The sequence below is a fragment of the Phaseolus vulgaris genome, chromosome 1 (genome assembly GCF_000499845.2).
Source record: "Phaseolus vulgaris cultivar G19833 chromosome 1, P. vulgaris v2.0, whole genome shotgun sequence".
In the NCBI taxonomy this organism is placed as follows: domain Eukaryota; kingdom Viridiplantae; phylum Streptophyta; class Magnoliopsida; order Fabales; family Fabaceae; genus Phaseolus; species Phaseolus vulgaris.
The window spans coordinates 4,082,552-4,153,524 of record NC_023759.2 but is presented as its reverse complement, the minus strand read 5'-3'; the positions used below and the strand labels follow the sequence as shown (position 1 = coordinate 4,153,524).

Genomic DNA, 70,973 nt, shown 5'->3' with positions numbered 1-70,973 from the left:
TGATTTTCTTTCTTTGCTTCTATCACTTGTATTCTTGTCTTTCATCTTCTTCAACTTGATTCCTTTATATAGTCATCAAGAATCATGATCGTTGAAGCTTGTAAATAGAAAATCTTAAACACAACACAAATCTCACTCTACACTTCATCATTTTACCATTAGATGTTCCAAAAGGAAACATTTTCTACAAATATCTCTTGCATATCTTAAGCAGTTTTATGTTTGATGTTGATATTCAAAATCTTTATATACTTGAGTATTTTTTTTTGTAGGTTGACTCTTGAATCTCCAATACATGAAAACGGTATAAATCTCGCAATATAGTATCTTCATTTTATCATTAGACACTTTATAAGGTAACTTGTGATTTGATGATATCTTGCGCGTCTTAACTAATTAATATCACACTGTTGGACCTTGAAATCTTTCTTTACTTTTATATATTTGAACGTTGTAGCTTTAGTTTTCTATTCTTCAGGTTTGCATGAATCTCTCATTATACTTCATTGTTTGGACATTAGACGCTCTAAAAGGAAACTTTTGATATGAAGATTTCTATGCATCTTGAATTTTTATCTATTGATGTTGATATTCAAAAACCTTATATATTTATATATGTTAGATGTTGAAGCTTGATTCTTCTAATCTTGAAGTCTACTCGAATCTTGTATTGTAGCACTTTCGTTTTTCTGTTAGACACTTTATAAGAAAACCTTTTATTTGATCTTAATGTGTGTCTTTAATGTTGTAATCATTTTTCTGGAAACAATTTAAAAATCATAATCAAAATAATCATCACTAAATCTATTGGCAACACTGGAACATATTTATTTAATTTCAAACTCTCATTTCAAAAGACCTTCTATGCTAGGACCTTACTATTAATTTAGATTCGAAAACTTTTTAAGTTTGTAAAAATTACAAACGTTGAAGTAAATTAAAGATTAACTTAGATTTAATTCTTCAAGATTTAATTTCAAAATTATATTGAATCTATAATCAATTACATCTTTGTTTTTCAGAAAACTTTCTCCTTAATTACTATATTTTGAAAACTTCCCAATATTGATAAAACTTTTTATTGTTGAAGCATATAATAGATTATATTTCTATTAGAGGATATATTTCATTCAAATATCATCAACACAATTAAGGTATGAAGTTTTTGAAATGTTTGGTTTTACATTCATGATTTGAAAACTTTTCATATTAGTTCATAATCTTTGATTCAAATGGTTAAATATTATTAAGACGAGGTTAGAAAAGTTGTAAATATGATTGGAAAAAAATTTAAGAATATAAGCATTGGGTTTAGAAATTTTTTGGCGCAATATATCGTCTATCGTGAGAATGAAGACGTCTAACATGATGAAAATGTTCACACCGTCTAACGTGTTTCACATTTAGAGATTGTCTAGCATCCTGCAATCAAATGGAAAGGTTCAATAAGTCTAACTTTGAGATCGTCCATCATATTGTTATATTGTAAGACCGTCTAATTGGTTTAACAATGTGAGATTGTCTAACAACTTAATATTGTAGATTGTGTATTAGGTTAAACTTAATACATGCACATATCAATGAACTTTGTTATATGTTTAACATATCTTATAGTATTTGTTATCATCAAACTCATAGACCCTCTTATCATGAGATTGTCTAACATGTATTAGATTGTCTAACATAGACTATACCATATAGTACCTTAACAATATCAAAAATTAAAAAAAAATTAAAAATTTATACTTTTCATAAATAAATAAAAAAATTCGTTTAAGAATATAATCTCCATTAATTGAAGGGATTTTCAGATAATATGATAAAAAGAGTTTAAAAATTATATTTTATTATATATTTTTTTTCTTTCTTGTAGTTGAATCAAGAAAGAGTATGTTGTGCTAAAAAAACTAAACTTTTATAGTAAAAACGTCAACTTATATAGATAAACATGTTAAACCTAAATTCACTACTACACTATCCGAATTTATTTTAATTTTAAATGAGAGACATTAGTTCAGACAATTATATTATTGAACCAACAACAACTATGGTTTTGGATGCCATTGATCAAAATCAACACGTGTTTTTAATTAACAATTTAATATCATAATTTGAAAACAATCTCATATGACACCTCATTTCCATCGTAAACGTTCACACGTCACTCAATTACGTTAGGTTACGTTCTTGAACTATTTCTAGGTTTTTTCCACATGATTCAATTTCCAAACTTTGAAAAAGTTGAATTTTCTTTATATTTTCTTTTTCTTTCCAACCAATATCACAGTCATTTTCGCATTTTGAGTATCTTCTTCTACACAAAACAATTGTTTTCTTCGACGTTGATTTTGAATCCTCCATTAATGGTGGGTCTAAATCAAAGAATAGTGATATGCATGAAATTCCATATCTTAATTTGGTGAAAATGGGAAGTGGGGTGCACTTGCTCTCAGTCAACAACTTTTTATTAATTAAAGTTCCCAACTTTTCAACTATTAAACTCCAAGTTACTTACACTCTTACCACCACACTTAGGTGTTGGAAAAATGGGTACGAATGGGTGTGTATGTTTTGTTTTTATCTAAATATGCCATAAGGGCTTTATTTGAATTTTAATTTAATTAATATGGGTCAGAATTATTTCAAATTGTTGGTATAACATACTAATATTAAGTGTTTTAAAAGATTATAGGATTATAAAATTATAATTGTAATTTATTTTATAATATGTTATGATATTAAAATGTGTTAGTCTCTGGAATGCGTCAGTTGTTATTTGTTGAATATCCTGGATGTGTAGATCTATGTGATTTTTATGTTGAGATTTGAAGATGATTGAATAATTGAGAAATTGATCTATGTAATTTGGTTTTCTCTTTTGATTTAATTGTGTATATTATAAAATTTTATTTTTACTAATTTACCATTGTTTTTCTTATTGTGTTGTGAACTACGATAACTGTAATACGTACACGATCAGATGATGATATAGGTGTCAGAGGGTCTGGAGGACTTTAAGATGCAGTTTTGAACTTTACATTGTTAATATTTATATTTCTATAAGTCATAATCTTGTAATAGAAATATTTTAAAAAATCTAAATCTGTATAAAAATTGGTTAAACTTTTATGGTAATAGTTAGATGTATTTTTGAGGTGTTACATTTTGATGATCTAAAATTTTAATAAAACAAAAATTAATTTTGTATTATAATATAAGAAAAAAAAACATATTTATCTCTAAAAAAATATTTTTTTAGTTGGGAAGTGGTATTCAGTTTCCTTAATTGAATCATGTGCCAAACATGCAGTGTCTCTTCTTGTACAAATGTTTGAAAGACCATAAATTTGTGATACAGGTCAATAACCTGGCTTTAAAAGAATTTTTCAAAATCAAGCAAGTCAAGTCATGCAAAATTACAAAATATTCATTTTTTTTATACAAATGGAAATATGTGATCATCGTGATGACATGTTCTGAGGTGTTTGTGTTGTTTAATATGAAGTATTGAGTACATCAACTTAGAAAATGCACATCAAATGAAGAAGTTTCAATGGCAATTTCATGGCATTACGTTTATAAATTTATACCTTTTTATTGCGTAAGTTTCAATAAAAATTATGCAATTTTTATGGAATTATTTGAACAACTTCAATCTGAATAATTTAGGATGTGTTTACATTTTCTTTATCAGTAAATTAAATTAATTAAAATATTTAAAAACTATTTCAATTTTTATATATAAAAAAAGAAATTAAGTACCTCCAAAAGACCAATATCCAATTGAGACCATCAGCAAAATAGTTCAGGGTATGTTTATATAAGTTTGGTTTAACTTAATTTTGTTTTTAAGTTAAAAGGAAATTTGAAGCTAAACTTAATTTTGTTTCTAAATTAAAAGGAAATTTGAAGTAATTTAAAAAAATATTAAACAACAACTAATTTTACAGATTAAAAATAATTAATTATTATATTAACTAAGTTAGATATTATTTTATAAACTAAAAAAATATTAATATATAGAATAATTTTTTTACAATCCTATTGTTTTTCTTTTTGAAAGTGTATCACGATATCGGATGTGTCAGTCTCAGTGACCGACCGTCCAAATTAAATAACATATAATATAACAAATAAAATAAATAACGATTATCACTAGCATTGAATGAATCAATGCGCATTCTAAAATATTTGAAAAATATTTCTAATATATAACAAATATTACAAATCAATACTATAAATAGGATTCTAAAAAAGGAGTAAGATATGTTTTTCTATCTCACTTGAACACATCTTAAACAGATAGTAACTTAAACGTCGGAGTACAATCATAAATATCCAATCTACCAAACGTCAACTGTTAAAAAGAAAGGAGAATAGATACGCGCATATATCAGGTTTTAAATACTTTGGACCATCATTTTCCACACAAACAGAATAATTTATTTCTCTTCCCCATGAGTTCATTTTTTTTATAATATTTGATTGAAAAGCAGAGGAAACTCACATGTATTTGACTATAATCCAGATGAAATTCAGATTTAGTTTGAAGAGGAATAAAACATAGTGTGAAGATGATCTAAACGTGTGAGATCACAACTTTGCATCATTCCATGACGCTAACATGATGTTAATATTCAAGCTCTTCCACTGCAAATTTACTGGCAAATTTCCAGATTCTTTTGTACAAAATATATGTAGAGCCACTTTATATATATATATATATATATATATATATATATATTAAAGTCTTTACAGTAAATAAAATAAGAGGATGAAATGATTTTTCTACAAGTTAAAAATAGTTTATATAAAAAATAATTTGTAAAAAAAATTCATATTCATTTATTTAAAAGTTGGTTTTAATTTTAAAAAATTTATTTTCTTCGTATTTTGTTATTTTATATTTATATTAAAAAATGCGGCTAAATTATAATTTCGATCATTTTGTTAATTTCCGATCCATATTTTTTTTCGATTTTGGTGCTCATATTTTAAATTCCTAAATTAGTCCTCAAATTTATATTTTATATTTTAATTAATTAAATTATTTAGTAGTGATGTTTTAAATAAGTATATTAAATTATAGCTGTCAAAATAGGTTACGTAAATATCTTGTACTCTTCTGTTTTTTTTTTATTTATTAAAATTTTATATTAATAATTTATCTGTACGTCAAATAATTTCAACAATACGAAAAATAGCAAAACAAAAATATAAAAGAATATAAAGAATTAGACTAAAACTCATATTAAAAAAAACAATTTCATCTATTATCTTATGAATGGATAACTTTAATCAAACTTTTTTGGTATGTAATTTAAAAAAATATTAATCTAATTGAGTTTATTGATCATTTTAATTAATAAATTCTTTTAAATGTTCTATTATAACACTTAATTAAGACTTGATTAAGAGGATAAAAATAAAAGTTAAAGAGTGAAAAAGGAAGAGTAAAGAAGAAATACAATTTTTTTATATTTTGATTTTGTATGAACTTACATCAAGTTTGAATCACTATAATATCATTATAATCATTTCATTATCTTAAAAATTAAATTATAACCACATTTACATGTAAAATAAAAGTGGTAAAGTGAATTTGAGTCGATTGTCAAATTAGTGTTTTTTTATCCGTCAATCCACTTTAACCTACTTATCAACTCAGTTTTTAAAATTAAAAATTTAAATAAAAATATTAACTTTTATATTATATTGTTTGAATAATACAAATATACAATAATATTATAATTTAAATTATTAATACTTACAAATTAAGTTTTAACTATAATAGAATAATTTAACATATAAAGGTAATAACTATTTAAATTTATTTAATTACAAACATTAATTAATCAATTAAAAACTTAGAATATACATTTAAACGTAATTAAAAAATTAAAATAAACTAGGGTGTTAGATTATCCTTATTAGATTAGGTCAAAATCTCTAACCTCTAACAATCTAAGTAAATGAGCTAGATTAATCAGTTTTGTTATCTTAATATAAAATAATGCAATTAGTTAATATATATATATATATATATATATAAAAGTTTCTTGAAATATATCAATAAAACTACACAACCACTAAACCATAGCGTACAAAATCAAACTAGAAAACAAAAAAGAAATCACCTCATATGATGAATATTCCAAAAAGATAAAAAAAAAAGAGAGTTAGTGCATTGAATATTACTCAATACCTTCAACTATCAACTCTCTTCAGAGATATAAAGAAAATTACATTTACGATCTTGTGGAAATTCTTGAGACTACAAAAATGTTTCCTAAAGATTTGGAATTATTGTTTTGAAATTTTGAAAGAAAATCTTTTATATCAACTTACTTATATAAGTTGTCTAATGGATGATATTTGAGGATATATTTTATTGCTCTTTTTTAATGTAGAAACTCAATAAGAATATTCTAATTGATTATTTTAAATGATGATCCACGCTAAACAAGATAATTAATTATGTTTTAATATAATTGATTATTATATTCTAAATCACTTTTGAAAACAATCTAAAAAAAGAGATAAAGTTATATCAAAAGAAACAAAATGAATATAATATGAATAAACTCAACAGATTGATATTATGCTTGATTCACACACTTTCACGAATTAAAACAAAAACACATAAATAATTGTTTTAACCTGCATAATTGAAACACACTCTATTCTAAAAAGGTTTCAAGTCTTCAAATATAATATATAATGATTTAAAGAATAAAAAATATTATACCAACAAACTCTAATCTTTAGTCGATGTGGGATCTACAAAACATCCCCTGACCTGATAGGGATGACATGATAAATCCAACAAATACTCGTTAGGATAGGCTCGAAAATGGCTCTGATACCATGTTAAGAAGTGAACTTTAAGTTTAACTCAACCTCATAAAATCGGCTCAATGAGGTGAGGTTTGCACCCAGTTATATAGTATGAAAGACTCTAATCTCTAGTCGAGGTGGGATCTCCAACAGAGGTGAAAAGTTTATGAAATGGGAAAAACAATTATGAAAAGTTGAAACAAAAGTTGTTCATGAAAATTGTTATTCAAGCATGGTGTGGTCTTTGGCTTTACATTTTCTATTTACAAGTCAATGTCATTTAGTTTGGTGGTGCCCTTGCTTTGTCACCTTTATTAGTGTCTCGTCTTGTTCAAATAGTGATGCTCCATAAAACACCCATCTGAATATCGTTTTAGGTCAAATTCGTGTAAGAACACTTCATATAATTTTTGGCACCACGAGCCCCACGATAATGGCATTATTTTTTGCTTGGAGTTTTTGGACGATTATTACGTGTGTAACGTGAAAGAGAAACTTTTGAATAGTTTTCTAACAATTCTTTGAAAGGAGTACCTAAGTTCCCATGTTAGTAATGAGTTCATACAAAACCTAATATACACTCTTACGATACCTATATGTGAAATTCATGAAAAGGTTGTAAGTTTGGTTGATTATGAGTTATCACCAAGTGATGATTTTGCAAGTTTTTGTTGAAGCTTGTGAGGTTCTCTAATATTGAGGAAATTGCTTAAGAGGAAAATGTTTAATTTAAAGAAAGGTGGTGTTGACTTAATGGAGGAGAAGAAAAAGAAAATGTAGTTTGGTTTAGAAGAAAGATGAGAAAATCTATGTCTAGTTTAGAAGAGAGAAATATAAAAGAAAATATGATGATATATTAAATTACATTTTATTTATCCATTAACAACCTATATTTCTACTCACTTAAACATACCAACTTTCTCACTTTATGTCAAATTACCTTAGGTATATCAAGTTTTCAAAAATTCCTAATTTATTTAATTTTACTACCCAATTTTATAATGAACAACACAATTGTGTAAATACACCAAACATATGTTCTAGTTTGCAAATGTACCATAATTTCAGCAACCATTTATCATTGTCATGAAACTCTAAATCTCTCAAATTCTTAAATGGCCAACGTTTTTACATTAACACTCACATGAATATTTTTCAAACCACAAAAATGCATGTTCAAATAAAATATAAGTTGTAAAGTATTCAAAGTTATGAGATGATTTTTAGAACAAAGCCCCACAATTTTTTAATTCATTCCTACAAAATTTCATATCCATTTATCTCAATAAGTGCCCCTTTTGAGCTAAAACTTTTACTTAGAATTTAAAGTAAAATAGAGATTACTTTCCTTACCTTATTTTTTAAAAAAAAATTCTACGAAATTTAGGTCTTTCAAAGGATGATAAAACAAAAGTGTTAAAGAAGTTATTGATCAACTGAAAACCTAAAACCTAACCATCAACTAGAAAGGATAATCTCAAATTAAATCCTAACTCCATATCTTAAGAAATTTGACATGCATGCCTTAAAATAAGGGTGGATGTCCAAAAGGTTAAAAACAAGGGATTTTATATTTCAAATTTCAAAGATTTTAGCTTTAGAACAGGAGGAAACTTCTAAAAGAGGGAATCAACAAACTGAATTTTCCGAAACTGTGAAAAAAGGAAGAAAGAATAAACAAGAAGTTAGAATAAAGAGGCTGACTGGTTCTGTTTTTAGAATGAAATGGAACCTTCCTATTGGCACCCTCATTCTACCAAGTTCACTCCCAGATCATTAGGTTTTAGTTGAACTAAGCCCATCTATATCCACATACACCAATTAGACAATTGCTTTCTGCACCCCCACATATTCTAAAATCAAATTTGTTTGTGAGTTTTATATGAAAGTTGAAACCTCCATGGAAGAGTGGGTTGGAGATGCTGACCGAAAGTGGATGGTGGAAGCAAGGGATAGCTCCGGCGAGGTGTGGTGGATGTGATGTTGTTGTTTAGAAGCATTGGTAGGTACTTTTAGGTATAAAGGGTTTTTTTTAATGTTGTCTAAAATGATGAGGAAATCAAAGTTTGGAAAGATACTTCCATAATAGGAATTCTAAAATGTAGTTATGGGACGATTGCATCTCATAATTGAGTTTCCAAAATTGTCTGGTACGTTCCAAAACATGTAATCTATAATAGTTTGTGGTGTTTGCCAATTGTATTTTGTAATTATCTTTTCAGAATTGTATGATGTTCATTCTAGAAAGCAATTTTCTAACGTTAAAGATATGCATTATAGAATTTAAAGTTTTGAAGATTTATAGAACTATTAATTCATAAGGTTATTGTGCTATGTGTTATGGAAAGTCAATTCCAGAATTGTAAAAATAAATTTTGAAATTTCAAATCTAGAACAATGAACATAGATTCTAGGACCGTAATTTCGAAAGTGTAATTTTAGGGTTTAGGTTTAAGATTTTAGGACCGTAATTTCGAAAGTGTAATTTTCATTACAGAAATCATATTCCATAATAGGAAATTACACTTTCAAAATCATAATTCTATAATTCAAGTTCATTGTTTTGGATTTCAAATTCCAAATCTCATTTTTTGAATTCTAGAATTGACTTTCTGGAATGTATTAAGGTGTTTTTTTTTGTGTAAAATGTGTTGATTTTTTTTTTCAAAAATATTATGAATCAATGGTTTACATGGGGATATCGGATGAGGTTGACGTGTGAGGGTCTATAAGGTGTAAATATAGAGCAATTAATATTTTATAATGCATTAGACAATGGATTTATGGTCTATGAATGTAATGATGCGTTTACGATAGACGAGGTAAAAGTCACTGCCCTAAAACTATTTACATATTGTGTATTTGTGAAACACATTTGATGAATGAAATCTAAAGTTGTCATAATTTTTTGTAGGTATTTTCTACTCTAAAAGACTTCTTGAAGTGGGTAAGAAAGATTTCCTATGAGTTTGACTTTGTTATTGTTATATTAAGGGCAAATACATTAAATGACCAACAAGGAATGAAGACATTCATATTATTAGGTTATGAGAGAGGAGGTAAATACATACAATATAAAAAAGGACTTAGAGGTTATTGAAAGTAGAAGAAGGAAATGTGATCGTCCTTTTAGATTGCAAGAGAAATCCGTAAAAGGTAATGAAGGATGGATTGTCAAATTACTTTGTGCCTATCATAATCACGACTTGACAGATACATTGGTAGGTCATCCATATATTGGTAGGTTAACACTTAATGAGAAGTCCATGTTTGTTGACATGAAAAAGAGTTCGGTGAAGCCTATAAATATTTTGCTAACAATGCATGAGCATAATGATAAGAATGTCACCACCATAAAACAAGTTTATAATGTCATGATTGTGTATCAAAGATCAAAATGAGGTTACATAACTGAAATACAATAATTAATGATGTTTCTTGAGAGAGACATGTATCTTCATTAGTGTAGGTTTAATGAGGGTACGAATATGGTGCAATATATATTTCAAACACACCCTAATTAAGTGAAACTACTAAATTTGTTTAATATTGTGTTATGGTAGTACCTACAGAACTAACAGGTAAAAGAGATGAAAAACTCCAAGTACAAAACACTCACTAAAGTCACACTCTTATATGCGAAAATGGTGCAACAAACTAGGTGCAACAAATAAGTTTTAGCAACAACTGTCCATTGTTTGTTGCTGCATGCATTCTCATATAGGTCTCTAAACCAACTAAGTTGCACATGACCACCTCTGCAATGCCTAGTCTTTGAAGCTACAATTGCACAGTCAACACGAAGTGCCTCTACCAATAACTCCATATTCCCAACTACATCTAAGGTAGGGTGTTGAGTTTATTAGTGTCTAAGTTCAAGAGGGGGTGGGGGGGAATTGTACTTATAAAAATTTCACAAAGAATACGATTTAAGGAATCATGACAGGAAAAGAACATATTGATTTAGGGAAAAACAGATTTATTTCCTGCTTTCAAGGAACAATTTTGAAAATATAATAGATTGGTTTTAGAATCAACAAATTACTTTGGTGATTAAAAACCAAAAAATAGAATCTTAAACTACATTGCTTATTTGAATCTTAACACATGTATTATTCCAACAGGTTAAAGATACTTTGAATATCGAGAAAGATTAAAACCTTGTTAGAATCCTGAAAACAAAAATATGATTTAATCCAACAACAACTAAAACAACAAATTCAATTTTAAAACAACAAATTGATTTTATAACAGATATCCAGATTTCAAATTTAAGATGCAGTGATTATGAGAAGAGAGAGACACACACAAAGTTATACTGGTTCACTCAACATGAGCTACATCCAATCCCACCTTACACCAAGATGGATTCCACTAAAGCAAAGAAACTTTACAAAACCTCTTAGTTCTTGAACCCTCAAAAAACCAAGATTACATGCTGAAACACACTATTTCAACAACACACTCTCTTCTAGAAACCCTATAAAGAAGTACAAATACAACCACCTTTACAAAAAGAAAAGTTTAGGAAAGAAAACACCTTGATTGCAAATACAAGAGTTCAAACCAGGACCCTCACAGCTGTAGCACTTGAAAGAACCTTGAATTTCAAGCCAAAGACACCAGCACACAAACACTTAAAGTTTTTATGAAAAACTTTCAAAAACTAAAACTCTCTTTTGAATCTCAATAAAAACACTTGAAAACAGTATGTAAATCGTGATTGCAAGGGGTGTTTTGATACGAGATTAACCTTCATTTTCATAGGTTTCAAATCAAAACGGATCTTCAAAAAATAGTTAAGTATTGTTATAAAAATAACAGATTAAAGTTTAAAAGAACATATTGTTTTTTGAAAAACCTCTTGGTGGTAACATAACCACTTTCTAATCAGTTGAAAAATGAAAATTTGAACAAAACAAAATTTTGAAGTTTCAAACTGAATTTTGAAAAAGCTAACAACTTTGTACTAGTACCAAAGAATTTATTGTTTTTTTAAACAACAGATTAAAATTTTGTGCAATAAACCAGTGTTTTGAAAAACTTGGAGCAAATTTTTTAAAACATTTTTAAGTAACCCTTGTTCTTTAGCTCATTACTAAGGCTATGAGATATAAGGTAGATTCAGTTGCAAAATGCTATTTAAACAAATCTAATTTATCTAAGATCATGAACATGTTCCATAAACCTTCAAAAGAGATATCTTCATCAAACACGTCTTCATGCAAGTTGAGTAGCATTCTCGACATAGGGTACATGTAGAATTGTGTAACAAGTGCAACAAATTTGACACATCATCTACTTTGACACAACAAATTAAACCCAACAACTCAATCACAACTTCTATTTGTTCATGTGACACTCCCAACTTATTCATTTTTCTGCCATGAGACATCAATTTCAACCCATCACGATCCTACAATAACCAATGAATATAATTTCATAATTGAAGTATAATAAATAACATATTAACTTCAATGCATATATGTAAACATTATTACTTACCACACAATTCCATAATTGTCTAACAACATGGTCCTCATAACTGGCAAACAATGACTTATCCACTAACCCTTTAAGATAAGCTTCGCTCTCCACTACATGGGTCTCTTTAGCTACCACATTTTATGCACATTCGTCATCTTGAATAGTGTTACTAGCACCATCTCGCTCTCTTCGTCTAACAGATGCAGTTGGGCATACATAATCGGTTTAAGAACCTCCTTCTCTAGTTTTCACCACGTTACTCTACATATACGTGAATAAAATTAATATTCAATAACTAAAAATAGTTATACATAAAAAAAAAACACAGTCTTCTAGAACAGCTTTCCATAATAGTTTTTTTCAGAATATGTTTTCAAAACACAACTTTAAAACATATTCTAGAAAATGTATTCTAGAAAGCTTATTATGTTTTAGAAACTTTATTCTAGAAACATAATTATGAAATAATCACATTATGCACACCTCTCCCGAATCCAAATTATAGAATTTTTTTGAATTACCATTTCTGAAGAAAAAGTAAAAAAAAAATGTATGAAAGTGGTACCAATAACAATGGAAAACAATAAAAAAACAAATGCAAATTACCAACCAAAAAATATAAGTTTTATAATTTCAACAAAAGTGAACTAACCACACAATGCAACCCAATTGGAATAGTGCAACATAGATAGGAGCAATTTAATTATAAATTCTTAAGAAAATTATTCTTAAGGAAATTTATGTCATTTTTTAATGGGATGGGAGCAATTTAAAAGATGGGGTGAAGAAAGCAAAAGCCCACCAATTAATATAATAACCCTACCAAATAATTTGCACATACAAACATAACAAAAAAAATTAAAAATTCTAGTATTAATTTACACACTTGGGTATAAATTATAAAAATTGTGAAGGTTTCTGAATATAATAAACTGATATAGTTTTTGAAAAAAAAAAAACTCTCTTAATGAGATTCTAACCTTGGCTTTACCCCTTTGAGAGAGATTCATTTGATTTTGCATATGTTTATGGTAAATTATCAGTGCTTACATCAATTTGGTTTTGTTCCCAGTCTAGTACAATTTTAAAAGTAAATTTTGGAATTGGACAAATAATTATTTTTTGAAAATGAGTAAATCATATATGAATGATACAATTCAATCATTAATGAAATCGCCAATTTAAAGTATGAGTTTGTAAAAATGAAAAACTCATACATTTCGTATACCATTTTATCTATGAAATATACGTTTTTTAATTTAAAATAATAAGAACATGCAGAATTAAAAAAATTTAAAAATGAAAATCTTAATGAGGTTTACATTTTTGCAGAGAAATCGTATACCTCCTTTATGTTTTTAAGTTTCGTTTTTTATTATATATAATTAAAAAATATGTATAAAATATTTCTTAACTAAATAAGTTTTTATAAAATATTTTATTATTATGTATAATTAAAGAATAATAACTGAATTTCATAAAATATTTGTTTATTATATATAATTAAATAATAACTGAATAAGTTTTTATAAATTATTTTATTATTATATATAACTAAATAATCACTGAATTTTTAGAAAATACTTATTTATTATATATAATTAAATAATATTTGAATAGGTTTGTATAAATGATTTTATTATTATTATATGTAATTAAGGAATGACTGAATTTGTAGAAAATAGATTTTTATTATATAATTAAAAATTAAATATAAATTTTTTTATTTTTAATACATTCAAATTTATTTTAATTTTTTAATAAATTCAATGATATAATATTTTAATAAAATAAAAAAATATAAATAAATTATTTTAAAAAATAATTAAATTAGATCTATTTTATATGATAAAATATGAAGTTATATTAATTTATATGTCTATTGCTTCAAGTTTCATTTTATTCCAAATTTCTAATTTCACAAAGAAAGATAAATGAAGAGATTTCTGTTGTTATACCATGATTTAATTTCTGTACAAAGGACATAAGCGAAAAGATGAAAGACATTAATTTAATTTTAATCTAAGGATTCAGATTGTATGTTCTCATTTTTATAACCCTAAACCCTAATTTATATAATTAATTTCATATTATATATTTTAAAAATAAAATAAATAAAAAAAATAAAAAATAATTATAATCAACAAACTAAATCGAATGATGTGTGAACAACCAATCTTTTTCAGTGAAACTATTTTGAGCGAGATTAAGAGTGCGGGAAATAGAGAGAGAAGATATTGAAATAAGAGAGAGAGAAATTTCGCAGAGAAGAACAGAGTTTGATTTGATTGTGTGGTGAGAGCATGGACGAAGATCAAATAGAAGGCTGTGTGAGTGGGTACCTCAAGCAGAAAGGGTTTGCGCAAAACGATGACCAACTTCAACTTTCCAACACCGATTCCTCTCTTCAACCCGACACTCTCAATCGTGCTCAGTATTCATTCTCTCTTTCTATTTCGTTTCAATTTTCCTTTTCAATTTATGTCAAATTGCAGTACTCCATCACCTTTCAGTTGCTATGTCTCTTAATTTAAACCCTCCTGCTTATGAAGATTATGTTTGTTATCAGAGTTTAAAATTAGACATCAAATCGCATAGTGTTAGTGTCACTCGTGAAACCATTATAATTAGGACTCCCAGATGCCAAGAGTTTTAAGACTACGGCCTATATTGGATTTATAGTTGGTTGGAGGTGTTGGTGGGTTTGTCACGGCCTGTAGCTGGTGCAAGATGGAAAGGACATATGTATTTTGATGGTTTTGTAGCTGTAGTTTGCAGTGCTCATAACATTCCAATACGAGCTAGCTGGAATAGGATGTCTAACTTATGCAGCAAACATTATCTTTCTATTGCTTATGGGGTGTTTGTTCATCTCTTTATTCTTGGAGATTCTTAATGTGGTTTGGTTTATGTAAAAGGGTTGAGATACCTCTTTTGTATCCCTCTTAATTTAATTTCATTTTTTGCTGCAAAAAAAAAAACAACTCGTGAAACCATGGAGCTACTGTCAATAATCAAAGCATACACGAAATTGCTTTTTTTTATTATATATATAGATAGATAAATATAGATATACATATATGATTTATTTGTTTCATGTCTAAAGTGACATCACCAAGAATTGAAGCTTGAATCACTTAAAGTTGAGTATACTCACTGCTTAATTCATGCGAGGTATGTTATGGTATGGCTGAGAGATGTCTTTGTCCTTCAAGCATGTGATTAGAGTTTGATTTCTAGGCCTGTCTGAACGGAAAAAGTTTTGTTAGGAGTGTTGGGTTTTTCGAGGAGAGATTTGTCACTAATGAGCCTTGAGTAAACTCATACAATGAGACTATCTTTTATCCAAAGCTTTAAGACAATGAGTTTGTGATTCTTTCTTCTTGTATATTGCTCATCTTGCTCATTTCTCACTAATGTAGGACTTCTAACTCTCACTTGAATTTCTAATGAGGCGAGATAAGCTTCATAATTATAGATAGGAATACCATGAGTGATTTGTCTTCAACTACTGGGAGGAATACTCTGGATTCACTGAAAAAAACACTTAAACATTTCAATTAGAAATTTAGTTTTAAATTGTTACATGTCAATGAAATTGCAGCCCACCTTAGGGCCTAAGATTTGGGTTATTTCATATTTTGAAGATGCATTGAGTGCTCTGAAAAATTTAGGAATTTGTGATCTGATGGTGCATTTCTAATCAATAGAGTTATCCTTCCTCATTGCTACATGTTACTAATTTCTTTGGCATAAACAGTCTTGCTCGCTCTTCTATGTTAATTCAGAGGACTTCAATGCAAATTATGTTAAAAGGGATAAGTGTGTAGGTTTACTTTTGTGAATGAGGTAGAAAAAAGTTAGTAAATTAGTTTGGCTTTTACAATATTTTAATTGTTTCAATTAGGAAATATATGAATTAATCAAGAGGATGAAACGGACAGTTAGTTTGATTGGCCTATTTTAAAGTGTGTTTTTAAGCCACAAGTGTTATCTGTTCTTGACTTTTTTTAGCATCTCACAAGAAAACTATTGCACAAATATGATTTCAAATTCTATTGTTTTCCTTTAAAAACAGTTAGCAAGCATATAAGCTGAAGAGGAGGTTTACGTGTTTTCTTAGAATATAGTCATCAGTTTGCACTAATCATACACTATATTACCCTTTCAACACAAATCTTTTCAGGAATATTTTTTTTGAATGAAAACCCTTTATTTTGCAGATTGGAGAGAGGTTCCGCTAGATACCATGATGGGTATGGAAGACTAAGATCATGGGCATACAGATCACTTGAATCATACAAGGTAGCATGCCGTTTGGTTACTGTCTTGTTTAAAGTTCAATTACAAAATTGCTATGTTTCAATTTCTTACATATGGATTGCCACTTCTTTGCAGCATGAGTTGCTGCGTGTGCTTTATCCAGTATTTATCCATTGCTTCATGGATCTTGTGTCAAAAGGGCATCTTCAGGAAGGTATGAAATATTTATTCACACAGACATTTAACAATAATTATTTATAATATTTTTGATGGATTTTGAAGTTCCTAATGTGGCCATCAGTGCAACATGTGTTTTATGCTTCTGTTTACATGATTCATGATTCTGTTGGATATACTCAGCTTGGAACTTTTTCAATACCTTTCGTGAAGACCATGAAATGATGCACTCACGGGACCTTCAGAAATTGGAACTAGTTCTTTCTCCTGCTCATTTGGTGGTTGGCTGCTGTCTAAAATATGATATCTTTTATATGTTCTTCAATATTGTTAGATAGCTAGCACTATATAATCCTTCAATATTGTTCTTTCTCAGGAAATGGAATTCGCTCATTCCCTTAGGCAGAGTAAGTTCAACATAAAGATATGTCGGGTAATGTCTTTATTTACCTAGATTCGTTTGTTAATATGCTTTAATTGAACTGTTTTTTCAGTAACTCCTTTCAGTACTCATTAGATTAAATATTTTTTTCAGTTAGTTTCATAATCCATGAGAATTTGGGTAGAACTTTTGTTCCCCTTTCAGGCTTCTTTTTCTGTGTTTTACTATTCTCCCATGATTTTATTTTTTATTAATATTGATGATGCTTTTCTCTTTGGAAAAATGTTTGGCCATTAGCATTTGATTTGCAGTTTCTGAAAAAAGAAAGGGTATACATAAAGACCATTTGTTGGCTTATTTATAGTTTTGTTAAGAATTTTCACCACTGAGGTCAATTACATCTACGTTCTCTATATATTTAAAAATCTGATAGATAATGTTTTGGACTTCTGGCAGTATTCTTATGAGCTTCTACTGCAACATCTACATAGTATGCAATCAAGCACAATAATTGGTATTATCAATGAGCATGTTGGCTTCCAAGGTACTTTTCCTCATTTTAAGTTGTGTGTTAATTCTGTTCATTTACTTGCCAGTTTTGCATTAATTTCATTTTTGTTGCACTGCAGTTACAGCTGGACAACCGAGCTCAATTTCTGATGATCCAGAAGCTGTTACCCTCAGTGGAAGCATCCAGGATGCAGCAAACAAGATAAATCAGAAAGAAATACTCTGGGGGGTGAGTTCTTTAATTGTTTACGAAGCTAGGCAATATTATAAAGTTATCTTGCTCTTTTTGTTTCAATGCATCCGAGTTTCTTATTTTTGCAAGCTTTTGTTGTAATAAAAAGTGTATTATAATAGCATTTATAAATTATAATACCTAAACTTTCAAAGACTTAAAAATTGCTTACTTTTATGCATTTCACAGTTTTAATGCCTTGAACAACACTCTGTTGAACTTTGACATCTGTTACATCCTTTGTCATAATTTCATCACTGTACTTGGGTTATTGTGTGGAATACTAATTATTAATGAGCAGATTCTTTGATTGGGCCAGATTTAGAGTTGTGCCTTGTTTTCCAGGGTGGGAGCAATGGCTCCTCCAAAATTTTAAAAACTACACAATTTTTATTTCCTTTCCTTTCGTATGATGTGTTTGAAGGGGATTGAAATGGCTGTTAGTTTCATTTAATAGTATACAAAATTACTTAGTAAGTGGACTGACTTGTTTTGAGTGATGGTTGATTATTGGATATGTACCCAATATGGTATTGCAACCATTTAGAACAATTCATTCAGCGTATACTTCCATTGGGGTTGTTATGTGTTTAATTTGGACTGGCAGTTCTGGTGGTGTTGTTAAAATACAGATTTAGGTATAGAGGGAGACAGAGATAAAAGAGAATAAAACACTAATTTTATTAATTGAGATGTATTACAATGTATTGATGCATTACATACGCTCACAAAACCTGCAGAACTAACCTCTATTTATACTAATCATAATCTAACTAATTTAGGAAGCAAATATTGATACGGTGAGAAAATATGGTAACCAATCCTAAAAGATAACGAGGAAACTAATCGTAGAGGATAATCTAAGAAATGATAACATAATTTTATATATTCTAAAAGTTATCATTCAGTTCAGAGACTTATTATTGGATTCAAAGAGCTTGAGTGACTTTTCTGAACACTCAGCTGAACTATTTTATATTATATATTATGTATGTGTGTGTGTGTGAAAGCCAAAATGAGCACACTAAGAGAAAGAAACCAAGAACAGATCGTGGCATTTATGGCAGCAGGCTACAATCAGAATAGAGTCTCAAAAATAGGAATTGTGTAGACAATAAGGCAAATAATATTATATCAAACATAAATCTAAGCTCTCCCTCAAGCTAGAGTATGCATTTTGTATCCCCCAAGCTTGGACATAAATTAAATTTGAGTCCCTTTCTAAGACTTGGTCAAGACATCTGCAAGTTGATCACTTAGCTGATAAATTTGGTAGAAATTTCGTAGGACAATAGCCTCTCCCGAATAAAATGACAGTCAATCTCTATCTACATGCTTAGTTCTTTCATAGAACATTGGATTAAAGGAAACTTGAAAAACTGTTTATTACCACGATTGTTGAATATCACAAAATTTTAACCCTTGAAGTTGTTTATCCACACCAATTGGCCATAGCTCTTTACTCTATTTTTGCACTAGATTGAACAACAATGTTTTGTTTATTATTCTTCCAAGAGATAATATTTCCTCCGGTGGAAATACAATATCTGGTGGTAGATCTCTTGTCCACGGGACATTCTACCCAATCAACATCACATCACTATCCAAAAATTTGGGTATCTTAGTTATCCTTGTACATTAGACCTTGACTTAGAGGCTCTTAATATACCCAAGAATCTAAATCACAACATTTGATCAATATGAGCTGCCTACATGAATTGACTAAAAATCCCAACAAAAGAAATATCAAGTCTTGTAATTGCAAGATAAATGAGTTTCCCCACCAATATTCTATCTCTTTGGTTCAGAATATGATTCACCTTGCTTTGTTGTTAACTTCTTATTTGGGTTCATAGGATAGTAGGACTATGAATGAGCCTATAATCAGTCATGTTTGTCTCCTCCAAAATATTCAGAGCATACTTTCTCAATGAAATGACAATGCCTTCCTTGGATTGACCCACCTCTATTCCAGTATTTTAGGTAGCCAAATTCCTTGGTGTGGAAGTTACTAAATAAGTTGTTTAAACTATGAAATTTTGGTGGCGTTATCCCTATAATGATTATATCTTATCATCAACATAGAAAACTATAGTACAAGACTAAGTGATCTGCTTCATCAATCGACTCAATTTTGTACAATGTCTGCTAAACTTTCCAAACCAAACTTTTGGAGATTGTTTAAGTTCATAGAGAGATAAATGAAGTTTACAAACTGCATTTGACTCTAGCTTGGAAACAAAATTAAGGAGGTTGTGTCATGAAAGTTTGTTCTTCCAATTAACCATGAAGGAAAGCATTTTAAAATGTCTAAGTGATGAAAATGCCAATGACGAATAACAACCATTGCTAGAAAGAAACAAACTATATTGATTTTAGTTGAAAGAAATAGATGAAATGTATGTCTGATGTGTTTTACAAATGTGATTACAGTCTCAATTTATAGACTGTTTACAACCTAATTAAGGAAGGAAATAATAGGTAATGAAAGCAAGAAATAATGGGTGATTAAAGCTGTACAAATCAAATCAGATCACTAACAAATTTGTCCTAATAAATAAAGAATAAATTCTGCACTTATTCTCCTGATTATGCAACAATTTTTGCCACAAGGCCAAAAGTATACCCTTACTAAGACCATATATCTAGGTATACACTTTAGCCACTAATTGGGCTTGAAGACGTTGAGTCTCACCATTATAACTAACTTTAATAGCATTATACCAATTTGCAACAAACTTCCTACTTCTCTTGAGGAAGTGGAACGATCTCCCATGTACAATGTGTTCAAGAGTTTTCATTTCAACAATCATGACTTTTGCTAGTGTTTCACAAAATTCTTTCGTTTGAAAGAGAAGGGTTTGTGTCATATTAAGGAGATTACTGTTTTTTCTTTTAGCAATGTCATTTTGTTGTGGTGTATACACACATTTGACTTCATGAACAATACCATTTTCAGAAAGGAATTTAGACATGTCATGATTTACATATTCCCTCTCATTATCAAAACACAAACGTTGAATTGACTTTCCAAATTCTGTGTTTATTACATGGAAGAATTTGACAATGAAGTAAAAACTTCAAATTTTTCTTTCATGAGGAAAATCAATGTGACACGGGTACAACCATCAATAAAAGTGACAAACCATTTAACACTAGATAGACTAGAATTTGGTGTAGGCCTCCATAAATCAAAATGAACAAATCAAAAGAATGAACACTTTTTGTATTACTAGAAGGATATGTGACGTGATGATGCTTTTCAAATTGACATACATCGTACTTGAATGACTTGACAAACTCTTTGAAAAATAAAGAAGGAAACATGAATTTTAGAACATAAAGACATGTCCTAAACGACAATGGAGAAGTCAATTTTGAGAGGTTTTAAAAAATAGTGCAAGATTGGAGGTAAGAGGTAGCCATTTGTCTATTGATATTGTCCATGGTTCTCAAGTTTTTAAGGCAATACAAGATCCTGAAAAACACAATGAGAAGCATAGAAGATTACTCAACAATTTAGGTCATGAGTAATTTTTTTGAACTGAAACAAAGTTATTAGAAAGTTTCGGCATCTTTAAGGATAGATGACAAAAGAGAGATATTGTCATGTCCAATTATTAGGACAGAAATCCCATTTGCCATTTGCCATTTGCAACAATAATGGTGATATCAAAGGGGAGTTGAACACTAGAGGAGGTGAAGGAATTGACTTAAAAGGGGAGTTGAAGGAGGTTTCATCACTTCCAATCGTGGCAAATAAGGAGGATGATATCAACTATGATGCACACATGTAGGAGGTACATCTTCCCAAATGAGGGAACTCTAGTAGGTAAGAAGACATACTCAAGATGAGAAATTGGAACTAAAGAACATAATGAACTCAGATAATGTAACATTAGTTGAACCTAGATAACATGAGTTAGTGAGTAGAATTTACAATCCCTGTGAAACCTTGTGTAGCCTAAGGGAACACAATTATGAGAGTGAATAGAAGTCTGTCTACCCCATGATTGAGATTATGAACAAAACACGTGGTCCCAAATGGGCCATAAGGAATGATGAGGGAACAAGATTGAATGTCATGTTTTTTAAAAATAGATGAGAACATCAGATTGGTAAGATAGCACACTGTGGCACAACATAACCCCAAAAATGACAAGGAAACATATTTGAAGAGAGCCTCAGTGGTTTCAGTAAGGTGCCTTATTTGACTTTCAAAATTCTCATTTTGCTGAATGGTATGATCTCAAGATGTTTAATGAAGAAGCCATGTGAAGCCATTAATTAAATATTGAAACGAGTGACAAATATCTTTGGATATTATCACTATGTAAATTGCAGATGGGAACACTGAATTGATTTACTATTTCATGGTAAGAATATTGAGAGACAGAAAACAGCTTAGATCAATGTATCATTGGAAACTACATTGAGAACAACTGCATTAATGAATGTGATAAAATATCTTGACCCTAATGTGGATGCAGTATGACTAGGACATGGAATATCAAAATGGAAATGAGACATAGCACTACAAAGAAAAGAACTATGAAAATGTTTTCCTAATTGATACTTGACACAATGGATAATTTGGAGAGAGTCAACACCATTTGACGCAGGATAAGGGTTACCTAACTGAAATGTGGATATGTATAGGGGAATCCGTCATAGAACAAGCATGAGTAGAGGTATTGTGTTGATAAAGCCCATGTGACTCTAATGCCAATCATCCACCCCAAACTCCAGTCCAAAAATGTTCTTCATTGAATTCTTTAATAGACATATTTTTCTGATTTAATTTATTATTAGCTGTTCCATTATGGTCTGATTTCAGTCTCATTGTATTTCTCTCATAGATGTTTGAAGATTCTGTAGAAGACCACATAGATAAGTCTGGGGCCTTGCTTTCAGGCACAGAAAAGGGTGAAGGTGAGGGCAAAGAGGGAGACAATGATGAGAGTAAGGTACATCTGTTACAAAAGTGCACCCCTGACTCTGTTTCATGAATGCTTTTACTGGATGATCTGATACAATACATTTCTCAGAATTTATGAACTTATTAAAAGTTTGAGCATGAGTTCCATTTGAATTCAGTGACCGCCTTAATACTGTATATTCTTTGTTTGATTGTCAAAAAGTGTTAATTGTTTTTCACTTGTTTCTCTTTTAGAAAAGGTCAATTGATGTAGGAAAGCAAGGTAACTCTGTAAAAAAGGTAAAAAAGGAGAAGGTCAGCAGTGCAACAGGGAAAAATGCTAAACCAGAAGCTAACACTATATCTGCAGCACCTCGCATTAAACCAGAGCTACCCTTGCCCACAGTGTATTCTCCCTCTCGAGTATAATTTTTTTTTTGTATAATTGCCTTTGCATGTGTTGGTTGTAGTTTAAACTAGAAGACTGTATTTTAATTTGCAGTGGGAACTGCAGTGCAGAGCCATAGTTTTGCTCTATTAGATAATATTAAAGTCATAGAAAAGCCTTCTATTGAAGATATGTAGTTCTATTATGTTGAATGTTGTAATATTATTCTTGCAGTTCAACTGATGTAGAACTGTCCATCCTAGAAGATTTAAGGAATCGTGTACAATTGAGTAGTGTTGCTCTCCCTTCAGTTAACTTCTACACATTTGTAAATACACATAATGGGTAATCTCTCATACTTTGGCAGAACAAGTTTATTTATGTTTGGCTTTCTGTTGGGTAACACTTAAAGTTTTTGCTCAACTACCCAGTTTAAGCTGTTCATCAATATCCCACAATGGATCATTGCTTGTTGGAGGATTTTCTGACTCGTCACTAAAGGTTCTTTCTCTTCATCCTCCTCCTCTTTCCACCCTTCCAAAGGAACACTTTTTTCCCTTAACAGCTTTATCTTACCAGATAATGTGAACTTGGGGTAATTATTATGACTTGTATCTGCAGGTCTGGGATATGGCAAAACTTGAGCAACAATCCACCACTTGTAAGTTCATTGCTTAAATCCTTCTGTTTAGTAAATTTGTTGCATACTTTGCTTTAGAAATATGAATGATTAGAAACAGGTTTCACTACTATTAATTGAAATGCTCTAGAACAACTTATAAAACTGACTTCTGTGTATATGTGTGCGTGTAGAAATTCATGCAAAATATAGAGTAGCATAGCTTCCTCATGGTGCATTTCTTTTAGACTTTTGATTTTAAGAATTTGTAAGGGGACAAAACTTGGTATAAAACGTGAAGTAAAACAGTGTGGGTGCACTATTTTCCCCACAAGTCATTGGACATTTTCCAAAAAATGTTTGGGGTGATTGATGAATCTTTTGGTCTTTTTTCTGGATTGTGAAGTGGATCTTAAATATCATTTAAGAGAGTGATGTCATTGTAATTCACACACATGCATGCAACATATACAGTAGTATAGCTTCTTTGATGGTGCATTTTCTTTTAGATTTTTCCTTTAAAACTTTTAGGGGAAAAAACTTTTGGTACAAGAATGTGATGTAAAACAGTGTGGGTGCACTATTTGCCGGCTTAATAGCCTTTTATTGGAAATGTTATCTAGAAAGGTTTGGGGGATTTATCTGATCTCTCTGGGTCTTTTTTCTGGATTGTGTAGTGGATCTTAAATATCACTTGAGAGAGCGATGTCATTGTAATTTGTGTGCAGTGAAGGTCCTTCACTAATATGTTGATAATCTTGTCCACCCACATATGAAACTGGCTTCTTAAGCTCAAATATCATGTCTAATGTTAAAACATTAGGGTGTCTAAAAAAAATGACTTTTGGAGTTGAACCAAGTCTGAAGGTTCCGTTTTAGCTAAAGTTAAACTGATAGATACAAGTTTTTTAGTCTTGAGGATGATTTTCATCTGTTTACTTGTTATAATAGTTCAGTCGTTTCTATCATCAGATTTTTCGCACGGAGGGAATGACACATCACAAAATGAACACATTATTGGGCAAAATAGTGGGAGAAGACAGTACACATTGTTTCAAGGTCATTCAGGTCCAGTCTATGCAGCCACTTTTAGTGAAGCCGGGGATTTTCTTCTTTCCTCTTCAGCCGACAAAACAAGTATGTTAGTTTGATCCCAATTGAATGATCTATTGTTCTTTCCTAATTCTGTCTTCACCTTTGACAGTTTACTTCGTTGTTTTACATTCAATTTTGAGAAAATAGGATACTTGACAACTCCTACACATACACTAACCACCTTCCTTAAAACCATGATTTTTTTTTTATCTTACATCGACAGTTTATAGAAATTAAGCTTTCTATATATTTGTCGTATTTTTAATTCTGCAAGTCTTATTCTGAACCATGAATATACATTTATGCAGTTCGACTATGGAGTACAAAGCTTAATGCCAATCTTGTTTGTTACAAGGGTCACAATTACCCTATCTGGGATGTTCAGGTAAATTCTTATCATCTAAATCTTTCTAACTTCTGTGGATCTTGTTAAACTCTAGATTAGAGAAATATTGAAACCGTGTATTTCTGAAACAGCATGAGTGTTTTATTTATATTAAGAAAAAATAATCAATACAATAATAGAAGAGATTTAATATCTTTTAATAACAAAGATATGATACGGGGATAAATAAAAACATCCTAATATATAATTTGATATTTTTTTATTATCTAAGATCAACTCCTTATTTTTATAATTATAACATAGGTGATGACATTGAACAACGCACCATATACTCTTAAGGATAATTTGAAATTTAAATATTTAAATGTAATTGATGTGGTGATGCCATATGACTTTTAGAGAAGTTGTATAGTTACAAAAAATTATGTAACAAAGAGAGATAAGGAAGAGAAGAGAGATAGTGTGGGATAAGATGGTTGATGGGATGCAGAGAGAAAGTAAAAAAAGATAATGTAAAAGATGTAATATCTAGAAGTACTTTGCAGTGTACTCTCTTCGAAATATACACCTTGCATCTTTGTTCAACACAAAGTATGAGTATCTTTGAGGGAATTCTTTCTCTCAAGTTTTATCTCTTGAGCTTATGAAGGTTTTCTTCTCTACCCAGTAGATATTTTGTTTCTCAGCTTTCCTTTTGCCTTATTCTATTTAATTTTTGATTCATTACTGTCTGTATTTACATTCTAGACTGCTACATTATTTTTTTTCTGGTGCAGTTTAGTCCAGCAGGGCATTATTTTGCCAGCTGTTCACATGACAGAACTGCCAGGATTTGGTCTATGGACAGAATAAAACCTCTAAGAATAATGGCAGGACATTTGTCAGATGTTGATGTGAGTTTTAGCAGTTATTTTTTTTCTTCTATTGTGCTTGTCCTAATTTTCTTCAGATTTTATATCATCCACTAGTTGATTACAATTTTTTATTTACGTAGTGATTGGTCCAGAAATTCATATACCTGTTCAAGTTACTTTGTTCTGTTAGCTTATATTAATGTGAGAAGCAGCACTTTTAAAGAAACACCTTATACTAAATTGAAGTGTGAATTGAGTTTGTTGTCCGGGTCCTAGGCCCTCAAGCTACAAATTAAAGAGAGATTATCAAAATAAAAATTGTATATGCCAACTCACCTAACATTTTTAGCCTTTTGGTTCGATTATGTAATTTATTATGCTTCTCAAGGAAATACAGGACAAAATAGTCACTAAAATGTTTGGCGACCCTGAGTTCACATGGCAATTAATTCCCTTGGTCTTTCAAGATCAAGTGGCCACTGCTGAATGGGGCCTCTGCATCCGTTCTTCCTTGGATCCTAGTAGGGTCTCCCTAGTTACCACAATAATAATCAAAATACTGATGATGATGATGATGAATAGAGGTGTTAAATCTGCATTTCTTCTCCTCATTGATGGGGTAAAATTAGATGAGAGTAAAATAATTATATACAGGTGTTGGTTCTTATTTTAGATAAATGAAGAATTTATAAAAAAATATGTCAAAACAAGTGTATCATCAGGGATGTTCTTATGGTTACAAAGATGATAAAACGAGAGAGAAAGAAATCAACACTCTGAAATGGTTTTGCCTCAAGTTTTTCTTAGCTCCCCTCTTCCTCAAGCAATTGGGGCCACACGTCCAGACCACCTAAGCTGAATTTCTACCATCTTTTCTACAATAGGTGCTAGTTTTTCTCTAATACATTCATTACTAATCTGATCGTGCCCATATGCTCACTCATTCAACACAACATTCTCACCTATGTATGTTTATTTTGTTCTTCTGTTGGTTTTTTCTACCCAACAATTACCTCCACACAACATGCTTGCCTTAGTTGTGTGATAAATTTTTCCTTGACATTTGGCTCTTAGATATTTGAATCAATTGACAATCCTGCATTTATTTATTTTCTTTTTTTGTTGAGGGGGTCCATAATTGTGTTGACTGCTTACTCATTCCCTTATGGATTACTTTTTTCTTAAAAAAATGATATGAAGTACTTCAAGAATATTTTCAGTTCTTTCAATCTTATTAACTATGCAATGTTTACCTGTTTTTCTGTCTCGTTTAGTGTGTGCAGTGGCATCCCAACTGCAACTACATTGCTACTGGCTCCAGTGACAAAACAGTTCGACTGTGGGATGTGCAGAGCGGGGAATGTGTTCGGGTTTTCATTGGTCATAGAAGTATGATTTTGTCTTTGGCAATGTCCCCTGATGGGCGCTATATGGCATCTGGTGATGAAGATGGCACAATCATGACGTGGGACCTCTCTAGTGGCTGTTGTGTCACACCTCTAGTCAGTCACACCTCATGTGTCTGGTCACTCGCTTTCAGGTGATCCCCACAAACAACTCCGTCAACATTTCAGCTTGATCATAGAAATGAAATCGAAAGGTATTTTAGGTTGCTATCAAATTCTTAACATCGCTTCTGTTCTTTGTTGTTGGACGTGTCAGTTGTGAAGGTTCTCTTCTAGCATCTGGATCTGCTGACTGCACTGTCAAATTGTGGGATGTTACTACAGGTATAAAGGTTCCAAGGAATGAAGAAAAGTAAGTAGTTTATCTCACATGAAAACATACAACTATCTCGTTAGAAATTTTCTTTTCTAATGGAAAAACTGACCGCGTGTGTTTTTCATATTAGTAGAAGTGGGAATACTAACAGACTCAGATCATTAAAAAGCCTGCCAACCAAATCTGCTTCAGTTTACTCTCTCCAGGTACATTCACTAATTACCCATTCTTTGTTTACTAATCCATGGTTACTCTTGATTCAACTTTTTAAAGATTTAACTACTGTGTTAACTCTGTATTGTGTTCCGGAGCAGTTTTCTCGCAGGAATCTTCTTTTTGCAGCTGGAGCTCTTGCAAAAAGTGGTTTTTAGTATGTCGACAAATTTTGAAGTGGCAGTTCCGACTTAACACCAAAAAACATAATGTTGTGTTATACCATGTTTTTTATTTGTAAATTTATTAGTAAATTGAACTGAAATTATTCTCTCAGCAAGTTTTTGTAATCCATGCTATTCATAATTCCCCACCCATCAATGTATGATATACATTGTAAAATTATTAAGAGACAGGAGGAATTACTCTTTCTTATCAATTTGTTGCTTTAATCCTCTTATGTGACCTTGTTTAATATTTGATTAATATTGCCCCTACTACCCTTGAATGCTGCTAGATGCAGAACTAGATATTATTTTGCCCTGACTGTTGAAATATTGCTTCCATTATAGCAACATGGAATGATACCCTATTGTTTATGATTAGTGTTTTTACTAAAACTAGCGACAACAACGTATGTTATATAAACCAAAAAGAGTATTTATCTTTATTAATTGTTATATTAATACGTACTTGTACATTTCACCTACAGCTGTGAATAAAGTTCACGATGGTCAATCATTTGAACTGGTTAAATTTTAAGCTTGGACAATATCAGCATAATGTGAAAAAAAGTTGAGATTATCTTTTAAAAGAAATGAATTCCACGAGATTTGCACCATTCAATGCCATAAGATTTATCACACTTTTCTTCTGATTTTAAACATAAAATAATTTGGCCTTAAGTAAATATGAGTTAGTTTTATCTAATTATTGAGTCAATTTTTAAATATTTTTTATTTTATTTTTATATATATTTTTTCACAATTTGGAAAAAACATCTAAATAAAATTTGGTACCACTAAATGATATTACTTTTTTAATTAATGTGATCTTTTCTATAGTGGGCATACATATATAAAAAAAAAAAAAAATAAGTAATTAATTTTCTCAACATGATCCTTAAAACTTCAGAATGAAAGGTGACATCCCAGAAACATACAAGTTAGTAGTATATACTATAAAAAAATGTTACAAATTTGGAAACTTCTATCCTACCAAAAAGAAATCACTAGGTACAAATTTACATGAAAAAGAAACCTTGCATTAGTGATACCATCGATTATCAACAACCATTGCCTCCATTGTAGGGTCACTTTGAGAATTCTACTGTACTAACAGTACATATTAAAACACCATAAAACATTCAATAATTGATCTCCACTTGTAGGTTAGGGTGTCATTAGACTATCATTAGTGTTACCAAACATTCATTATTTGTAGCATGCAGTAATTGTTTATTAGTAAAAACAAGGAACATTAGTGGTTTATGTCAGGTGTGGAGGAAGCGTGCTAGATTAAGGGATGCATGTTATGAACAAAAAAAGAAATCAAAGAATCAAATATCTGCATCAAAAGCATCATAATCAATCAGTAAGCTTTGTTTGGTATCTTTAGTCTTAAAACCTACTTCACTACTCACAAGTGCCCTTAAGAATACCCTAATATCCAAAAACAATTATAACATATGGTCAGTAGGTACTTTTAGAAGAAAAATAATATCATTTTCTATAAATTAATTTATCTATTAACTTATTTTATTTTATGATTTTTTATTTTTTTATTTTAAAAAAAAGGGCTTATGAAAAAAAATTCAAAGTCATATTTTGATTAATATTGAAATTCATTTTGTCCTTACTTGGAAGGTCCCCGCAGGGCAAAACAAAGTGGTAACTATTTACCAACATTTGTCAATATGTATTCATATGTAATGATTTTATTTGGCTCGTATTAAAAATTGTTAATAACACATTCTTTAGGAGTTAAGCACAATTTTAAACACTCTACTGATAATTAAAATTATATAAACTTCACTCTTACATGAGGTTCGTGTTACTTTTAATATATGGATATTAGATAAGATGAAAACATGTATTAAATTGTATTTCGTTAATAATCTTTTAATAAAAAACAACATATAAAAACATGTAAGAAGGTTTACAATAACTCACTCACACGCCCACCCTGTTCAATGAATTGAGGAATCAAATTATGATTGCAATTGAAATTTGGAGTTTATCACATGAACTAATTGCTCAAAACATTCTATGAAAATATCACTTCTGAATCATATATTATTAATTAAGGCTGCAGACTAATACAAACCATCACCAGCATCTTCAAAAAGCTGTCTGCAAAGAAGATGCAAATATACTATAAAGTTTGCATACCAGCAGGCATGATAATCAAGAATGAACACTAAGATCATTATCAAAACAAGTAAAACACTGTTTAATAGCATGTAGAGAAAAAAAACATCACAGACACATTCAAGAAGAAAAAAACTCCTTAAAAGACCAAACTACAGTTTGGAAAGTTATTCTTTATCAAAATAAATAAAAAGTGTCTTGCATAAACCAAACATATTATATACCTAGGTGAAAATTATGTATATGCTTCCAAATAAAATAATATATAATTCAAGAAAATTGATATGTGATATCATACATAAAAACTGCTAATTGTGCATTCACTGGAACAAAAAACCCGTAATGAAAGGTGAAGACGAATCTCGTTTCCAATACTCAATTTTTTTGATTGTGTATTCATTTGTATATGTTGAAGTTCTTATCTGGACTGTTTCTATTATGACATGAGCCTAAGATCATCATAAAACTTTTTTTTTTTTTACAAGCAAAATACATATATTAAATACCATTCTGCAAAAGAAGTGCAGTTGAATCGCATTCACACGACAACAAAAGCAAATATCTCCAAAACATTTGTGAAGCAAAATACAAGCATGTGACAAAATAGTAAGAACCCTGCATAATTTTCTCTACCAACCTACCCTTTAACATTCTTTTCATTGAAATGGCCTCCTAACATTCATTTGGGTCAGTTTTTGCCTCATCTTGTCAAAGAAAAACTGCTCTTGAAGTTGCCTCAACCAAGCTTTTACCTAATGACAGCAATGCCAAGGTTATAAATTATGCAACTTTACTCAATATGCAGTCACCACCTCAGTAACAATTGGAGAAAATTATTCAGCTTCATTTAAACATGTACAAAAGAATCAACAGTGATTAGAATAGATTATGTGGATAAGACTTTTGTTGTTGCTATTGTTTGGATATAGTATAAAAGCATTTTATACATGTTTTGGTAAATATAATAACTGTTTCAGTATTCAAAAGTCATAGATAGTTCTTAAGATAGTTAAAGATTTGAAACATTGAATATAACAAACCTCTCCTACTTCAACAATTTTTCTTCTAAGTTATGGTTGTGACTAATCCATAACAACAAATTATCACAAGAGTCGATCATAACCTTAAATTTCAAAATCATGTTATTGGACCAAAGATCCATAGAGCTCTCAACAACACTGCACCTGTATAAATAATATAACTGTCGAAATCATAAATGAAATAATTATCCATCACTTCCAACAAAGTGAACTTTTCCATTATATACACCATTTATATTGCCATTTTATTTTGGGTTGTCGTTGTGCTAACTGTGTATGTTCATATTGTCTCTATCAGTCCAACTACAAACTGATATATTACAGAAAGAAATGCAAAAAAAATAGCTACAAAATATAGAAATTTATACTAACGACTACAAATTTATTTATAATCACAAAAGTACATAAATCAAATAGAAATTAGACCATCAATAAAATCACAATAATATAAAAAGTTGCACAAATTAGCCAGTTACCTTAACAGAATCAGGAGATTGCGTGTCATTCATTCGACAGCATCTTAAAATTCTCTCAAGCCTATTAGTATCAACAAAAGATCAATTTCCAACTTAAAATCATAAGATAATTGGATGCACTGCTCAAAACTGCATTAGATCATGCCACAAATCATCGAATATGACTCTTGAAGAAATGTTAACAAATAGAGCATTCAGTTATAAGAAAGGAGGTAGGTATGCTAGTTTCCTTAACATGTCTTAAGGCTATTAGTTCTGAAAAGTTGTTTTAGCTATACTTTTATTTATTTATGTAGATGTAGGACCATGCAAGGTGAATTTGTCTAACCACTACACGTACAACTGGAATAAAGAGTTTGATTGCTAAACCTTTTCAGTAACAAATTGATATGTGTTTCTTGTCCGACACAGCCACGATATAAAAATATCAGCACTCTTTCAATGTGATGAATAAAGAGCAATTATAACAAGTACATATTTTACTGTTATAAGGAAGGTAATACAACAGTTACAACTAAGAAAGATTCAGTTTATGCTTTGTATCAGCTCAGCATCAAACTCAACAAGAAAAGTTGCAAACTGTTCACATAAAATGCATATTTATCAGGTTATTGAGATCCAACCAGAACCTTAAAGCAGTATTAGAAAACATAGGAAAAAGAAAAAAACAAAAAATAACAAAGTAAAATCATTTGACCACTGCTCACCAAACTCCTGTTTCAAAATGGGGTATTATTCTGACAAGTTTTGGTGGGTAATGATAAACCCTATATTCATCACCCTAAGAATAGGGTTGTTTGCTAAGAATGAGAGCAGCACAAAATAGTAGCGTTTGGAGATTGTAACTAATTGAGCCAAATACTGCTTCAGGTGAGAACATTACAGCAATGAACAACTTGATGGCCCGCATACTCTATATACTTAAAATATGAAAGGCTATGAAATCAGAAAAACGATATAATAGCTAGCTAGATGCTAGAAAGTGAACAACAACAAGTGTGGACCATACTATATAACGTGTATGGTCCCTCCCACTCGCTACCATACAAATACACATAAAAAAGCTAAAAAAACGGTGCCCCTCAAGGTCTGCACAATAACCAGGGTACCTTGTGCAAGGTAATGCTATCAAAAGTCACACTTATCCATTTTGTAAGGACTAGTATACTATAAACCATAATAAAGCCAATCAAACAACACGTATGCTCCAGTTTGAACTATAATTATAGTAACAGTTAAAATAAAACAAAATAACAAGATACATATTAGCAAAACACCAAAGACATATATAACTTTACTCACTGTTAATGTTAATGAAATATATAACCACAGTAAGAGACATTTTTTCATGAGCTGCATCAGAGAGAGAGACAGAGAAGATGATGTGGTTTGTTTATGGAGCAACTTAGTAGACTGGAGAATTTTCTGGCACTGAAAACCGACAGAAAGAGTAGTGAGCACACAAAAGCAGTGATATAGAGTTATATCATATGCCTCTTTGTGCTCACTCTCTTCTGTCAATTTCTGTCCAAATAGAAGGAATTAAAGAAACTAAGTACACATACAATAGCATCCCAAATATGGAAAGTTCACAACAAAAGGTTTGGAAAAACCTGAAGGGAAAAATAAAAGCCACACAACTGAGTCAGATCTGGGGAGGAAAAATGTGATATCCATTAAAGGAAAACTTCACGAACCTGGTGTGCTAAAAAGGTGGAAAATCTAGGATCTGACATGCATGTTCTCAGAGGAACACAATTCTGAGAATTTAGGGTTTGTCACCAACAACCTCAGTCCCACAAATAAGGACACAAACCAGAAAAACAAACCCCAGAAGATGAATCAAGAGACGAGGAAGAGGATGAAATGATTTTGAGACGATAAAAAAGAACAAAAAAAAAAGGGTATTAACACCATAAAACAAACTCCAATCAAAACCATGTTGGAACACACAAAACTCCTTCTCTCTCTCTCTTCATGTCTGACTTTCTGTACATTGAGTCAGAAAGAGTCATGCAAAACGTAGAGCTGACAAGTAGCAAGGTTACCAGATCGGTGTGACAGATCTATGTGCATGATGGGGTGTGAGAAACTGAGAGGGTTGCAATAAATAGATGAGAAAGTGGTGAGTTGAAATGAAATAAAAAGAGCAAAAAGAGAATGCAATTTGTTATGTGTGTAGGAGTAGGAAAAGGGCAAAGATCTTATCCTAACAATGGAAATGGAAATGGAAATGGAGCAGCCTTTTGGTTTTGGTGTGTGGAGTGTGTGAAGTGTGTGGAAGAGAGTGGTAGATATATAGTAGTTTAATGGTACACTCAGAGAAAATGGGGTTTGGGTTTCCCACTTACGCTAGCAAAATTATCATTATTATCATCACCCATTCTCTCTCACTCTTCTCTTTTTGGGAACACAAATAAAACCAACACAAATCTTTTGTCCACACATTTCCTCATTTTCTTTCTTCTTATTTACTCAAAAATCAATTACTACTATTATCATCTCTTAACCTTTTTCTTCCCATTTCTATTACATTTATCATCTTCTTACTTTCTCTTTTCTCCCTTATTTCTTTCATTTTTCATCCTACCCCACTCTATTTTTCCTCACCCTTTAAATTCTTTTCTATCATATCCTCTTACTACTTCTTTTATTTCGTTTATATGGTAAGAATTAAATTAATATCTTATATTCCCAAGACATACATTTACTCTTTCATTTATTGCTTTCATTTAATGCTTTCTAGCCATACAATTACTCTTCTGTTTCCTTCTATGACCAAAAAAAATGTAATTCATTTTAATTTTTCTCTGCTATTTCCTTTTACCTGTTCCTTAGAGTTTACATGTTAAATCATAAAATATAATTTTTTTTATCATAATAAAATTATGAGGTTTAAATTACCATTTATTACTTCTCTTTCATATAGATGCACACATAGATTAAATTAAAAATTAAATAGACAGTAAAGACGCCATTGATAAAGATTGATTAATGATTACTTAAACTTTAACAAATGGAAAAAAATAAAATAAAAAATCGATAAATAAGAAGAAAATAGTTAAGGTTTTCTACATTACTTTAATTTTCTACTAATAATAAATATATAAGTTTAAATTAATATTAAAAATAACAGTATAAGTATAATTATAAAAGAATTAATAATTAATATTTTTTAAACTTTAAAAATAACATATAGAAACTAAAAATTAAAAAAAAATCTTACCATTAAAAATAAATAGGAGAGTACAATTTAATTTAATTTAATTTCTTTCCATTTAGTGTTTCCAATAGTTTCATTTTTCTTCAATCATTTTTTTATTGCATTCAATACTTTTTCATTATATCTTTTTATTTCCTTTTTACACTTTTTTTTCAGCCTAACTTCAATCCTTCTTTTATGAAAAAACACTATCAGTCCAATAATTTTAAGAGGGAAAATATTAATAAATGAAATACTAATTAAGGAGTAAAAAGCTTTTTAACATTTTATTATTATTTAATTCGAGACAGTAGAGATTTTCATTAAAATTAATATTAAACTTAAAAAAATAGATTAAGGCAATTAGATTGTGAGAACCAATTAAAATATGAATAGATGAAATATACACTCTTGGATAATTAGTGAGTTGAAGACTTATTCCAATATTACTCTTAATGGGTCAGGAATTAATATATTTGCATTTTGAAAACGTTGAACTTTTTTTAATGTTTAATTTTTAAAATATTTATTTACTCTTGTATGTACCTTGTGATTATTATAATCATATTTATAATATTTTTAAAATCGATTAAGATATTTTTAATAATTATTTATTTTAATTATAAGAGAGAGAGAGAGAGAGAGTAAAAAAGGAAAAAAGGTAAAAAGTCAAATAGAGAGTGATTTATTATTAATATCTTTATTTAGGATTTAATAAAATATTAACAATATAATTAATTATACTAAATATATAATCGATTTAAAGTAATATAAATATAAATATAAATTAATATTAATAAAATATTTATAGCATCTTCGATATAATAATCTATAAATAACTAATTAGGTCTTTAAATATAATTCATTATATAAATTTATTTTTATTAATTTTTTTCCATGTTTTGTGTCTACTAATTCGTTGCTTACTTTATTCACCTCCATGAAGCAAGGCATAGGGTTTTAAAGAAGCTTGTTGAGAAGTGAATGATTGCAAAACTCATCAATTTTAAATAGTAAGGTAGAAGTGATATATTTTAAATCAACATTTTTAAAGTGAACAAATTATATAAAAAAATAATTATTCATGTTTTATTTTAAAATAATTATTGTCTATAAATCTTATTTTTTTTCCTTTCTCTACTTTTTTTTTTAATCTTTTTGAATCTATTTGTCATTAACAATTAGAGTTCGTCATTGGATTACTGGTAGGGATTACTACAAGATTGCTCGATCAGAGTTTTAGACGGAGTAAATTTATTTTGCTTTTTTTGTTCTTTGAGTCGGTGTTTTGCATTTTTTAGATTGTGTTTTTGGCATATGTTTTGCATTTAGTATTTTTAGCTTCATGATAAGTCCTTGTTAGTTCTGAGAGTCTTAGTGATATGATTAGATAATTGATAAGAACTTTGTGATACGTGTTAAGTCCTTGGCTTTTGTAGAATTAGAGTTCATTGTGAGCACACATATTCAAAGTTAGGTAAGGAAAACTAATTTTAATTTTTAACAAAATCCTAGGTTAGAAGATCTGGATGTAGGAGTGACGTGGTCACCAATTTAAAATCTTCTTGTATGATTGGTTATTTTTTAGTAAAACAATGTATTGCTTGAAATTAAATGTCAAATGGTTGACTTTGATAATTTAGCATAGTATATGTTGATTTTTATCTGAATGGGTCATTGAATGTGTTTTATATGAAATTGAAAGCGTTGAATGGTAGTATGAATTGAATTGAACTTTATTATAAATCCTTTGAGGTATAACGATTAATTAGTATTGTATATATGTTTGATTTTGAGTGACTTTGATTTAAAAATAATGAATATTTAGATCACTACAAGAAAATCATGAAATAGAAACCAATATTTAGAGACCAAAATTATTAGTTACAATAGTAATTAAATTAGAGACCATTTTAGAAACTAAAAAAGAAATTGGTTTCTAAATTAGTTTCTATTATTGTTAAATAGTTTCAAAATTATTTTTGCTCAAGCTTAAAAAAAACTTAAATTTTTATTTTTGCTTTTGAAACTTCATTTATGTTTTATTATTTTAATTAAATTGAAAATCTTTTAGTTTATTTATTTTATGTGATTTCTGGGTAAATTTTGGTTTGATTGAATTTTTTAGTTTTGGTGTGATTTGGTATGATATAAAATATGGATAATATGATTGAGACGTAGTATTTTCAGGAAAGAAAATACCGTGTTGAGATTGTTAGGATGTGTATTGACTAGAGATTCGTTTAGAAAGAGGTATGCTGACTCTCTTGATATATTAGAATCATATAGATGAAAATTATTAGGTGTTTAGAGTCGAAGGATGCTCATATGATTTTGTCAGTGGTTTGAAAACATAATTTGATCTTACTGGTCATATGAATTAACATTGTCATATAAGATATAAAATTTATCTAATATTGGGATTGCACAGTGAGGTAGTATGACGGGTGCAAATATTTGAGTTTAGGTCAATGCACAAGTCTTTTAGAATTAAAGTCAAAGTATTTGTGTATGTTGGTCAGTGTAAGTATGACATGAGAAATATAAATTATAAATTATTATAGACACTTTATTTCTTCGTGAACATCCATGAGAATTGATGAATTTATGATTGCTATTTAAATTTATTTTTATATTAAAAGTTTTAAAACTAGCTAGCATACTCTATTGTTTGTATTGTGTTATTTTTCTTTACATGTGATGATCGTATATTTGCATGAGAGAAGATGATGTTACCGAAGCTTCATATTGAGTGGATGGAACAATTGATGTTTCTTTAATATTTTGTTTTAAACTTATATAAATATAAAAAAAATATATTTTAAGATACTATATAAATTAATTGTATATATTTATACATCTTTATATTTCTTGCATAATATAATCTTTAGGGATGTTACATGTTCCATGCAAAGTCAACCTTTATTAAGTAATCTTCTAACCTACTACAATTTATTTTAAAAAATTAAATTAACTTTTTTTTTGTCTTTCAATTAAATATTACTTTTTTCCTAATGCCCAAATTAATTATTTTCTTAACTCAATCAAGATAATACATTTATTTAAAAAATATAACTATTTTTGTAAAATTGTTTTAATAAAGTGGCATATATATGGCTATTCTTAATCTGTACGAAAAAAACATTAAAACTGATGTTAAAATATAAGTTGTGATTTCTTATTATATACTCATTTTTTTCAGTTTTTTTACAAATTTTAAATTCTTTTATTTTATTTCAATTTGGTCATTTATCTTTTAAAAAATTCACTTTATCCTTTAAGTTTTAAAATTATTCAAAAGTGGTTCTTCCATTTATAACTAACAAAGTTACTAATTTAGCTTAATAAACTTTTTTAACAACATTGACAGTTAAAGACAGTAAAATAAATATCTTTTTGTGAAATAATTTGTATTCACTTAATGGACATTAAAATTTTCACTATAATATTAATTTAAAATTTTAAAAAATAAAAACTCTCTCTACCTTTAATTTTTGCTTTTTGACCCGTGACACTCATTACATTCTAAAAAAGGAAAAATGAAAAACATCCATGGCCAAATGTCAGAACACCAATCAAGAATGAAAAACAAGAAGAACAACAAAGAAGAAAATGGAAAATTAACCAAAATCCAAAAACTGAATCGAATAATCAAAATAACATAATTTTGTGGGCAAATAGTACGTATAGAATAGTATTTTAGTAAAATTTAATATAACTAAAATTATTATACGTATTGTACTGATATGAACCGAGCAGTCATTATTATGATTTTGTCTCCTTGATCAAGCTGACCGAGACTTGTACGGTCGTGCAGGCCGACCGACACACCTAATCTATTAATGCTTAAACCAAGATCAGTAAAGCTAAATTGTCATTAAGAACTAGGTAATACGCTATCCATTCCACTAATCCGGCCCAATAAGGTAAGTTCACTAAAATAACATAAATAGCGCACATTCAAAGAACAAGGTACGTCATTATCACGGTACATCTCCAAGTGCCGAATACCCCTTTTATTGACTTGAGTGTTGAAGTGTCTTCTGCAGGTACCTCCCCATTTGACATTTACCTGAGACTGAGAGACCGAGACTCGAAGGAGTAGCATCGAGGTCAGAAGGATCACACTGAAACTCCAACAACCTGCCCGAAAAAAGGAAGAAGAAAAAGTTATTCAATAGTTCTCGCATATTAAATACAATTTCAGTTTAATATAAAAATTAAAATTATACATAATCCAATTTTAAAATATTTTTTTTAACTATTTTAAAAACATTAAATAAAATTACACTATTTATATAAAAGAATCCAATTTTATCCAAGAAAAAGAATAAAAAAAAAGGAAGAAAAGGGCCAAAGAATTGTCACCTCCACCACCAGAGATCCATTGTCTTCACCGTCTAATCACATTCACCACCAGTAATAACAGATCAAAGGAGAAAATAAGGAAAAAAAAAGACTTTTTGTGGTACCAAAGGACAAAACCTCTTACCAGAACCTCGTTGTTGCCAAAATCACGAGCTTACGTTATTTTTTGGTGCTCATGGTCTTCATGTTGCATGTGAACAGGGTATTAAGGAAATGAAAGAGAACCACAACTCAGAAGGATAAATAAATTGGAATAAAAGGAGATCAAATATTATATTGTTGTTTTTATGAAATTATTATAATCGATAACTAATACTTTAAACAAAAAAGTAAATTATTTTAGGTTCTTTTATTTAGGTCCACCATGATTTTCAATTAAAATGTGTTAAATTAAACTTTAAATATAAAAAATAAACCTGTCTATAACGCAAAATATTCAAATAATAAAACATTTTTATGATTATATTTATATAATATATATATACGAACTTTTTAAACACATGACAAAGAATAATTTAATTCACTCATTATATTTAAAGCAGTAGAATTCAAGGATGATTAAAAGAGACTGGATCAATAACTTATCATTATATGTATTAAAATTTCAAAATGTTTCTACAAAATAATGTTTCAGTACAAGGAATGTTAAATTCATAAAATATGAGAATTAAAACCTTATGGATTATAGAGGAATTTCCAACTATATATATATATTAGTTGTATAATATTTTAAAATATTTTATTTTAATAGGAAATTTAATATTTACACATATCAAACAAAAAGTCACATGAAATAAAAACACTTTATCCATTCAATGTGGAGCTTTATCACTTGTATTATTATTTGTTTCCGTGTATTTACACAACCATCACAGATAAAAAAAAATCACAACATAAACAATAAGGTAAACTAGTAATTTTTAAAATTTCAATATAAGTGAAGCTTTATTGTAAGAAAATTAATTCACAAACATATCACTTATATATATATATATATATATTTTATTTTCAAGGTACCACATGGTCAAATTTCTACAATCATCACATTTCACATCATTCATGCCAGAAATCCACTAACAACAACACATAGACATTTGACTATACTTTCAAAAGATCTGTGGATTAACTTAGGCTTAGAGATCAACACTTGTCATACAATCTTACTATGAAATTCACACAGTTATGCGCATTATTAATCTCAATATCGAATCACCTCATATGACAAAGTTAATTCATATAACAGGTCAACCCAGTTTCAAACAACTTACCCATTCATATGAACCTCCTTCTATTCTCACCACGTGAATAATTTTGCATCTATGTGATTTTATTATATTAATAGAGTCACGATACCTCTTTCTAGACGAATCCCTAATTAATGCATATCTTAACAATCTCAACACGATATTTCTTTTCCAAAAAATACTATATCTCGATCACATTTTTATATTTCATATCTCATATTACACATAAGCAAACCATTAAATCATACCAAAACTTAGAAATCAAACAAACCAAAATTTATCTAAAAATCACATGAACACATAAACTAAAGGATTTTCAATTAAATAAATAATTAAAATTTCACATCAATTTAATAAAAACAATAAACAATAATACATCAATATTTTAAAAGCAAAAACTAAAGCTTATAAGTTTTTTTAATCAACAATAAAAAAATCATATAAATAGGAACACTAGGGATACTTCAATTCATGTACAAAAAATAACCTTCAATCAAAAAAAGATGAGGTTGTCATAAAAATACATTAGCCAAAACATAGTCAGATTCTACACATATATAAAACTAAGCAGCCTAATCCTTAATAAATAAAAAATTGCACTTATACAACATACTATATCTACCAAAACATAAACCAATAAAAGCTTCCACGCAACAACAATGATTATATGTATACCCAACAAATTGTCCTTTCATCCAAACCAGAAATGAATCACAGAAAGAGAAGAAAAAAACACGTTAATCATTAATGTAAAGATTTCAAACATGCATATACATTAATACACCAATCAGAATAAGAGAAATTTGACTTTGAAAATTTATAAGATACCCATGTCACACCTTTACTTGGGCCACAACAAAAACTTCAATAGGATCCACTACTACATCATTAAAAATTATCCTATTTATATGATTCCAAATTTCCCAAATGATGGCTATCCACATACATCTCCAAACACTATTTCCCAAGCAGTTTAGGTCCATAAAGCTTATTTGTTCAAAATGTTGTGTAGCATTATCACAATGTACAAAGACCCTACCAGCCAAAACACTAAAGGTTACAAGTTTTTTTTAGCTTGAGCAAAATTTTTGTCCCTTGAGCGAAAATTAACCTAAGAGCACCTCAAAATTCATCCTATTTTCGCTTGAATGAGAATCCCTCTCGCTTAAGAAAAAATGGACCCGAGAGCACACCATATTTCACCGTATTTCTGCTTGAGCGAGATTTTTCTCGCTTGAGCAAAAATAGGTCTGAGAGCAACCCAAAATTCACTCTCTTAATTTAGCTTGAACGAAGATCTTACGCTTGAGAAAAAAAAATGTAGATTAAGTACATAAAACTGATTTCCTTGATATTTTCACCAAAAATTCATATTCAAACTTGTATTTCTTAAATCCTATCATATTAAAATAACATCACTTTGCTCATAATTGTAGACATATACTCTCATTGTGATTATGCTAACCTATATATTCAACTATTCATGAGTTCTAAACCAATTTCAACCTCAAAACTCAAACAACCAATACTTACAAATCTTACACTTCAAATGAATCATAATACAATTCAAATCAATTCATAGTACCATTGAACACTTTCAATCTCAAACAAAAAATATTCAATAACTTATTTAGATAAAAATCAACATATATCATACAAAATTAACAAAATCAATCCTTTCACATTTAATTTCAATCATTTAACCACTTTAATAAAAACAAACAATCCTGCAAGAAGATTTAAAATTGATAACCACGGCACCTCACATCCATTTTTCTATTTATATTCAATTTTCATCTTAATAATGAAATATTCAAGTGTCATCTCAATTATACGATTTTTACTATAAAACTATTTTCTATGTCCTTATATTTTATGAAATAAATAACAAAATAAATAAATTATCATAGATAAAAGATAAATTTGCATAAGAAATAAAAAAATATCGGTGATAAAGAACACAATCACTCTTATCCCATTCTAATTTGACATTGCAGAGTTTTCATATATAACTTTTGTAACTTTTAACCATGGATAAAAAAATCTATATATAGACAATTTTCTTGAACAGTTTATATTATTTGCATAAAAGCCTACATTATGTTTTATTTAAAGGTTTACTTTGTGACTTTTTGCATAACAACATGTCCATTGTGTGTTCCTAGGTTCTTGTGTGATACCTACACCTTCATTGATTAATAATAAATAAAAAAACATCACTTTCAATATATTTTTTGGATAAATCCTTTATAGAGATTTACTTTTCCATACTTACACTTTTTTTTTCTTTTGATGAAAACTTTTCACCAATCACAATTATCAGTCTCGATTAATCTTCAAATTATAAATTTCTTTATGATGATTATACGTATTTAATTTTGTTAAAATTGAACAATAATACCAAAGTGACAAAATTATTAAAATTATAGTATATTTTAAAAATATATATATTTTTCTGATTTTTATTTATATAAATGCGACATAAAATCATTCAATATTGAATAATCTCCAAAAAGTACCAGTACAAGAATTAGATGTGTTCGTTCTCTCTTATAAATAGTTCTTATTATGTATATATGTTTATCAAAGATGGTGAATTAATATGATTATTTTTGTATTAACCTAAAATAATTTTAAATTTCTTTATAAAATCAACATATTATACCTTTTGAAATATTTTAAAATATAAAACCATTTAATTTTTTTTATTCAATTATAATATTTACTACTAGAAAATTATTAAATAAAAATTAATTATAGAAAAAAATAATTAATTGATATATTGACTAAATTAGATACTATTTCAGAGATTAAAATAATTATTGATATCTAAATTAGTTAATAAATAGTTTCTAAATTAGTATCTAATTAGTTATCTAGGTTTTAACAACCTTATTTTTTTTTCTAAAATTAGTTTTTATTTAATATTTTTTTTAATGATTATAATAAAATTTTATTAAGTATATAACATTCATTATTTTGTTATTATTATAATTCTTTTTAGTAATTATACTTAAAATTAAGTTTTTAAGTGGTTATTTTGATCTAAAATGACAAAAAAATGTTACTTTGAAAACTGCAAACAAAAACACTCCCTCTTGACAACTGTGACATGGCACGGATGCTTATGTGACGAATAGTAATTTTGTTTTTGTTAATAACTAAAATTTTTGAAATATGCAGAAAGGTATTGGAAAAATATAAAAGACGTCAAGTTTAAGTTTACAAAACCTTTTGACGAACTTGGATGGAGGAGTGTTTGGATCTTGACTCAAGGCTCGACTCTTGGCTCAATCCAAACTAATAAATAATCCTATATCGAGAGATTGAAGAAAAAAACAAGAGAACATGCAAAAATCTCATATAGTAATATGATATGTTTTATATAAAATATTAAACGGAAAAGGAGTGATATTACCACCAACACATACAAAGAAAAATATAAACAAAAAATATAAACAAAAGAATAAATTTTCAAATTTCACCAAAAGCCTTTTCATTTTAATTAAACCATCATCTAATATTTATTAGAAAATAATAATTATACTATATGTGAGTCAAATGATAGTTGGCGTGGTAGAGATAGGTATGTATGGAGAAAAAACGAGAATCTGTGATTGTGTGCGCCTTTTGTGCAGACAGACAGAGTGTCCAATCACACACACACATATGTGGCCCTTGATTAAAGATCATTTTGGGATATTTCAACTGTTTCACATACCCAAACAAATCTTAACCGTTCATGTCGGGAGAAGCCTCCTCCACCCTTCGATTGTGAAGTGACTCACCCATCCACTCATGAAACATTTGGATTGGTCCAGAGACAATGATTGGTTCCATATTAATTTACCTATTTCTTTTATCCTTTACTTTATCTTTCATCACATGTCATACCAAATTTTTAAATATTTTTATCTCATTCAAAATATCTGTGACTTTAGTTAAGTTATTTATTTTATTCATCACCCCTGTATTTAGGAGAATTTGCAGGGTAGTCCAGACATTTTGGACTATAGTGCTTCAGACAGAAAAGTAACTTAAAGTAACCAATCTAAAAAATCATTTAATTTGAGAAATTTTAAGTTGGTATAATTTAGTTAAATATAGAAGCTAAGTTAAGAAATGAAAAAAATAATATTTTTTAAACTGAATAACTATTTATTTTTTGAATAACTATTTATAAAAGCCCTCATGTCAAGTATCACGGTAAAACTTAACACCTCAAATATCAACACTCATTTGCCACCACGTGAAAAAAATAGTATTAAAAAAAAGAAAAAAAAGAAAAAAAAAGAAATACAAGCAAATATGAGAACTAGACCAAAACCCATATATAAAGAAACCTAAGAAAAACGGATTTATACCTAATAAAGAATTCTAAGAAAAGGTTAGATAGAAGCCTATTATACCAATGAAATTGTTTTCTATGAATAAATCTTAAGTTAGCAAACTTCTCAGCACATGCATTCCTTTCATAAAAAATGTGAGAAATTTTTAAACCTGATTTTTCCACAGTAATAAAGACAAGTTTTCCACATATTACGAAGAATCCAAAGAACTATAATCCTAGCAGTACATGCAACACAAACAAAGACATAATCAAATTCAAGCCATAAACTAGTAAGACACATCTTTTTAGCTTCTTCAATAACATGTATAACTCCATAAAACTCAACAACCAAAGTAATATGAATATCAAGAAAAGCAGATAAACCACCAATAAACTCCCTCATACTCTCACGGAAAATACCATCACAAGCAGCAAAATCAGGAGAACCCCTAACAACATCATCAGTATTAATTTTAACCCAATTGGTGAAGAAAACTCTCATCTAATAGGAAGAGGATGAAGAACTTTGCCACTCCAAGTATTAATATCAAAGAACTTAAGCACCTTGAAGTCGAACATATAATTTATCATAGAGCTTTTAAACGAATTACCCACTAGGCAAGTGAAATCGTTAATGGTGGAAATGGCCCTGGAAAGATCAATCTTAACCGAAAATCTAACATAATTTCTCATACACCATATCATCCAAATAGAGAAGATAATCACAACTAGTTTAATCAAATTAACCAAAGGATTACCATCACTCTTAATAAAAGAAAGGAGATCATCCACATTAGCGAAATGAGAATTAAGAAAAAATTTCTGAACCTAATTCCAAATATGCAAAGCAGTAGGTCATTCAAAAAATAAATGCTGAATAGATTCTTCCTGCTTTTCACTAAGTGTACACATAGAACATATATGCAAACCTTTATGTTGAATATGTTGATCCGTAGGGAGCTGCTCATGAAAAACTTTCCAAAACACCAGAGTTTTGGAAGGAGGAATGTATTGAGACCAAATGATCTTTCCCCAACCACAGGGAACTCCTGTATTCAAGAAAAATTTCCTAGCAGATTTAAGAGTGAAATGACCAGAGTCTTCTAGAATCCAATTAGGAGAAGCATGTTATGTGTAATCATGATATGTTGAAAAAAATGATTCACTTGTTGTAAAGTTAAGGGAATAATCCAATCACGACCATTCCAGAAATGGGAAACTGTATTCAACAGAGTTCTAAAACCATCGGGCATCCCTGCAATGTTTGATAAACAAGTAGAAAAACACCATTCATCAATCCAAAAATTAATAACAATACCTATACCAACAGTCCAAGAAGTATATTCAATAATAGTTTCATAAAACTGTTTAATCCCAGGCCAAATAAAAGAGGATCTATAAGCCAATCTAAGTTGGTACTTAGATTTAAGAACTTTGGCTTTCAGGAGAAGAGACCAAGGCTTATTACTATAAGCAAAGTTCCAAGTAAGCTTGAGAAGATAAACATTATTTTCGTACTGGAGATTATTAATCTTCAATTCTTCATTTTCAATAGGAGAACAAATCTTAGCCTAATTTACTATAGTTATACCTTGCTTAAGAATAGAAGCAAACCATTTGTACACATTAAAACTATAAGTAAGGAAACCAGTAACCACAATATTAACAAACTGGATCCGACCCATCATGCTAAGAGATTTCCCTTTCCAAGACGCAAACTTCAATTTGACTTTATCAACCAAAGGTTGAAGAAACCTTTGCTTGGGAGCACCAACAAAAAGAACCCCTAAATAGTTAAAAGGTAAAAGGCCATGACTGCAAGAAAGATGATGTTGAATTTTTGTAATGAATCTTGAAAAATTATCCATGGTGGAAAAACTACTTTTAGAATTGTTAACATACTGATAAAGAAAATCACCATATTTTTGAAATACTCAATTTTTTAAGAGACTTATTATCTGCATTACAGAAAATAAATATATCATCAAAATATAAAATGTGAGAAAGAGTGATATAACATTTAGGACTAGTCATATGCAGAATCTTCTTATCATTCAGAAGCTTAAAAATGTCTCTCCTTAGAACCTCCTCCGCAAGACAGAAAAACAAGGGAGAAAAAGATCACCTTGTTTCACCTCTAGTACAAGAAAAAAGACAAACAAAACTTTCATTTATTCTAATAGAAAGCATAGTAGATCGAAGAATTAAACTAATCCAACTGACAAAAGAATGATGAAATCCAAAATATTACAAAACCAAAAATAATTCGTTTGATTCAAGTCAACTATTTCGCTTATTTATATATTTATGGAAGCTAAATAAAAAAATTAAAAGAGATAATTTAATATGTAATTCTAACTTATTTTATCCGTTTGAAATACAAGTTTTCCAAATCAAACTTTTAAATGAGATGAACTTCTCAATTTATCCACCTACTTATTATTTCTCAAACTATATAGTACTTTATGATATTGAAAATTATTTTACTATGTAAGCGTATAATTTCAAAGCTGAAGGATTTATGTGAGTTTTTCTATTGAAAAAAAGTTTCTATGTATCTTTATAAAGAAACTCTCAAAGTAATTTCTATCTTGCATACATTCTTGCTTTTCATCTTTATTCTTGAATTTCTTTTAATTCAAGTATTCTAACAATTAACTCACCTTTACCCTTTTAAAGTACATTTTCTTGTAATACTACACTACAAGAAAGTCATGAAATAAAAACTAATTTTAGAGACAAAAAATAGTTAATTGCTATAGTGACTTAATTAGAGACCATTTTAGGAACTAAATAAATTTTTGGTTTCTAAATTAGTTTCTATTATTGTTAAATGGTTTCTAAATTGGTATCTAATTTGCAACCAAAATTTTTTCTACCAAATTTAGAATCTAAATAATTGGTAGTTACAATCTTGGTAGCTAATTAGATACCAATTTAGAAACTATTTAACAATAATAGAAACTAATTTAGAAACCATTTTTTTAGTTTCTAAAATGGTCTCTAATTTAGTTATTATTGCAACAAATTATTTTGGTCTCTAAAAATTGGTTTCTATTTGATGATTTTCTTGTAGTGCTACTAAAAGTCTATTGTATTATTTTTAAAGAAAAATTAAATTCAAATCAATCTAATTAATTTTAATTTTAATTTTTTTAATTTAAATCATACTTATCTATCTGGTAATTCCTTTGGTATATTTTCTTTCATATGATTTTGATAAGTCACATGCATATGAAACATCAATATTTTATATTGATGGATCTAAATTCTCTATTTGAAGATAATCTAAAGTATCTAAGAATTTGTGTGCTCTAGTACCTCACACCCTAATTCCTTTAGAACTTTTATTTTTTTTTGGACAAACTCAATCCAAATTACAAAATTTTCATCCATCAAAATTTCACCTTATTGAGTCAACTTTATGAGGTTGAGTTAGACTTAAACTTTACTACCTTAATATGGTATCATAACTTATCTAACAAGGTTTGTTAAGCCTATCATGTCACTCTCTTTCAGGCCTCTATTGAATCACCCATAAATATATTGTCCCACACACGAGACGTCCATACCTCAACGAGGAAGTGTGTTGGAGATTGCACATCAACTTGAGATAAGACCAATTTACAGTATATATGTAAGGACAATCCTTATCTTAAAAACCAATTTTATAAGGATGAGTTCAGGTTAAACTCACTTCTTAATAACGTATCAAAGTTATTCAAAGTCCATCCTTGTTGAGATTTGGGCCTATCATGCCACTGCTATGAAACCTCCCTCGATTCTCATGCTCAATGTCCTCAGTGTGAGCGCACAATGTTCTTGACATGAGGGTGTGTATTGGAGATCCCATATTGTCTAAAGATAATATCAATTTATAATATATAAGTGGAGACAAAGCCCACCTTACTAAGTCAATTTTGTGAGATTTAGTTAAACTTAGATTTTATTACTTAATAATAAAAAAAATCACTTTATTGATTTGATTTAACTTTATTAGATTTGTAAATCATGGAGACATTTGTCACTCAAACTTAGAAAAAAATTATAATATACCAATATGACATATATGCCACATAAATAAGCCTTTACACAACAAATGACTTTATCCTCTACCAATTCTTTCGACCTCTCTTAAAGAAGTCTCTTTGAGCTACTTAACAAGACTATCATCATATTCAATAGATTTTTTTGACACACTGGTTACATGGTTCGACAAACAATTCACCATAAGTTAATCCTACCATCTCACCATTATCACATTGGTGAACATAAAGAGGATTCATTGCATATGTTCATGGAATTTTTCAACAAGGTGACATTTAACATAAGAAACCTCAACCTTAAAATCTCCTTACAACACATGGTAAAGACACCCATGCCAAACCTTTTTGCTGACAACCTTTGTAAGAAGCTCGTATTTGACTTAGTTGAGTTAAGGCGTTGAACAACAAAATTCATGCAATTGAGGAACTCAAGGGTTTTTGCAATAAAGTCAGGCCTCACACAACATTAGATTAAAAGAAAACGTACATAAAAGATCACAACCACAAACCCCTAGTTGCACCGAGAAATCATGACCTCTATGTTTTAATATGTGTGAACTACTCTTCTTTGATTGCCCCCTTGAGCAAGCATCTTTGAAGAAACTTTAATAAGAGAATTATTGACCATATCTAGAAAGGTTTTGACCTCTCCAAATGTGGACACAAGTCATCATTATCGATTCCATTACAATTAAGGCCATGAAACAAAATAATGTCTTATTTGGAAGGATAAGATTGAAGAGTTTATAAAAGTTGTACATTTCCAAAGATATATAAAAAGGAACAATGACTGAGGTCATTAGGGTAACAAAAAGAAAGACAATCACCACAAAGAGGAGAGAAGGAAAAATCTCCTTCTTAGAAAAGGACATTAAGGTAGAAATCCATAACAACCCTTCAAAAAGGTAATGAATACAATTATCAAAGTATGTTATCCTATCATCAATGCCAACATTTCTTATAACATAGTACTCAACAAACTCTCCTTAAACAACCTCGACGTTTTAGTGTTCATACCACACCTTGCCATTAAGTTCCCTTCTTAGTCCATGTTGACTAGAGAATAACAAGAGACATAGTACATTTTTGTCTTGTCAATTTTGAATCCAAATGTTTCAATTGAAATGATTCTCCTTCCCACCACGAAATGTTTACACGACATAATAAATTCACCCTAAAATTCATGAGCTAAAATAAGACTTTTCAAACATCACCTCAACACCACACCAAAAACCCAAGCAAACGAAAAAATATTTGAGATACATTGATAACAAGTCCCCACTAAAGTCAACATCCCACTAACCCTCACATAAGTGCAACTTCACAATCCTAGACTCTTTAAACTATGCCTTCTGAAGTTTGAAGAACAAGTGTACCTCAAGGTGTTAAGATAATCTTAACAATAGTAAAGATCTCAACATAACATAGATATGTCATTAATTACACAATAAAACAATGAGGACATCCAATCAAGATCCATCCAAATAAAGACCTATTAATGTGATTATAGATATAATGAACTTAAAATATTTTATTTATTAATTACTATTTTTTTAAGTATTGAAGTATTTTTAGAAACATCTACTCAAATTTTAAAATATAACTCAAAAAACCATTTAAAATAATATAAGAAAATCTTGATTATAAACTATTTCTTTCTAGATAGAGAACTAAAAAACAATAACTTTAAAAATAAAATGTTATAATGTTATTGTAAATCTTTTGATAAAACCTAAATACAATAATATTACAGGCTTGTTGTTATTGACTGTCAATAACATTAACATACTAAACATTTCATTTAAGTTTTTCTTTTTTTCTTGCATATCAATTACTTAAAAGTAATTTTTTAAAGAGTTATAACTAAAAAAAGATTAGTTATAAGTGGTGTGTGTTTAGATATAATATGTGAGAGATATGATTACATTATAGATGAAAAAGTATGATTATTGAGACCCACAGAAAACTGATGTGGGTCACAGTGTTGTCTAGTCTCTTTTGAATGCATGTTCTTGAATTAGAATTAAGAAAGTAATAGAGTAATATAAAATTGATAAAAAATGGTTTGAAAAAGAAGATAGACAGTAACATGTCGGTGCTGTGAAAGTCACTTGGCACAGCCCCATTCAAAATGTTAATTGTCACTTTGCAACTTGCAATTTCCCACTTGTCTTAGATTCCTCATGCCATGCCATGCCATGCCATACCATCACCATCTCTATCTCTGCATTATCACCAAGTGAACAATCAAAAGTCTTGTCTGCAATCAGGACAACTCAACACTCCACAATAACCCTTTCACCTCTTCCTAAGGTCACAAATTAATTACTACCATTATTACTTGATATGGTATTAATTATATATATATAATTAATACCATATCAAGTAATAATTAAATTTATTTCATGTATCTTAGATGAAATTGAAAAAGTCTTTCATTTTGATTTTTTAAATAAATTTGAGAAGCCTTTTATTATGATCTTTTAAAAATTTCCATCTTAAAAATCTCCAAGTTAGAAATAGAGAAAGGTCATGTTAGGATAATAAGGAAAATACGAAAAGAGTTAAAATAAGATAGAAGAAAATAATTTAGAAAAAATATTTAAAAAAAAGGTTGGAATTAAGTATTCTTTTAATTTTTTTTAAATATATATAGCATACTCTCATAGAATATCTTAATATTATTATAATATTTTTTTTTAAATTCTTCTTAAAGATTTTAGCATTCTACCATATTCTATAATTAATACATTTAATTACCTATCTTAATTATGAAATTGCAACTTTCTCACTATAATAGTTAGTACATAAGAACCATATTGTTCTTACTAGCCCCTGATAGAGTGGTTTAGCTTTAACAATAAACTTCTTATATTAGTGTCTTCCCCATGTAAAAGCTACTTGAGATTAATGAAGTTAGAGATTTTGTGAGTTTTAAGTGTCCTTTTTAGAGTTATTACTCTTAAATTAATATCAAATCTTAAGTGGTAAACTAATAATGTATTTATCATTTTCTTTTAAAAGTGGTGTTTTTTTTATATATGTTTTTGTTTTTTTTTTCTTTCCTATGAATTTGCTTTAATTCTTGGATTGAAATTCTTCGAGATTTAATAAATCATCCCAACTCATAGGGATTACATCACCTTACATCATAATTTTTGAAAAGTAAAGTAAAATTATAAAATAAATATAATACATTTTAAACATAAACAACATTTTAAATTTTAGATAATATCTTAAATTTAAAAAATATAACAAACATTTGAAATTGAAAAATTTATGTTTCTCATCAATTTATCTTATTTTAAAATTTCAAATTTCTTCAACTCTAGCCACCATGGATGTTCATCACAATAAATTTCAACCATACTTTTGCTTTTGTGAATTTTAATGTTGTCACTTTCTCAACTTTATGATATTGGATGATAACGGATGATAACACTTTCTCTTGTTCTATCACTAGCTATTGTGAATTGAACACATCACTTAACTTCAATCCCACTAAAGACACTTTTAAATGTATGTCTCGTACAAAATTCCAATTAGCTTCATTAAGCTTCAATACTTAAAATTATGTTGTATCAACTTAATTTAATCTTACTCTAAAGAAGCAAATCTTACACCAAAATAACCAAAAATATATAATTTGGGGTTAATCTGGGTTTTGCACCAACAACAAAAAAGTTTTTTTCCTCTCGGTGAGATTAGCGTAATTGAAAAAATAGTTCACAGATTATAGCTTTTAGGAAGGAGTAAAGCTCAATCAATTTCTAAAAGGATATTTACACAATTTTATTTTTTTTGAAGAAAAATCAGGGAGGACCAAAGGTTACTCTTTTCTTCTTCCTATCAACGACATGTGTGAATGAAGGTGTGATCAACATCGGTGAAGCTGAGAGGGTTCACAATGTGGGTTCAAGGTGAAGGTTCAAGGTGAGGATTGATGGTGAGGGTTTGTGTTGATGGCTAATGATGAGGGTTGGCGGTGAGAGGTTACAATGATGGTTGACAATGAATGGTTTGCAGGAGGGTTGATGAGGAGGGTTTCACAAACTGATTTCTATAAGATAAGGTTTCAAAGAGAGAAGACATTGAGGGAAATCAAAGATAGCACCGAGGAAAGACATTGGGGGTTTGGAAATCAGGAAAGACACATAGGGAAATGAATTTTTCATTATTATTTTTTGGGACATGATTTTTTTTTTTGGGGAAAAGAGAATTCAAAGGAGGGAGGGAATGAAAAACTTAACATGTTTTTCTTTTAATAAGAAAAGAGGACTGAGATGGAGGGAATGAAAAATGCGAGAAAAAAATAGAGTATACTTATTAAAAGACACTTGTAAAAATGTCATACTTTGAATACAAAATGTGGTAGTTATAAAGGTGACATATCATAAAGATAATTGTGTTTTTTTAGAGTCGCCATAACTGCAATTGTTAACACAATTTTTTATAGTGGTGCCTTATATGTAAAGGAAACACTTGTTATACTTAATTGAAGCATGGGTAGAAGATTGTATACATTATACATCAAAAGTTCCTTCCTCGTAATCATCCTTATTGTAGAGTGGAGAAAACATTAATGGATGGTAGCATGATATCGACACAAAAGAAGACCATTGAGAAGAACATTTGGAAGAAATTACCAATATTCTTTAATCTTCCACATTAGTGCAAGCTAGATGTTAGACATTGTATGTATGAGATGCATGTCGAAAAAAACGTTTACATGTGACTAGGACATTGCTTAACATAAAAGGAAAGACAAAAGATAGGTTAAATAACAACAAGATTTGGTTGACATAAATATACGTTCAGAGTTACATTTGCAATCAGTTGGAAAACACACTTACTTACCAACTTGTCCTACTCTTTCTAAAAAAGAAAAATAAAGCTTTTGTAGTGTTTATTTAGTGTGAAAGTGCCACACGAGTACTATTCAAATGTTAAAAGCCTTGTGTGTATGCAAAACTGTGTTGATGCAACAATTTTTGCTAGAGGCATCATATCTGTTTTTGTTATAGGTGCTATAACACGATTGTGTTTGTTCTTCAATGCCATTTGCAAGAAAGTAATAGAACCTCAAATGTTAAATGAGTTGGAAAATGAAGAAATCACAGTCTTGTGTCAATTAAAAATGTATTTTCCGCCTTTATTTTTTTTATATCATGGTGTATTTGATAGTTCCTTTAGTGAGGGAAATTCGATTGAGTGACCCAATTTATCTGAGATGAATGTACCTTGTTGAGAGATACATGAAGATCTTAAAAGGATATGTCAAGAATTAGTATCATCCAAAAGCTTCAATTGTTGAGAGGTACATTGTAGAAGAACCCATTGAGTTTTGTTCGGGGTCTATGTCAAACTGTAAACCAATAGAAATTTCGAAGACTCGACATTATTAAAGATGTCAAGGTAAGGGTACTCAAAATGTGAAAATTAGGAAATAACCCTAAACCCTAAACGTAAGTCGAAAAATAATGGACTAATCATATTTTTACATATTGAACAATACTGATAAGGTTATCCCCTACATTGGGAAACACATTAATGAAATCAAGGCAATGCAACCCCAAATGAATGGAAAATGAGCATTAAATGAACATAGCAAGACCTTCTTAGATTGACTCAAGAAAAAGGTTTTTGGTGAATCTAATGTTTTTGATACACTATTGAGACATGCTCGTGAACCTAATAATGATGTGATTGGTATGACATTAATAAGTTTTGTTTCTATTCCTAGATAGAAGATGACAAAAGTAGAGTCAAAGCAATGGGGTTATCATTCAAGCTAAGGTTTTGCACTTTGCTTGCTCTAAAGACAAAAATCTCATTTCAACATTTGTGAGTTACTTCAGAGTCATACAAGACATATGAGAAATTGATTATGTGACATTTAGAGTGCCAATTTTCAATTGTCAATGGGTATATGACAATATGGGTGTGATAACCAATGACTATTGGTTTGCTTTGGTGGGTCTAAATAAGATGAGTTATACAAATGAACAATTTATTATGGCACATCAAGTAAGACAAATATTTTTTCACTGATTCATGTAATGAGAAGTGATCAGTGATCCTAGAGGGAAGAAACATGGACGAAATTCACGATGAAGACGTCATCTATCTCATCAAGAACATTTCCTATCGATGTAGACAACGAAATGGATGACATGCACGCTATTCGAAGTGATCATGATGAAGGGATATGAGAAAACATAACTTCCTAATATGTGTGTGTCTATTACTAATTTTCGTACTTTATTATTTGTTGAAAACCATGCTTTGTTCCAATATTTGTGGCAATTTTTTTTCGTTTCTGGACATAGTCCCCATTGGCATTAAACGTTTATTTTTACAATGTTTTCAAATATTTTATGAAATGAATTACTTGGGTTATTATTTTCAAGATTATGACAAACTCTAGATCTAGCAGTGGGAAAACCGAAACAAGTTGATTTGTAGCCCAATTAGCTTAGGTCATTGTGGTACAAATTGCTAAGAAGAGGATGCATGTTGACATAGATCCTCATTCAAGTAAGCCTTCAGGTCTAAATGCTGCTAAGTTTAACATCTATTTGTGATTGATAGCTCAATGACATGTTTCTATTTCCATTCTATCATGGGATGATGTTGAAGAGATAAAGAATAAACCTCACGTGACATGATATTTATGTATTATATTATTATCTAAACATTCTGACATGGGATTTATGTGAACACATTATTAATTAATTTCATTATTATCTAACATTCTTAATTGATTAATGTTTTCTATATTTTTTATAGCAAAATTTTGACATTCCAAATTGAGGTGGTTAGAAAGAAGATTTTATCAATCACTGTCACTAGGTGGAGAGATTTCAAGACTTTCTTGACATGAGAGTATGTGTTCAGAATGACAAAAGTGACATTTCTTCTATCAAGTACTAAAAAATTGAGGAGGACTGCATGCGGTTTCGTGCCAGTTGGTTGGATCTTATACTTACAAATTTGTACCTACAATTTTTGGTTGTCTCATTTTTTTTGCAAGGTAGAAAAAAAGAATAGTCACTTAAGAAAACTAAGTGAAGTAGTAATGTTTATACTTAATTATTGTTCATAGCAGATTCCTTAGTTGAGTAATAAACACATTACTATTTTTATTTCAATTTTTTAGAAATAAACGTTTATTGTATTATATTTTGACGTAATAGAAGTTTTATGTTAGAAGTTGAATTTGACGTAAATTTACGTCACCCACATTCCATGTTAGACTATTAGAAGACGTAAAAAATCTTAAATAACATACATAAAAAAATCTCTTTTACACTAGTGATCACAACTTTGTTCTTGAGTATGTTTTTTCATTCCAATAACTTTCATTTATAAATATTTCCTTACAAAATCTAAAACTAAACATATTATTTCTAAGTTTAAATGATATATTAAAGATTATATAATATTTTTAAATCTAAATAATATACTAAGTATGTACAAATATAAATTTAAATTATTCTCCAAACATTTAATGCTTCCAATATTTATCTCATTATATTTTTTCTATCATAAATAATTAAGATGAAACTTACTTTTAAATAATATCATAAATACTAAAAATAAATTAATATACGTTTTGTCATTTTTGTCAAAAGAAACTCAATTACAACTTAGTTAACCACACACGTTGAGCATTGTTGATGGAGATTAGAGTTCAGTTTTCGCATAATACATCTTTAAAAAGATGATAAACTTGATCAAACCAAAACTAAGAATTGGTCCCAATTAACTCAAAATTGTTATAAAAATTGGTCTGACATGATGAGTAAAAGCTTTTGATTTGAGATTTAACATAATTGATGAACTCATGAAATGTAGGCTTAAAAAATAATATATTATAATGATGAAATATTTATGAAAAATAATTATGCAAAATCAGATCACAAACTAGATCAGTCCAATAAAACTGCTCCTATATGAAAATTAGGTTAACTTAAATTGTTTGGTTTTTCAAACCTTAACCTATAAAACTTAATCGTTTGACTTATTTTGATAGTTCTAGACCCAAACGATTGATCTTTTCGGGTGCTTAGAATCTAAAGAAGAAAAAAACAGAAGTTCTACTAATTACGTTGAATAATAAAAACATTATTAATACACCTTATTATTATATCTAATTATCTCATCATGTTTCCAATAAAATTCTTTCTATTATTTTTTATTTTATTTTAGATAGTGAGTATATATTTTAAAAAATAAATTGCAATAATTACTATGATAAAATGTTTTTTAACCAGATATCCTTGATTTAATAGTTAGAGTATAATTATGAACTAGTTAATGTTTAGCAATACAAATAAAAATTAAAGATTTTTTATTGGTATTTTTAGTTAAAAATATTTTGAAGGTAATTACCTTTTAAAATAATATAATTTTTGAAATAGAAAGAAAAATAGATTCTAAATAAATGTAAGAAATTAAATCTAATTGAATAAAGGATCTAAATATTTCATTTTGAGATACTCAAAATATTAACACTAATTCTTCTCCCTTTGATTCTTTGGACTTTACTAACCACACCATAATATATCATTTTTAAATTTTTATATATGAATATACTAAATAATTAACATATGATTGATTTAAGTAAAATTAATATCATATCCTAAAATAAGATGTTCAATGATTCTTTTCAATAAAAAAATACTTAATTAAAAGAGAAATCAGAAAATTATACATTTGTTTTGAAAAATTATACCTAATGCACTTTGATATTATTTTGAATAATTTTTTTATTTCTTAATGAAAATAGTAGTTGATAATAAAAGGTTTAAAAATAGGAAAAGTTGAAATATGGGAAAAATGATATGATTTGACATGACCGTTATATGGAGGAAAGAAAGTAGGGTTAGGTCCCCACTCACATTGGGCAAAGAAATAAAGAGAGAGCAGAGCTGATTGGCCGTACAATTGGAACATTGTAGAAATTTACTCTCTCCAATCTCATTTTCTTACAGTTTGTGCATTGCATCTTCATCTTCTTATTCCCAAATAAGACACAATCATGTCAATTTCAAACTGTCATTTCATTTCTCTGTCACCAAATCACCCATTTTTTTGTTGCCTACTTCAATCCTTCACTTTGACTACCTTTTCTTCATCCATATTTCACAAAAATAAACATTTCATTTTACTTTTAACATTTATGCATTATTTGAGTTAGGAACTCACTTAACAAACATGAAAAAAAAAACTCAATTTTGAAAGTTTTGAATTAATGAAATTGAATCAAAGGTTAGTGTTGATTTAAATAATTCTTAATTTTTAGGATTTAGTTGATAGTTTAGTAATTTTTCTTACATTTGGATCGTGAGTTGTATTTTTTTTGTTATTTCTTATAAGTTTATTAAATAAAAAAAGTGAAGAAGACTTTCACTATTTCAATACTTTGAAAGTTTAACAATCATTAGTGTGTTAAGAAGTTTAATTTTGAGTAAAATAGAGAAAATATGACAATTGAGAGCAAATTTGTACAATCAAATTTCAAAGTTTGATGGTCAATATTATCATTATTGAATTATACTTGTGGAGAATCTTTTGCAATCAAAAGAATATTAGAATTTGATTAAAGATGGAGTAACTTTAGAAGCAGATGAAGTTCAATTTGGTGAAACACAAAAGAAAGTTATTAATGATATAAACTTGAAAGATATGATTGTAAAAAACTATCTCTTTTAAGCCATTGATAGATCAATCATGGATGTCATTTTGACAAATACAACTAAAGCATATTATAATCCCTGAAAAATAAGTATTAAGGAATGACATGGGTACAGCGAACATAACAACAAACACTTTAGAAGGAGTTTGAGATGTTAAACATGAAATATGGAGGGTCTCTTGATGACTATTTTGCACACACCCTTGTTATTATCAACCAGTTACATATTAGTAAGGTAAAGATAGATGATGTGGATATTTCCTCAAAAGTATTTAGATCCATGACTCCCAAATTTAATTATATGGTGTGTTGAATTGAGGAATCAAATTATTTGGATGCTCTTATAATTGACAAACTACAAAAGTTGTTTTCTAGTACATGAGCGACACATGAAACCTCAAGTGGTAAAAGAGCAAGCCATCAAGGTTACTCAAGATGATTTTTCACGAGAAAAACAAAGAGGTTGTGGTGGAATGCGAGGACAAGGAAACAATTGAGTTAGAGGTAATTTTGATAAAGAAACCATTGAATGTTACCATTGTTATAAACTTGTACATTTCCAATATGAATGTCAAGCCAAAGAATTAAATTCAACAAATTATGTTGCAAGTTGAGAAGAAATCAACAAAGAAGAATTATACTCACATATGTAGCAAGCATAATCTTTTTATTGATCTAGATGAAAGAGTGACTTGAAATTCTTATAAAGGGGAGATTTCATAGAATCTATCTTCTTGAAAAATAGTTGATTTTAGAAATAACAATGTCCTCAAATTGAATGTTCAAATTATTTATAGAAAACTAACTGAAGAAGGAAGCTTGTTTGAACACTTTGAAAAAAAGATCTAGTCAAACATTGGCACTGTAGATATGGTCATTTAAGCTTCACATGTCTAAATATACTTCAAAAAAATATAATGATGCGAGGTTTGCCATATCTGGATACCTCATCAAAAGTATGTCCAGATTGTCCCACCTGAAAACAATAGATAAATCCATTTTCACATGCAGTCACATGGACAACATCATAGATTTTTGAATTGGTGCATGTTGTATTTATGGGCCTATTAGTTCAAAATGAAATAGTGGCAAAAGGTACATGATTAATTTCATCGATGACTTTAATAGAAAAGTATGAGTCTGTTTTTTGGTGAAAAAAATTAGAAACTCTTATGACTTTCAAAAATTTTAAAAGTAAAGTTGAGAAAGAGATTGGTTTAGTCACAAAGGGACTTCTTACAGATCGTGAGGATGAGTTCATGTCACTCAAATTCACAATTTTTTTAGTGAGAATGGTATTTGAAGACAACTGACAATCATGAATATGATTTGTAGCATGCTTTATGGACAAAAAATGTTAGAAATATTTTGGCTTGAGCATGTAAAATGGATAGTTCACACTTTTAATCCATGTTCAACATTCTCTATGAAGAAAAAATCCTCAGAAGAGGCTGAGTGGACTCATACCAACACTAACTTATTTCAAGGTATTTGGATGTATATCCTATGTCCATATTCATGAATGTAAAAGATCAAAGCTTGATGAAAGAACTAAAAATGTATTTTTCTTGAAGTCACCTAGGGGTGAAACACATGTAAGTTATATGATTTATTTCTTAGAGGATTATAACAAGCATATATATAGTGTTTGAAGGAGAAAATAGTTGGAATTGGAATAAAACTCATGTGGAAGATGCTTTGGCTTATTTGGATTGGAATGACCATGATAAAGGAACATATACAATATCTTCAACAAATGAAGATGGATCTAAAATCAATGAAAATAATAGTAAAATACAGAGAAAAATGCATCCATATTGAATGAATAGCAACCATTAGTATGTAGAATGAGAAAACAACCAACTTATATGAAAGATTAAAAAAGTGAAGAATATTTATTTGAGGAAGAAGATTCAATAAATATTGTCATGTTTATGACAAATTATCCAACTTATTTTGAAGAAGCTCGAAAGGAAGAAAAGTGGAGAATAACAATGGATGCATAGATTGAAACCGTTGAGAAGAATGATACTTGGAGTTAATCAAATTACCTGCAAGATCAAAACAAATTGTTATAAAATGAGTAATAAGATAAAATTAAATGAAAATGGTGATATTGATAAGCACAAATTGCATTTAATTAATGGCAAAAGGATACCCCTAAAATTAAGGGATAAAGTTATACAACTAATCCCATGTGACTCTTAAAAGCAAATTAAAACTTTTATTCCAATTACAAACTTAGGAGTTTACTTGGGGTATGCACTTATCCAAATATAAATTGAATAAATTAATATTCAACATAAGAGAGGGTGTTAAATTGATAAGATAGAATCAAAATTAGTTTTGAATATATTTTTTTTGTTAATTAGTAATGGTTTAAATAATTTATAATTTTTAGAATTCAGGTGGTTATTTCCTAGTTTTGTCATCTCTTGTAATGTTATATATAGCCATGCCATTTTATCACATCAAAGGTGAACAATCACTTTTTCTATTCCAATGCTTTAAAAGTTTAGAAAGTAAGATTATTTAAATTAGGTTTTTGTTCCTACGTGGTTAAGAAAGTGAAAAGATGAATGTGTGAGGATTTGGTGTGATTTACATTTGTTTATTAAATTCAGAAACTCCCTAAATCTTGTTACACTCTTGAAAAGTGGTGAGATTTGAGGTGAAAGACATTCTCAAATTTTCAATTTTAGTATTTGTGTTATGAGAAACAACACGATTTACATGCATGGTAAATGAAACCATTCATAAGTTGTTGGTAGATGCATCACTTGTAAATATTCTTCTCATTTGTCTTTGAGTATTCATTTCTCTAGAGCCACCACACCACAAAAGTTTTATAAACCTTTTTTTTCATTTTTAATTTAAATAAAATTTTAAATATAAATTTTGAATAAATTTAATTCTTTTTTTATTTAGACGAATTAGGTAAATGATCTTACAATATTATTATCACGACACATGTGTAATAAGATTGGGTAAATTTTTTTGAATATTTTTCTTTAATTATGGAATGTGAAATTCAAATACTTCCAGGATTATAAAATCTAGAAGTTAAAAGTTGTGTTTCGAATTGTACAATATTATAGATTATACAATCCAAAATACAAATTTGTATTCCAGATTGTAGAATTTGGAATTGATAATTTTATCATTTTTGAGAATATGAGGTTGGATGAAAAATTATAGGGGTGCAAAAAAAAATTTCTAGATTTTTAAGATATGATTGTTATGCGGGTAAACCCGTCTCCCCCTGCTCTTAGCCTGCGCGAGCTATGAGTTATGTGGGACGAGTCGAAGCGGGTCAGTGGGTTGGAATAGGTAACTTGCCTTGCATTTTTTATCAGTAGGTCGGCCCATTCCGTATGTTATGCTTTGTCATCCTATCTAATTTGGCCAATATAGTAGTTAATTATTTTTTATTTCTAAAATTAATTTTTATTTAATAATTTTTTTAGTAATGATTATATTTTGACACTCAGAAAAAAACACACTTAATAACTCAAAATTATAATATTTTAATTATATTTATTTTATTTTTTAATTTAAATTTTAATATATAATATTATATTATTAAAGTGTGTCCAGTGAATATATTTTTTTTGTGTGAAAGTATTAATTTTCATGTTCCTAAATCAGATTACAGATTACAAATAGTTAAATAAAATAAAAAATCCATGACCAGCCTTCTATAATTCTATGCTTTCTTATTGTAAAACCCTACTGCAGTAACTAATATATGTACTATGATAAGGGCAAAACAAGTTTACAACCATGTATTTATTGTATTTTAGACATAGTTTGACTTAAAGATTCAATTAAAAAAATCAAAATCTCAAATCTATGTATTTGTGAAACGAGATTCTTTGTGATTGATGATTTTTTTTAAATCAGCATAGTCAAAGATATCCAATACTTTTGAGATTAGTGCATCCATAATTGCGTATCAAAATATGAGCTAAGCTTTTGACCAATGCACCTTAGCATACTTTTAGAGAATTGTATTTAAAATATTTTTTGGTCCACTCATTTGAATATTTCGAGAACATATTTACAAAAATGTGAAACAACAGTTAATTGTTTAGTACCAATAAAATTTTGTGTATTTAAATGTTGTTCTGTTTAGACTATGAATATCTTTTATGAGCTATCAAAAATATATATTTGAGTATGAAACATATAATTTGATGGGACTAGGTTAAGTGTCTAATTAAAACTAGTCACCTGTTGGTATATTTGAATATTTATTCACATAAAATAAAATACTTATGTATATATGTGTATTATATTTAAGTTAGGAATCATTACCAAATGAAATAACATCTTAGAGAACTCTCCAATTTCTCTTCTTCAAGGTTTCAATGTAAAATCATGTCTACATGTTCTGTTCCTATAGCAGATGTTGGGTAGATTCTCAATTCTTTTCCTACTTATAGATTGCCCTGGAACAATCTCCTTGTTGTATTATAATTAGAGTTGTTGACGTGTATTCCTTTATGCACATTTTGGAGTATATGTTCATGTATTATCAGAAACTATTTTCTACAACTAATAATTTTGTAAGGAATTAAGTTGGCATACAATTTTTTTTTTAATAATTATATGTTAAATATGAAGGGTAAATGGCTAAAGGAATAAAGTATGGTGTCTATAATCTTTTAAAAGACAAAGTGTCTTTGAAAGATGAATTTTAATTTGGAGGGGATGAGAAGAGTGGATAATTTATTTTAATTTTACATAATGTTTTATTTTTGGAAATATTTTTACTTATCAAGTAGCATTTAAATAGTTTTATTTTTCTTTATGAAAGTTATAATTATCTCAATTTAAAATGAAAATTTATTTTCATTGCTTCTAAACATTAAGTTGTTTGTAAAAAATTAAAAAAAAATACTTTAATATAAAGTATCATTCAAAGTTATATAAAAAGAAATTGTGACTTATAGATTGTGTAATCCATAATACATTCTTGAAGTTCAAATGTATTTTGAATTGCATATTCTGAAAGTCAAATTTGGTTTCTATATTGTGCAATTTGAAATACATTTGAAATTTCATAATGTATTTTGGATTGTGTAATCCAGAATACAAATTTGAGTTTTGGATTATGAAATTTAGAAGTTAAACTTGTATAATTTTTTCAAGTTCTTACTTATGCAGTGTAATTGTACCATTATATCAAATATTACATTACTTTGTGATAACTTTTACCATTACTTCATTAGTGATTGTGGAACATAGAAATGGAATCCAAAATTTGGACCAAAATATTAGATGAAGTTGATAGCTTGTTTTACATGGATGAACATGATATTGTCAAATTTGAATAGAAGATGAATTGGTAGGAAGAGATGATGTTCAACATTTTACAATAAATGAGGTAAGTCAAATTTTGTTATTATTTGTGTAAAAAAATGTGACATAGAACGTGTGCTTATATTGTTTAATGCATTTGTGTAGGTATTTGGTATTATGGGATGACTTAGTGGAATAGGTGCATAAGGTAGCATTTACACTTGGTTTTGTAATTGTCATTTAAGGTCTGATACAACAAATAGACAATAGGGAAGAAAGATATATGTGTTGTTAAGATGTGAAAGGGGTGGTAAGTATAAGAGATACAAAAACAATTTACAAGTCACTCTAACTGATACAAGGAAATGTAATTGTCTGTTTAAATTGCAAGGTAAACTAGTTCACAATGAAGAAGGGTGGATTTTGAAGGTAATATCTAGGAGACATAATCATAATTAGTTGATACATTGGTAGGTAACTCTTATGATGGCAAATTAAAACCTAATGAGTATTCCATAAGCGTTGACATGATTAAAAGTTTAGTGAAGTCGAAAAACATTTTACTTACTTTGAAGGGAACTATAAAGACAACACGATCACAATAAAGCAAGCGTACAATGTCAAATATGCATATAAGAGAACATAAAGAGGATTGAGAATTAAAATATAGTAGTTAATGATGTTCCTAAAGGGTGACATGTATATTCACTAGAGTAGGTTTGATAAGTCCTCACAAGTTGTTACAAATGTTTTTGGACACAACCTGATTCATGGAAATCGATGAATGCAATTAGAATTATTTTATTGATGGAAAACACATATAAAACCAATAGATATAGGTTTTTTTACTTGAGATCATTGGTGTCACATCCACAAAGGTTACTTTCTCCATGACTTTTGTGTTGTTAGTAAATGAACGAGAAAACAACTTTGTTTTCCTCTTGAAAAACTTATAAGGTTGATTTTTAGAGTGGATGTATTCCCTCAAGTAATTGTTAGTGATAGAGATCTTGCATTAATAAATTTTATTACCATTTTGTCTCCTCAAGCTTCAAACCTTCTCTTTCATTCCACATTAATAAGAATGCTAAACAAAATTGTAAAAAAATAGTGGTTTTATGGGACTTGAGAATTTGTTATGGATGCATGTGCAACTGTGATGAATTGTGCAGATTCCGATGCATTTATGAGGTGTGTTAAACATTATGAAGTTGTTTGTTTGTCATGACCAATATTTTTTTAATATGTAGTGATGTATGGGTCTTCCACAAGAAAAAATCGTTAAGGTGTGGACGAATAAAGTTATGCATTTGGGTAATACAACAAGTAATACATATGTTTGTATACATTTGTTACTTATGATCAATAAACTTGTAAAACTTGTCATCACCTTTTTTGTTTTTTAATTTGAAAAGTTGAATCCGTTCATTGGAACTTGAAGCATGAGCTTTAAAATAGTATGGGAAACTTGTGTACATGTTAGGACATGGTAAAAAACGTCATAAGATTGTAGCATAATTAAATTAAATTATTCTTGGAGAAGATTTTGCATATTATGGTACACTTTTAATGTGAATTTGTACAAAAAGTATTTTGCATGCTTTGTCTCTAAATATGCATTGATACACATTGCTAAAGAGTTGATTGGGTTAAATATCTAGGTATTGATAGTGAATATTGTGGTTGCATGTTTAGACGTACTCACGATTTACCTTGTACATGTGAATTAGTGAGATATGACATCGATAGCATACCCCTGAATGTAGTGCATGTTATGTGGATTAGACTTGACTTTTCTTATGTCATCATATGATTCAGCGTTTGAGTTGTCTATTTAATAGAAGTGATTTTTAATCGTTTTAAGGAAGTTGTCATTGTAAGTAAATTGACAAATAAGAGTAAGTTGTGTGAAAATCAAGATCCTAAAAAGAGTTGAGTTAATGGATTTGTGAGCTCTACAAAGTGTGACCCATCATATTTTGAGCATGTTGATGTCATTTGTTATATGTATGATCGTTCTTCTACATGGAAGTCAAGCAAAGAGAGAGATAAAAACTAAAAATGTCCATAAACATTAAACCAATTCCCATGTTGGATCAATTTCTTCCCAATTATCACCCTTACATAGTTTATGTGATTGATGTGAATGTTGATAGTCAGTGTGGTTTATCAATCTATTATTCCATTATTAAGAATGAGTGAAGACATCCCCTTGTGAGAATGAATTTATTTAAATAAATTGGTCAATAATGTGATGAATATGTTACAATGTTGAAAGGTTAGGAACATGTAAACTAACTAAAATGGTCATCCCGTAGATGACATGTCAATGGTAAATAATTTGTACATAATAAGTTATTCACATATTTTAATACAATACTTTCCTAATAAACATTTATGTATGCGTAAGATAATGTAGACCAGTGAATGACTATATCTGATATGAGATATGTGATTGTTAATAGATACAATATTGTATTGGTATATTTATCATTGATGCAAAATATGATAATATTTTCATTAAAAAAAGTAAACATTCTACTAATATTAGTCTAAATTGAATCATTTATATTATTACACATGTATGGTACACCTTTTAATTTAAGTATTTTCAAATACATGTGATCTTTTAGATCTTTAGTTGTAACTAATGTTGATTACATTGTAGCTATCATTATCCGAAGGGTGCGTTATGGTCTTCATTCCAAGTTAGATACAAGTATTTGGCCAACTAGTATGAGTTACACATAATTATGTTGGTCTTGTAATTGATTGACTTGAAGAAATTTGCATTGAAATAATGTGATTTGAGACATACTCTTTTACAATACATTTATATAAAGTGAAAAATTAAGTTGACAAAACAAGGAACAGTTGCATGAAGTAAGAATATAACATGGTTCTCACATTAAATAAAAATAAAAATACATAATTAAAAAGGATTAACGTAAATATATAAATATAAATATAGCAAACTAACTACTTGCTTCATGTTACCTCCCGCATACAGCACTGGTCATCTACTATAAACTGCCTCTCTTCCATCACTCCTTGGACTAACTGGATTGATTAAACTAGGATTGATTCAAGATCATGAAATATTTTTAAAGTGGAAAATTTATTTTGGCCACTATTCGCAGAAAGGATTGTAATAATATGATCCATTTTCCTAAGTGTTTGCCAATGTTATTGTAAACCAAATTCAGAAGTAAAGGAATCAAACAGTGAATTGTTGCGAATCCATGCCTATAGCAATATTGTTCAGCCAAAAATTGGTGTCATCAAGTCTCACGTTTACTTGGCTAAAATTAGAACCACTTCGATGAATCCTCTCATTGTAATTGGTACAAAAACATTTTTTTTTATCTTATCAAAAAGTTCATTTCATTTTTTTTATCATATTTATAGAGAAACTGATTTAAATAGATTCCAAGTACATTTACAAATCACCAACTAACATAACGACATACTGCATAATTTCAGAAACCTGCAGCATCAAGCAGGCTAATTAGTTAGAAGGGCAGACAATAAAGTATAGATATACAACCTATATATGCAAGTTGGTGAAAGGTGAATCAGCATAAGAATATAAAAGAAATCATTAACTAATGCTTCGCAAATATAAGGGAGAGGAGATTCTTATACATCATTTTCCTTATATCCAACCTGATGAAAGAGATGTAGAAAATTATAATGAGCAAATATTTGAATCCTAAATAAAAATAGAAAACTGTTTTTGATTATTTGGAACACCCCCGGTCTACTACTACAAACTCTTTCCAACTTTGACGCATTGATAATAAATTTTAAAATTGGAAACAAGTCATGCCTCACGTGGTCCATCATAACCATTAGAATTTTCTGTTAAGCCTGAATCTGTATCAATGTTTACTTAAAATGCCTCCAAGACAAGCTGGGCATGAAAAGAACTCCGACATCAACCCAAATTTACACCCCCGCCTGAAAACTCCACCTCCTGAAGATAAAAAAAAATGTAAGGATATGAACATATAAAGCAAGGGAACTAAACATAATTATGAAAATGACAACCAATCATCAGATCTTTAAATTGACAGCAAGTAGAAGTTATAAACGCTTTCTTCTTTTTCTGATAAAGCAGTTATAGAATTATTTTCAAAATCAACCTTCACAGTATCTTGTTTACATTACAACGAAAATCTAAACATTATGTTTGTGTTTTGATTAGAATCTAACAGCAACTCACAAAACCTTACTATTTTTCTTTTAACTTTGTATAGCTATGGTTCTTCTATATTTACTATGATATATATCAATACCATAGAATGACTTGCAAGCATTCTTTAACACCTGAGACCAGTTTCACTTCAATAAAGGTAAAATGATTAAATTTGAATTATCAATGAACATGCAATTTCAAGTGTACAGTTACCTAACATAAACCATTGCCTTTTTTTTTTCCCTTTTATGGTTTTAAAAGAATTGCTGCTCAAACTCTAACAATAGGAAGATCGGGAATTAAATTTGAGACCTAAGTGTAAAAAAAATACGAGGACAAGAGTAATTCCAGCTCATTGAATTGAAAAGTAGGAAATGGACTATATTTACAGTTAGGAAAAATCAAGAACCAGTCGCAATAACAGTTGTATTGTAAGCAGCAGTGCTAAAATAAAAATGATAGATTATTGATTTCATCATGGGAAGAATATGAAAATAAACCAAGAAAAGAGTTTACAATAAATGTGGATTAATAGAATAAAATCCCCATAGCCCACTTGAAATGCAGGTTGTCAATAATAAACCCTTTGATAAGGAATTCATCATTAAAAGCCTCTTCATAATGTTGAAATTCATTATTTATCCACATAATTTAAGAACATTGTACACCAATTTCACAAGATGATATAATGACAAGATGATGAATATTTATCAAATTAAATTGAGACTTCTAAAGCATGTAGCTGCAACCTGGGAGAATAAAACAGCAAAGTTTTGAATTAATCTATTTCCCCAACTGAATAGTCAAGAAGAGATGCTAGAATATGCTTGGGGTTTTTGTTATAATAATAAGATGGAGCCAGCAAAATAATGTGTCTAGCTTTTAACTACTGTTTGAAAAGAGATCAAATATTACAAAGCCTAGAACAAATATCATGCAAAATGTGTAAGTTTTTGAAAGGATTAGTGACTAAACAGGTCATGGAAGATGGTACCACTATGCTACCATGTTGAGAAGAGAGAAAAATCATATCTCCCTATTTAATGCAATCATATCATATCTCCCTATTTAATGCAATCAAATCATATCTCCCCATTTAATGCAATCAAATCATATCTCCCTATTTAATGCAATCAAATCATATATCCCTATTTAATGCAATCATATCATATCTCAAACATAAGTAACATTAAAAACAGAAATCAAACCTGAGCAGGTGGCAAGGATGAGACCCAGTCTGATGTGTGCGTAGGAAGAAGCCCCAATGCATTGAGCTGCACAACAGGACAATCACATGATTTTTTTAAAAGATAAACACATAAAATCAAGTTATCAAACTTGAGAGTCTAGATAAACTTGTTCAATCCTAGTAAACTCAAATAATTCTTCAAAAGTGTTAATAAAAAACAGATTCTATTACCAAAATGCAATTCAATAGCATATCCATGTCAATATGAAACATTAAAACTCCATAAAAAGCACACGTAAGTAACAAAGTAAAAACAAAACTCAACATGTGATCAACATTATATTATATTCAGGCATTTACATTTTTGCTGTAGTATTACAAATCAGAATAAAAATAATAATGAACACATAAAATTAGCTTCATATACCACATGTATATTACAGAACAAAAACAATTTAATCCAAGTATCAAACAAAATCACCCAAAGCTATACATTTTGAGGCCAAAACCACACATAAATCTAGGTTTGCAAACTTGCTTGTAGAACAGTGTTTACCAAATTGGTTACAGTTTGCCTGAACATGATATATAAACAAAGGAGCTTACAAGCAATTTAACTTGTTTTTGTCAAGAGATCATAAACGCAAACAATGTAAGAGTTTGACAACAACAACAACGACATGTACGTTTAATTAAAATTGAAATACAAGTATCATGATGACAATCATGAGGCACAACATGACTAGATATATTACCTTCCAAACACCGAGTGCCAAGCCGCCCAAATTAAGGGCTATAAATAACAACTTAGGTCCAAGAAGCTCCACCTTATTGTCTTTGTAGGGCTCAAAAACTGCAAAAACCAATAGAATGCATTAACAAACCCAGACCAAACAGAAGTTCTCCAGTAGATGTTTCATTTCATGAGGTTCAAGCCAACAAAAGAACTAGTAAACCTAAAGACCAAAAACACATTCACCAATACAACATCTTGTGTCAAGGTAATAAGAACAAAGGAAGTTAAACGTATCAGCCATTCCAGGAGAGAATGAATTGCAACAGATACTAAAAAACACCTCTCTCCATACCCTTGAAGGCTCAAACACCAGAGAACAACTTACGAACCAAGTCTGAAAATAAGGGGAATACGCAGAAGAAAGAACACCACAGTACAAGTTAACCAATCACTAGGTTTCAAAGCTTTTAATTTTATTTTTTTCTTTTCCAACTTCTCTTAGGAAGCTCTCAATTATGCCTTTATTGGTTTAGGGGATTTAGAGGAGAATTAATTTTGAAATTGGTGGAATCCACCCACTATATTATTTTTCACCTATTTCCACGCATCCCTCCTCGTCTCTTCTCTATTTCTCTTCAACATATAATATTAAATTCTATTTTATTTCTCACATATTTTCACTCATTCTTTTTATTTCATCCACCCTATTTATCTTCTCTATACCGAATGGGACCTAAGGGTGCACTGGAGAAACTTATTTGCAATTTATTCGAGCTTTTCTTATGCTA

The 70,973-nt window shown here is 29.1% G+C and overlaps 2 protein-coding genes and 1 long non-coding RNA gene across 5 annotated transcripts in view; 1 reads left to right on the top strand and 2 right to left on the bottom strand.

Annotated features, from left to right (window-relative positions):
- The first annotated feature begins 14,488 nt into the window (after window positions 1-14,488).
- On the top strand, window positions 14,489-28,422 carry LOC137816692 (transcription initiation factor TFIID subunit 5-like). Of its 2 annotated transcripts, none has more exons than XM_068619946.1 (19): window positions 14,489-14,758; window positions 16,548-16,629; window positions 16,723-16,801; window positions 16,948-17,045; window positions 17,141-17,197; window positions 17,603-17,690; window positions 17,776-17,885; window positions 22,748-22,855; window positions 23,062-23,213; window positions 23,429-23,539; window positions 23,626-23,695; window positions 23,816-23,855; window positions 24,786-24,950; window positions 25,217-25,293; window positions 26,031-26,147; window positions 27,383-27,648; window positions 27,771-27,866; window positions 27,964-28,036; window positions 28,145-28,422. In XM_068619946.1, exons 1-19 carry the CDS (start codon window positions 14,628-14,630, stop codon window positions 28,199-28,201), a joined length of 1,977 nt encoding a protein of 658 aa, XP_068476047.1. In that variant the 5' UTR covers window positions 14,489-14,627; the 3' UTR covers window positions 28,202-28,422. The 2 variants fall into 2 exon arrangements, with proteins under 2 accessions (XP_068476047.1, XP_068476046.1); XM_068619945.1 differs by having other exon boundaries at window positions 27,961-28,036.
- A 1,757-nt stretch (window positions 28,423-30,179) lies between these two features.
- On the bottom strand, window positions 30,180-34,212 carry LOC137816694 (uncharacterized). 2 transcript variants are annotated; one of them, XR_011081848.1, is made up of 4 exons: window positions 33,917-34,212; window positions 31,869-31,929; window positions 30,994-31,104; window positions 30,180-30,334 (listed from the first exon to the last, which is right to left on the bottom strand). It is a non-coding gene; the product is annotated as an uncharacterized lncRNA (long non-coding RNA). The 2 variants fall into 2 exon arrangements; XR_011081849.1 differs by having other exon boundaries at window positions 33,171-34,138.
- Window positions 34,213-67,645: 33,433 nt separating this feature from the next.
- Window positions 67,646-70,973, bottom strand: part of LOC137816691 (uncharacterized) — a 4,449-nt gene continuing 1,121 nt past the window's right edge. Inside the window, exons 4-6 of the mRNA XM_068619944.1 lie at window positions 70,205-70,302; window positions 69,469-69,534; window positions 67,646-68,038 (exon numbers count right to left, since the gene is read on the bottom strand). Of these exons, the coding sequence (XP_068476045.1) occupies window positions 68,000-68,038; window positions 69,469-69,534; window positions 70,205-70,302 (203 nt within the window). The 3' untranslated portion in view covers window positions 67,646-67,999. The remainder of the gene's footprint in view (window positions 68,039-69,468; window positions 69,535-70,204; window positions 70,303-70,973) is intronic.

Bases quoted from the DNA above. Each gene is read 5' to 3' on its own strand.
- LOC137816692 (XM_068619945.1), top strand. From the start codon at position 14,628: ATGGACGAAGATCAAATAGAAGGCTGTGTGAGTGGGTACCTCAAGCAG. The intron at 24,951-25,216 runs GTATGTTAGTTT...ACATTTATGCAG, and splicing joins CTCTTCAGCCGACAAAACAA to TTCGACTATGGAGTACAAAG. The intron at 28,037-28,144 runs GTACATTCACTA...GTTCCGGAGCAG, and splicing joins CTTCAGTTTACTCTCTCCAG to TTTTCTCGCAGGAATCTTCT.